This window comes from Emys orbicularis, chromosome 14 (assembly GCF_028017835.1).
Source record: "Emys orbicularis isolate rEmyOrb1 chromosome 14, rEmyOrb1.hap1, whole genome shotgun sequence".
Lineage (NCBI taxonomy): Eukaryota > Metazoa > Chordata > Testudines > Emydidae > Emys > Emys orbicularis.
In genome coordinates this window covers 6,349,751-6,421,839 of record NC_088696.1, presented here as the reverse complement: position 1 = coordinate 6,421,839, position 72,089 = coordinate 6,349,751, and the positions used below count along the sequence as shown (strand labels likewise).

Below are 72,089 nucleotides of genomic sequence, written 5' to 3'. Positions count from 1 at the left end.
AAAAGGTCTATCGGCTAACCCCCACGCGGCCTCCAGCCCAGGGCTTTCAAAAGAAATTATCCAGTAAAACAATGGGAACTTTATTTTTCTGACAGTTAGTGATCTTTAATGCTGTCAACACAAGACAAGCTGCGGATTCACGATCAGGAGCCAGGGACCCACCTGGGCTTGGTCCGGAAAGGGTTCATTCTAACAAATGGAGGGTTTTTTCCCCTGCAGCGCAAACAGCAAGCAACGTCCGAAGGTTAAAAGGCACAGAAGAAAACGAGATAACCACCATTAGCTGGTGAAGAGTTGGATGAGGGTCGCTCAGCAGAGCTCGCTACTGCATCTTGCTTACATACCCGCCTCCTCGGTTCTTAAATTTGCCCTGCAGCACTAGATGGGTTGCCCCCGTTATTTTTCAGTCCTGCTATGAGCGCTGATCTCATTCAAAGGGTGACAGGCTGCAGCAAGGCATTCCAACCATTGGATAGTCTAGTTACTAGGCTAGGATCTGATCCAGTGACAACTCACACTAGGAAAAAAAAAAATTAATGGAGCTGCTACTCCAAACGCCTACACTTTTTTTTTTTAATTCAAGCATCACAGCTCTCACGTATAATATATTTTTTAATACATTTTATAACAGTTTGATATAAATCTGTTTCCCTACAATAAGGGGGTGGGAATTAACCTGATGAAAACCTCTCTCTTTGTCAGCAATGCCTCAGGACAAGCAAAACTAATCCAAAGAATATAATTTGATGCTGTTTCTATACTGAACAAAAAACTCCAGCATCTTCACAGTAATAGCAACGCTGCAAATTACAGACAGTTAAACCGGGTTACATGCTCACAGTCATAGGCCTGGTCCACACTACCCCCCCACTTTGGACTAAGGTACGCAAATTCAGCTACGTTAATAACGTAGCTGAATTCGAAGTACCTTAGTCCGAACTTACCGCGGGTCCAGACGCTGCAGGCAGGCTCCCCCGTCGATGCCGCGTACTCCTCTCGCCGAGCTGGAGTACCGGCGTCGACGGCGAGCACTTCCGGGATCGATTTATCGCGTCTAGACAAGACACGATAAATCGATCCCAGAACACCGATTGCCTGCCGTCGGACCCGGAGGTAAGTGTAGACGTACCTATAGACTATATGTATTTGAATAGCAAAACATCTTAACACGCACATCCTTCAGCATCCGAGACTTTTATTAGTCTTATATTGAGGGGTCTGGTACCCTTTCAACTATCCATCACACGTTCAAATACAAGCTAGGTTAGTACCAGTTAAAAAGTCCTTACCATCTGATGGTTATTTGCTGGCCTGGGAGATATAAATGGGTGGGATTCGAGGCAGACGCCAGTACTGCACTCAACACCGTTCATGGCATGGAAAGGGAATTATTCAAGGTCAGGTTGATGGGGCAGCATGAGGGAAGTTTGCACTGTTCATGCTGCACCTGTTCTGTGCAGGAGGAAAGGAATTCAGATTCCAGAGCTGCCAAACAGGCTAGCAATGACATTTGGTTTTACAGTATTTGCTTTGGGGAAAAGAAAAAAAAAATCTTGGTAAACAATTTAATCTGCCTGTAGAGGTGTCAGCCCAGCAGAATTACTCTGACGGTTCTCTGTTGGTTTCATCGACAAGAAAAAAGAAACCACGTCATGCAAGATTTTGCACAGCATGAAGCTTGACTGGCCAAACCTCTATACCGCTACAAGATCAAACCAGTTTTTCTTCAGCAAATATCTCACTTCTCTTCAACAAGATCTGGTGCTGGCATTCCTGTCACTTCCTTCTTCGGGGCGAGATAAGCAATAGGCATTGTTCACCTCTTGCTGATGCACTGCACCCTGCATGATTTAAAGCTTCCCTTTCCCTGCTCGACACAATTGGCTTTCAAAAGCAAGACTCGGGATCTTGCTTTAAAGCTTCATGTGCCCAATTAAATAACATTTCCAAATTAACAAGGCCAGATTCATCCCTAGGGTAAGCTCCATTGGTTGCAAGGGAGTTTAAACCAGACAGTGGACCAAATGCATCTCTACCAGCATGCCAAGCCCACCATCAAATAACAGGTTTGTTACAAATTAAAAAGATGAGGGGCTTATTGCCCAGTGGCTAGGGCACAAGGCTGGGATTCTAGAGACCTGCGTTATATTCCCAGCTGCCAGCCACCTACCGCGAGACAATGGGCAAGCCACTTGGCCACTTTCTGCCTCCCCTATGCCCTGCCAGTCTCTGCCTGTCTCATCTATTTAGAGTGTAAGCTCTTCGGGACAGCAACCCTCTATTACAGGGGTGGCCAAACCGCTGCTCGGGAGCTGCCTGTGACTCTTTTGCAGTTGAAGTGCAGCTCGTGGAGACTCCCCCCTCCATTCTCCACCTACCAGACTGCTTCTATCCTGCAGCGGGGTGGTGAGGCTAGGGGCTTCTGCCAGAGATGACTGGTGCCTGCTGAGAGTGTGGTGGAGGGGAAGGGGGGAGCAACAGTTTGAGTCATGCCCCCCTCTTATCCTCAGTGGCCCCTCCCTGCAACTCCCAGGTGTTAGCTCCACATGGAGAGGCAAACAGCTGGGAGTTGAAGGGAGGGGCTGCTGCTTTAGCTCCAAGGGGAGAGGCAACAGCAAAAACAGTGGCTCTCCCTGCAGCTCCCAGCTGTTTGCCGTGGGAAGAACGGCCCCTAGCTTGCCAGCTCCAGCAGCTGCCATGGAGGGAAGTGGCCCTGCGGCACCATGTGACTGAGCGGGGCCAGCAAATCCTGGCAAAAAGCTGGGGCATGGGTACCTGACTCCCCCCACACGTCGCCACTGGCTTCTGCCCAGCAGGGAGAGAGGTCTCGGGGCTTCAGCCCCGGCAGGCGCACCCTACACGGCTGAAGCCCCGAGTCCCCGCAGGCACACCCCGGCTCTAAAACTTCTGAAGATCGTCATATGCAGCTCGGAGGGTCAATAAGTTTGGCCACCCTTGCTCTATTGTGTCATTTCACATCATCTAGCACAGTGGTTCCCAAACTGGGGTTCGCAGAACGTTACAGGGGGTTCACCAGAAAAATTTCACTAATGGCTGCCAGAGAAGCCTGGACATTGGAGACAACAGGTGGGACCCGGTTGCAGGGCAGAGAGCCTGAGCCCCAGGGAGAGCGGGGCCGGGCAGTTGGGGCTGGCAGCCCGAGCCCTACCCCCATTAGCGGGAGAGCCGGCAGCCCGAACCCCAGAGCTCCGCACGGGGCTGGCAGCCCGAGCCCCAGGGAGAGCGGGGCGGGCAGTTGGGGCTGGCAGCCCAAGCCCTGCCCCCGTCAGCGGGGGATCCGGCAGCCTGAACCCCAGGAAGAGCGGGGCCGGGCAGTTGGGGCATCCATCACATTGAGGAAATTTAAACTTAAATCCCTGAAAATATTCATTTTTAGGAGTGGGTTCACGAGATTTCACAATTTAGTGAAAGGGGTTCACGGGCTGTGAAAGTTTGGGAACCACTGATCTAGCACAAGGGTGCCCCAATCACTGTTGGGGCCAACCAGTGGGCTAGTAGCAGAGAACTGCAAAACTACTGGGTTCAGCATGAAGCAAAGGACCTTTCAGTAGAGGGAAATAAGAGAAAGGATGCAGCAATGTGTATAAACTACTACAACAGAAGCCAAAAGGAATTGCTCTTCTTCATATTAGTAGCTCCAAAGCTATTACACTTCTCTTTAAAAAAAGCAAACAAACCTTATCTGCGCGCCTGCTTTACTTGTTTTAGCAATCTATTATTAATGCACTTGTCTATAACGAACCATGCTGCGGCACTCAGATTTAATATTTGAAAACCACTTGGCCCAGCAGCAAGGGGAGCAATCTCTCCAAAGAGCATTTCCTTCCAGATTTGTCAAACTCTCATAAACAAACTCGGCAGGAAGAACTGTTTTATCATCACGATTTCACACGGGCAATAGTTTTCTAAATGATTTGGGAAAGTGACTTTTTTGTGCTGAGAACACTTCAGAACAAGGTGTTTCTATGTTCCCATCACTTAGAAAAAGGTGAAATTCACCCACACAACGAAGTGTTCAAAAGAAACCGCCCAGGACTAGAATGACAAGAGAGCTGCAGGGCAGGATTGAGGTGCATTAGCAGAGCTGTGGGGTCCCATACTGCAAGGTGCTTAGCACCCTTTGCTCCCATATAGATTCAGTAGGAGTTGAGAGCGCCGATCATCTGAGAGGAGGCACCCAGCTTCCATAAGGATTAGCCGTTGTGGAAATCAAAGACCAGAAGTGCAGAGATACTGCAAGTGGGAACTGAGGTGCATCCGCAGAGAGAGATGAAGACTTGCATAGCTCCTGCCCATGTTCTACTTGTCCGAAGCCAACATAACAGGGACCTCATTTCCATAAGCACTCGTCACACGAGATGGTTCATAAAACAACCTCAATACACTTCTAACAATATCAGTCTAACTGTCTAAATTATTCTGACCATAAACAGTTGGGAAATGAAGTCATGGGACGTTAAAATAAACAGCAATATCCCGACATCAGAAACATTAATGAAGCATTTCATTTTTTCAGGTAACTCCTGTTACTCTAATTATACAGCACAGTGTGTGCAAACACCATGTCTACACAGTTGTAACGGTATGTATATGTATCTAAAATCAATAGGACAGGTCTATTTCAGAGACATTCCCCCTGGCCCTGTGAAAGCCAAGTCACAATGGAACTGTCTTGTGACACCACTGCAGGGCAAGGCACTTCCATGTCAGCATTCCAGAGCTTAGGAACATTCAACTACTCAAGCAATTTGCTCATCTGAGCCTCCCCTTAGCCACTTCCAAGTAAAGGCTTAACCAAGCTGTGAGAGAAGTATTTGTTATTGTCTCTGTACATCACGCCTTAGGACTTGATCTTGCAAGCTGATCTCCGGGGGAAACCCTTACACCTGCACTGAGTCCCAGTGGAGTCAACAGAACTCAATACAGGCATTCGGGGATATCTCAGATTGCAGCATCAAGGCTTAAGATATTACATTCTCTAGAGCAGAAGCCCGGTTTCTCTCTGCAGACAACACCTAGCAGAAGGGGTCCCCAATTCTAATCTGTGCTCCTGGGGGAACCGTAAAATAAAAGAACCACCATCATGCATCAGTCCCTAACAGCTGTGGAGCCTAAATCCACCCCTTCTCTCTATCCCACCCAGCACAAACTTCCTGCCCCTCCAGAACACTTCCACAAAACTCAACCCTCAACAGCAGGCAAACTTTCCAACCAACGCTCCCTTCCCCTTTCCAGTCCACACTCACAACAGCTGCAGGACCACCTAGCAGTTCAACAGCAGCATCGTTGGCAAGTATCACACTATTTTAAAAAAATACAAGTTACAAGACTTTAACATGACAGCTTCTCCTGAAGTCATTTCCCCAAAATTCAGGCCTAGTCTACACTTAAGTTTTGCCACTCTAGCCAACCAGAAAGCCCCTCCTAGTGTAGACGTAATTTATACCTGGAAAACGACAACACAAAAAGTGCTCTTCCTGGTATAGCTTATACCAATTCCCCAAGAAAACTAGAGCTAGGTATACACTAGGAGTGCTTTGCCAGCACAGGAATCTGGCATACTGTATCAGCAAAGCATACCTAGTGTGGATTTTTTTGCATTTTTGCTGGTATCACTTATTCCAGATTCCCCCCCCACACACACACACACCTCTCCAAGTGAAATACACCATACCAGCAAAAGTGCAGTTTTGCCAGTATATTTGCGTCTACACTAGGACTTCTGCCGATATAAAAGTGTCACACAAAAAAAAGCACTCAGCCCCAGATTATTGCTATATATTAAGGCTGTAGATTAATCGCCGTTAACTTACACAATTAATCACGATTAATCGCACTGTTAAACAACAGAATACCAATTGAAATTAAATATTTTGGGTGTTTTTTGACATTTTCAAATATATTGTATTCTGTGTTATAATAGAAATCAAAGTGTACAGTGCTCACTTTATATTATTTTTTATTACAAATATTTGCACTGTAAAAATGATAAACAAAAGAAATAGTATTTTTCAATTCACCTCATACAAGTATTGTAGTGCAATCTCTTTATCGTGAAAGTGTAACTTACACATGCAGATTTATTTTGTTACATAAGTGCAATCAAAAACAAGGTAAAACTTTAGAGCCTACAAGTCCACTCAGTCCTACTTATTGTTCAGCCAGTTGCTAAGACAAACAAGTTTGTTTACATTTACAGGAGATACTGCTGACTGCTTCTTATTTACAATGTCACCTGAAAGTGAGAACAAACGTTTGCATGGCACTTTTGTAGCCAGGGTTGCAAGGTATTTACATACCAGATATGCTAAACATTCATATGCCCCTTCATGCTTCGGCCACCATTCCAGAGGACATGCTTCCATGCTGATGATGCTTGTTAAAAAAAATAATGCGTTAATTAAATTTGTGACTGAACTCCTTGGGGGAGAATTGTATGTCTCCTGTTCTGTTTTACCCACATTCTGCCATATATTTAATGTTATAGCAGTCTCGGATGATGACCCAGCACATGTTCGTTTTAAGAACACTTTCACAGCAGATTTGACAAAACGCAAAGAAGGTACCAATGTGAGATTTCTAAGGACAGATACAGCACTCGACCCAAGGTTTAAGAATCTGAAGTGCCTTCCAAAATCTGAGAGGGACAAGGTGTGGAACATGCTTTCAGAAGTCTTAAAAGAGCAGCACTCTGATGCGGAAACTACAGAACCCGAACCACCAAAAAAGAAAATCAACCTTCTGCTGGTGGCATCTGACTCAGATGATGAACATGCATCAGTCCGCTCTGCTTTGGATCGTTATTGAGCAGAACCCATCATCAGCATGGACACATGTATTCTAGAATGGTGGTTGAAGCATAAAGGGACATATGAATCTTTAGCGCATCTGGCACATAAATATCTTGTGACACCGGCTACAACAATGCCATGAGAACATCTGTTCTCACTTTCAGCTGACATTGTAAACATGAAGCGGGCAGCATTATCTCCTGCAAATTGTAACCAAGTTTGTTTGTCTGAGCAATTGGCTGAAGTAGGACTGAGTGGACTTTTAGGTTCTAAAGTTTTACATTGTTTTATTTTTGAATGCAGTTATTTTTTGTACATAATTCTACATTTGTAAGTTCAACTTTCATTATAAAGAGATTGCACTACAGTACTTGTATTAGGTGAATTGAAATATACTATTTCTTTTGTTTTTTACAGTGCAAATATTTGTAATCAAAAACAAATAAAGTGAGCACCGTACACTTTGTATTCTGTGTTGTAACTGAAATCAATATATTTGAAAATGTAGAAAACATCCAAAAATATTTAAATAGTATTTATTATTATTTAATCATGCAATTAATTTTTTTAATCGCTTGACAGCCTTACTAGATACCTAAAAACTACAAGTTGTAGTGTCTGGGATCCTCCCTTTACCACCTCCTATAGAAAGTTGCCAGGGCATGAGAATAGAGAGAAGATCCGATCATCTGGACAGTCAGAGGCGCTTTGTAAGAATTAAGAGTAATTAGGAATGAAAGGTCTTTGTGAAAACAAAGCCACAGTTGTGTGGTGCCAAAAGGCTAGTTACAGCCAATTTTTTTTTTAGAAAGCTTCTTAGCTAAAAATAAATTGAATGTCACTGTGCTAAACCTGGAAACTCAAATATGAATCTGCCTCCAGTCGGGGTCTATTACATGAGGATCCAGAGGCACAGTGGACTTCACTGTATCAAATCAAGCACTGATTCATATGAGGAAACCACATGCAAGTCCCCTGTAGAAGAGAGCACACAGGTAAAAGTGTGTCTACATTGCGACTGGGATTGAGCCTCTCAGGGTGGGAAGACAGAACCCAACTGAGGCTCGAGTGAACATGCTAAAAATAGCAATGTGGACGTGGCAGCATGGGCTCTCAAGCCCACCCGACTGCCGGGATCGGAGCTCAGGTGAGCTAGCCAGAGGCTCCAACAGAGCGACCAGGCCCACACTATTTTTAGCACACTGGCTCAAGCCCCACTAGCGCACGTCTGTTCACGCCCAGCTGCCGTGCAAACGTCCCCTAAGGGTACACCCAGTTTGCATTCAAACCCTGTTTAGATGTAGCACTTGTACCCACCATTAAATTGCTGTAGCGCTGGTAGTCACTGGGGCTTGCTACCCAGGAAGAAACCTCTCTCTGTCATAGATTCATAGATTCTAGGACTGGAAGGGACCTCGAGAGGTCATCGAGTCCAGTCCCCTGCCCGCATGGCAGGACCAAATACTGTCTAGACCATCCCTGATAGACATTTATCTAACCTACTCTTAAATATCTCCAGAGATGGAGATTCCACGACCTCCCTAGGCAATTTATTCCAGTGTTTAACCATGCTGACAGTTAGGAACTTTTTCCTAATGTCCAACCTAGACCTCCCTTGCTGCAGTTTAAGCCCATTGCTTCTTGTTCTATCCTTAGAGACTAAGGTGAACAAGTTTTCTCCCTCCTCCTTATGACACCCTTTTAAATACCTGAAAACTGCTATCATGTCCCCTCTCAGTCTTCTCTTTTCCACACTAAACAAACCCAATTCTTTCAGCCTTCCTTCATAGGTCATGTTCTCAAGACCTTTAATCATTCTTGTTGCTCTTCTCTGGACCCCTTCCAATTTCTCCACATCTTTTTTGAAATGCGGTGCCCAGAACTGGACGCAATACTCCAGCTGAGGCCTAACCAGAGCAGAGTAGAGCGGAAGAATGACTTCTCGTGTCTTGCTCACAACACACCTGTTAATACATCCCAGAATCATGTTTGCTTTTTTTGCAACAGCATCACACTGTTGACTCATATTTAGCTTGCGGTCCACTATAACCCCTAGATCCCTTTCTGCCGTACTCCTTCCTAGACAGTCTCTTCCCATTCTGTATGTGTGAAACTGATTTTTTCTTCCTAAGTGGAGCACTTTGCATTTGTCTTTGTTAAACTTCATCCTGTTTAACTCAGACCATTTCTCCAATTTGTCCAGATCATTTTGAATTATGACCCTGTCCTCCAAAGCAGTTGCAATCCCTCCCAGTTTGGTATCATCCGCAAACTTAATAAGCGTACTTTCTATGCCAATATCTAAGTCGTTGATGAAGATATTGAACAGAGCCGGTTTATCGATAAGAATATCATGCGAGACCGTATCAAATGCCTTACTAAAGTCTAGGTATACCACATCCACCGCTTCTCCCTTATCCACAAGGCTCGTTATCCTATCAAAGAAAGCTATCAGATTGGTTTGACATGATTTGTTCTTTACAAATCCATGCTGGCTGTTCCCTATCACCTTACCACCTTCCAAGTGTTTGCAGATGATTTCCTTAATTACTTGCTCCATTATCTTCCCTGGCACAGAAGTTAAACTAACTGGTCTGTACTGGGTTGTTTTTATTGAAGTGTCTAGCTATGAACAGCACCAGTTCCCACTAGGATCTGTAAGATTCAATGCCATGTTAGACCCCCACCTCTGTTCCAGGGGAAAGTCATCTCCATCGCAGCTAAAAGGGTGGAGAAGTGTAAAGAAACACACAGATCCACAAGGTCCCTGCAAGCCACTCCACAGCAGCGACAAGGGGGCCACACACCCACCTCCCCCGGAACATGCCTCCCTACAGCTCCTGTCTGCCCCACGGGGACGAGGCCAGAGACGAGGGACCAGAGGCTGCACAAGCGCTCAACCACCCCGCACTCACACTGCTCAGACCCACGGGGGTGCGCTGCCCATCAACGCCTTCACGCATGATGCAGTCACCGGAGAGCCCACGGCACAGCCACCGGCACCGTGCAAAGAGCTCCCCCCCAGGGGCCCGGCACACGCACCCACACCTCCCGGGCTCCCCCCCCCCCCCGCTGTGCACAGCTTCCCCCACCCACAGCGCCCCCCTCCCGTACCCAGCATCCCCGGGCTCCCCCCCCGTGCACAGCTCCCCCCGGCTCCCCCCCCCCCGCTGTGCACAGCTCCCCCGGGCTCCTCCCCCCCCCCGCTGTGCACAGCTCCCCCGGGCTCCCCCCCCCCCCCCCGCTGTGCACAGCTCCCCCGGGCTCCCCCCCCCCCCCGCTGTGCACAGCTCCCCCGGGCTCCCCCCCCCCCCCGCTGTGCACAGCTCCCCCGGGCTCCCCCCCCCCCCCCCGCTGTGCACAGCCCCCCCCCCCCGCTGTGCACAGCTCCCCCCCCCCCGCTGTGCACAGCTCCCCCCCCCCCCGCTGTGCACAGCTCCCCCCCCCCCGCTGTGCACAGCTCCCCCCCCCCCCGCTGTGCACAGCTCCCCCCACCCCGCTGTGCACAGCTCCCCCGGGCTCCCCCCCCCCCCGCTGTGCACAGCTCCCCCCACCCACAGCACCCCCCTGTACCTCCCCCCCATGCACAACACCCCCGTGCACAGCTCCCCCCGTGCACAGCGCCCCCGAGCTCCCCCCCTCCCCGCCGTGCACAACACCCCCGGGCTCCCCCCCCACTGTGCACAGCTTCCCCCACCCACAGCGCCCCCCGTACCTCCCCCCCGTGCACAGCGCCCCCGAGGTCCCTGCCGCCCCCCGCTCACCCGTGCAGCTGCCTGGGCCCGGCCTCCGCGCCCCGCTCGCAGCGCCAGCACCGCGCAGACTCCGAGCCGCGGGCAGCGAACTTGCCGCCACGTGAGAGGGGCGGGGCTCCGCCAAGGGGGGCGGGGCTTCTGCTTCCCTCGCCTGCCCCCGCCGAGCTCGGTCGGCGCTCGGCGGCAGCCGCTCGCTCAGGGCCCCCCCCAACCCAGCTCTGCCCCATGGGTTCCCCCCGCCCCATCTCAGCCCCGCCCCGCGGGCTCCCCCCAGCTCAGCCCTACCCTGGCCCACCCCAGGAGCTCCCCCCGCCCTCATCTCAGCCCCACGGGCTCCCCCCACCCCAATCTCAGCCCTGCCCCACCCCAGGAGCTCCCCCCGCCCTCATCTCAGCCCCGCAGCGCCCCACGGGCTCTCCCCTCCACCCCCGTCAGGCCCCAGGAGCTCCCCCCGCCCTCATCTCAGCGCCGCAGGGTTTCCCTCCACCCCCATCTCAGCCCTACCCTGCCCTGTCCCAGGAGCTCCTCCCATGCCCATCTCAGTGCCTCACAGGTTGCCCCCATCCCCATCTCAGCTAAGGTGACCAGACAGCAAGTGTGAAAAATCCGGACGGGGTGGGGGGGTAATAGGAGCCTATCTAAGAAAAAGCCCCAACTATCGGGACATCTGGTCATCCTAATCTCAGCCCTGCCACACCCCAAGGCTCCCCACATACCCCCATCTCAGCCCTGCAGCACCCCAGGGACTCCCCCCCCCCATCCCCATCTCAGCCCTGCAGCACCCCAGGGGCTCCCCTACTGCCCCGCCACTACAGGAGTTCCCTGCTTCTTCCCTCTCTCCGTCTGCCCCCACTTCAGACCCACACTGATTACAAACGCTGGTCTCCCCCCTCAGCTCTCTGCTGCAGCTTTATCCACACCTCCTTCCCCTGTCTCATGGGTTTGGGCCTGTGCTGCAATGTTACAGGCCTTACCCTGCTCAGTTATAGAGTTTAGCTTCACTGGTTTATTGAAAATCTGGATTTAGATGAAGTAAGATCAACATGCCAGCACTACCTCCTCTTTTCTGTAATTCAGTACACCTTGGTGTAGCTTTTAAAGTGAGATAAGAAAAGGCCATTGGTACTGGAGAACTAGGACCAGTTGTTCTGAGCTTTATTTAATTTATTAAGGATTCCTTTAGCTGATTCTGTTCAGAAAAGTGCTTTTTGCTTTTCCAAACACAACCAAGCCTTTCGAGTTGGTCCCAGTGCTTAGAGAGAGCATTCTGAGAGTTCAACCTAACAGCTTGTTCATTAGCAGATCTCAGATGCAGTCCCTAGAATTATTTCTTCCCACTGTAGCAAACTTTTTTCTAAATGTGCACGATTGTAATTCAGGACTCGCTGGCTGATTAAAAAGCATAGAACTAAAGTTCCTTACCCATCATTAATAATACCTGAGATGATTAGATTTTTATTGAAACAATTTTGTGTGTAGATTGCAAAGTTGGCACTTTTTTTGGTAAAGCAGGATGCCTGCCTATAGGGCACTATATAAATAAATATCTAATTTACCATTGATACTGGGGGTGGGGCAGTACCCTTTGTACTGCATTCATCTTGGACACTAAAAATAGATGTCAGTTTCAGCTCTTCTTTTTAGTCAGTTTCACCTTCTGGGTTTCATGCACTAATAGCTCAGTGTAATGTTTGGGTTGCAAGCACACCTGGGGAATGTTTAAATCCAAACCACCAAAAAATATTTCATGGAAACATTTTTGGTAATTAGATTTTGCAAGAGTTCTTATGTCAGCTATATTTTAGAGCTAAATTACCTTCCAATGTCCATTTAAGTATTGAAAATAGCATGATATGTTTGTTAGTTCAATTTTACTCCTGTGAAAGCTATTCTGGTTTAGTCAGCTTGCTCTCTCTATGCAGCTGGATGCATTTGATTATTTAATTTCTCCTTGAAATTGGTAAAATCTGCAAAAGATCTGTACAGCAGTGCTCAACCTGCCCCATTTTCTGAATCCTCTACATTGGCAGTTTGTAGAGAGAGCTAAAGGCAGATTTCTCACACCTCCTGTTTTGATTTACGAATGTGGGTTTTGACACTTATAAGCCAACAGAAATGGCGATGAAGCAATTCAGCATACAGCCCTAGGCACATTCATCTCACTTAAGGTCTCTACTGCACAGTGTTCTCTGTATCTTAGGAGTGCAATAATAAATATATTGCATATGCAGGAAGGATTAGATTAAGTCTTTGTCTATAATACTGTAATTCCATCCTGCTGCTCAGAGTCTGACACTCATTTTCTGGCCGTGAAATGGAAAGCTGTAAAATGGAATTGCCCAAGAATTGGTGACTACTACCCCACCCATGGCATTAAAAAAAACATCCAGCCCAGTAACTGGCCTGTGTACCAACCCAAATGCTAACCCAGGTGTGACACTTCTGGGAATACCCAGAAGTGTGAGTCACCTTATTACCACCTGCCTTCAACACAAGGGAGGCCAGCCTCTGCCAGCTGAGTGTTAGTTCCCTAATTCAACCAGCCCATCCACCTCTCCAAACACTGGCCTCTGGGCTATGCCATCCCTGCCTGGCAGGTTGACAATAGGTGCACCCCAGCTCCCAAGTCCCTTCAAAAAGAATCCCCCTGTGGCATCCAACTCCTGATCACTGGATACCCACTGAAATCCCACATCCTCTTGTTCCCAAAGGAGCAGTGTCCCATAGTTTACCCGTTTTACCTTAGCCCTGCATCACACACAGCGCCCGAGTTCAATGATAGTAAAACAAAATGAAATTTATTTAAGAGCAGAGATTCAAATCAGAACAAGTGTGAGTGATGGAAACAAATGGTTACATTCCAAACAAAGTAATTAAATGCAAATTAGGGCCTACACTTAATAATAGTTACCTTTCTGAGCTAATAAAGTAGATTCTCACCCCAAAATTCAGTCTTTTGCAGCACTTGGTAACCCCAAGGAGCCAGGACACCAGTCTTCCATGAAGCAACCCCCTCATCCAGGTACCTCCTCAGTGAATAGATGCAGAGTGTCTTTCTTCATGCTGTGATATACTGAATCAGTCTCGTGTCTTTATTCACGGACTTGGCGCTCCCCTCGATGTCCTATCTCTCCGTTCCACTTCCAAATGGTTTAAACATTTATAGTTTGTCTTTGCTGGTTTTTCATTGACTGTTCTGGATGGGTGCAAAGGTGGACAACGGAGCAAGACATTACATCATTGGCTAGCCAGGGAGGGACTAGCACAGAGACATACAATGGGTCAGCATCCAGACATACAATTCCCCGATGACTCCAAGCCATAAGGCATAATTTTCAATTTAGTTACATTATTCCTTAAATATTACCCATACACACCTCACAATGATTACACTGGTCTACAATTTTTGAGAAGTCGTCTGCTTCAGAGATAAAATGTGCTATTTATTACGTATTTTGATGTGCTGAATTCAAATATGATAATTAAAATAACTGATTGGCTACTGTTTCTAAGATATTTAAGTTTTTACATTTTATGTCTATGTATATTGTGTAGATAGTAGAGTTTTAATCAAATTGTAAACCTAGGTCTTTTCATGCGTTTATGGTTGCTTTACATGATAATATTTCACCTGTCCTGTTTATGTAACACTTTAAAAATCAGCAAACGGGTTATATAAATAAAATTTATTATGAAACAAAAGGCAAAAAACTATTATGTACATAGGTTAGTCCTATTCAGTGTCTACTCGGCGCTTCTTGGCTTGTCTCTTGTATTCATTAAATGGAGCATCTCTTGTCACTGCCCAGCAATAGTCTGCAAGCATTGATGGGCTCCATTTGCCCTGATAGCGTTTCTCCATTGTTGCAATGTCCTGGTGAAATCGCTCGCCGTGCTCGTCGCTCACTGCTCCGCAGTTCGGTGGAAAAAAATCTAGAGGAGAGTGCAAAAAATGTATCTTTAGTGACATGTTGCAACCAAGGCTTTTGTAGGCCTTGAGGAGGTTTTCCACCAACAACCTGTAGTTGTCTGCCTTGTTGTTTCCGAGAAAATTTATTGCCACTAACTGGAAGGCTTTCCATGCCGTCTTTTCCTTGCCACGCAGTGCATGGTCAAATGCATCATCTCGAAGAAGTTCACGAATCTGAGGACCAACAAAGACACCTTCCTTTATCTTAGCTTCACTTAACCTTGGAAATTTTCCACTGAGGTACTTGAAAGCTGCTTGTGTTTTGTCAATGGCCTTGACAAAGTTCTTCATCAGACCCAGCTTGATGTGTAAGGGTGGTAACAAAATCTTCCTTGATTCAACAAGTGGTGGATGCTGAAGACTTTTCCTCCCAGGCTCCAATGACTGTTGGAGTGGCCAAGCTTTCTTGATGTAGTGGGAATCTCTTGCACGACTATCCCATTCGCAGAGAAAACAGCAGTACTTTGTGTATCCAGTCTGCAGACCAAGCAAGAGAGCAACAACCTTCAAATCACCACAAAGCTGCCACTGATGTTGGTCATAGTTTATGCACCTCAAAAGTTGTTTCATGTTGTCATAGGTTTCCTTCATATGGACTGCAAGACCAACTGGAATTGACGGCAAAACATTGCCATTATGCAGTAAAACAGCTTTAAGACTCGTCTTCGATGAATCAATGAACAGTCTCCACTCATCTGGATCGTGAACGATGTTGAGGGCTGCCATCACACCATCGATGTTGTTGCAGGCTACAAGATCACCTTCCATGAAGAAGAATGGGACAAGATCCTTTTGACGGTCACGGAACATGGAAACCCTAACATCACCTGCCAGGAGATTCCACTGCTGTAGTCTGGAGCCCAACAGCTCTGCCTTATTCTTGGGTAGTTCCAAATCCCTGACAAGGTCATTCAGTTCATTCTTGTCCTGATCTCCAATTTTGCAGCCAAAATAAAGGTGATAGGCTTTCTTAACCATAGTGGTTATACTGCGCTTTTGTGATGCAAAAGTCACTTCACCACAAACGTAGCAGAAGTTATCTGCACTGTTCGCACAAGTACGAGGCATCTCTGCTCACTTTGGCTAAACAGAAATGTGTCCCTTTGCAAAATCAAACACTGACAAATCAGAGAGCACGACACTGTATGATTTCTAGAGCTGATATAGGGCAATTTGTTCAGCAGAGTGATGTAAGCTTCGTTATGATTGCATCATCCATGAATTCTAGGAATAACATGATGCAATTCATATCATGTATGACGCAATACCAGCTTCAGATTGCATCATTCAATGTTTTGCCTAAAAAGCAAGTACTGTCCAAACCCAGTCATAGATTTATTCATAGATCCAGTCAAAGATGTATTTTAGTCATTTCTGGTTTAAATTGAGATCCCTTCCCTTTATAACTCACTTATCCTCCGCCATTCCCAAGTCAAGGGTCGTATATACTGACCCAATAGCATATCTTGAAAACTAGAGCCAATCAACAATTTTAAGCATCATTTTCATTCTCAGTGACCCAGAATTAGTAAAGTAAATGACTACATTTATTTCAGAAGCATTTTGGCTGTAGAGCAGTGTTATGAGTATTGATAAGTTACAAGCTTTCAGTAGTGACTTCGCATGCTACCCTTCATGGATGAATACCACAAAAACAGTGTATTAGTTGTAGTGAGTTTGTCAGGTCTGAGACAGGCATTGTTTGTAAAGAACCTCAAGCTCTTTGCCAGTTGACACCAATGGATTCTACAAATGTATACAGTAGAACTTCAATTTTACACGCAAACAGGTAAGTGAACCGTTTTTCCAGAGTGGGAGGAGAGATCACCTAACAAAAGTGATGTGCATGAAGAACAAGTCGACATCTCTTCACATTGCAATGCTTGCACTGCATTGGAACTCACTTTGCAGTGGGTTGAAGGAAGGACAAGAAGAAAGCGATGCAGTGCAACATATGCACCGCCACTACTGTCATTCTGAGATATTCAATGGTAATGGCATGAACTCCTCACTCTGCAATTAGTTCATAAAGTGGGGTTCTTATGGTATAAGAAACACTCCCTGCCCAGGGGCGCTTATAATCTAACTAGAGGAGACAAAGGGTGAGGGGAAACTGAGGCACAGAGATGAAGCACCTTTCTTGCTCATGGTTTTACAGCAGGTCATTGAGAGAACAGGAATAGGATGCACATCTCCAGAGCCCCAAGCCAACTATCCATTGACTGCACTGCCTTTCTAAATTGTAAGTCAACCACCTTCCCCGAGTCTCTCTGCGTCTTATCTGTGTCTGTCTTTTACACCATAAGCTCTTCAGGGCAGGTGCTTGCTCTCTTTCATTTATTCTGTGCAGGACCAGCTCCTAACAAATAATGCATTGCACAAATCTTTTCCATCTACGTGGCACATACACACTGCAGCATTTTCCAGTGTGTGTGTGGGGGGGGGGGGGGGGAGGGGGGAACAGCATTATGGATGTAAAGTTGACATTCAGCTGCCACGTGATGTGTGATAGGAAACAGGACCAACTTGGCACTTCTGCCCAATATGATCCAAGATACGATGCCTGTGGGGAACGAATGTGTTATCTGGGCTTGAGCCCTTGGAACTAGACTCTTAGGAGACTAGTCGCTTCTGTTCTTGCCCCCAAAGGGACCCTCAGAAATATTTAGAAATAATGACAAAGATCTCTCCCTCCATAACCACAGGAAATTAAATCTCAGGCTACGTCCTCACTACGGGGGGGGGGGCGGTGTGATTTAAGATACGCAAATTCAGCTACGCGAATAGCATAGCTGAATTCGACGTATCGCAGCCGACTTACCCCGCTGTGAGGACGGCAGCAAATCGACCTCCGCGGCTTCCCGTCGACGGCGCTTACTCCCACCTCCGCTGGTGGAGTAAGCGCGTCGATTCGGGGATCGAATGTCGCGTCCCGACAAGACGCAATAATTCGATCCCCGAGAGATCGATTTCTACCCGCCGATTCAGGCGGGTAGTGTAGACGTAGCCTCAGTGTCATTCGTTCAAGTGGTTTCCTGAGCCCTTAAATCAAGCCTCTCAACCATGCCGGCACTCTAGAGCTTCACTTGTCCTCAGTCCCCCACTAATTTGTTTTAAATTCGCACCAGCAGGAAGGGAGCTGAGCAGCACAGCTCTAAAGAACAGAGATTTGCTCCTACATCAAGGATTAAATGAGCCTAAGAGAGACAAAGATGAAGACATTGCAAAGTAGCCCTAATACTTTAGGAAGTGGGGTTGGGTAAATTACCTGAGGCAGGTAAACAGGCTGATGCAAGAGAAAGTTTTGTGCATAACTAGGGTATTAAGGGGAAAGGATCAGATTGAAAGGTCACGCTGAGTCACTAGGAAAGGGTGTGTTTGCATGCAGTGGGGAGAGGTGCAAACTTGCCCAACCGTGAGCGGTCAAGACTGTCTCCACTCCCTGGACTATGGGTGGTGGTGCAGGGAAGTGGTGCAGAACAGATGAGGAGGTGGGGGTGTGTGAAGGAGAGGCCAAGCAAGCCACAAAGAAAAATTATATGGAGAGGAGGAGGAGGAAAAGGAAAAAGAGGGGAAGGCCAGAGGAAGAGAAAGAGATCAGGAGGAGAGGAATTTAGAAAGAAAATCTAAACCAGATTGCCCTGCCTAGCTTGGGAGAAATAGGGAAGAACATTGGACCACAGGCTTAGTGTGATCTTGGTTACCTCCTGGAAGAAGCCCAGAGACTACGGTGACCGTGACAGGCACTGTTATAAGACCCTAGGACTCCTGTTCATCATCTTGCATTAAGGTCTCTGCAGCAGGATTTCCTCCCCTCAGAAGATGGCGACATTCATTAAAGGATTTCCCCAAACTGGCATGGATGGTTGGTTCCCCCATGATTGGATCCAGGTTAACAGGAGCTCTCCGCACGGAGAAGACTAGGGCTGCCCACGGGGTGGGGGGAAGGGACAGTTTGCCCCACACAGCCCCCGTTTGAGAAGGCCCCCAAGCCTGAGTGGTGTTGCAACCCCACCAACCAGGTGACAATCTCTAGAGCTGGGCCCAGCCCCACGGGACAGAAGCCATCGCTGCGGGATGAGTGTGGGGTGGCCTTGCTCTCCAAACCCCACCCACTCCCAGGGCCTTGCCTCAGTGGTTTACATCCTTGGTTGCATGCTATTTGTGAGCATTCTTATACTCATCTCCATGGTAATATTTTTGGAAGGGGGTGAGGGGGCTCAGTTCCAGATTTTGCCCCAAGCCTGCCAAAACCTCTGTGCAACCTTGGAGAAAACACACATGCAGAGTATTAAAAATGGTAAAACTGCAACACTAATAGCAGCAGATGTCTTTGTAGCTTGATTCATCATCAGTCAGGAGGCAGGTTGGTTGGGGAGAAGGCGCAGATTGAGCACCCAGCTCAGCCGGAGTCTGCTTAGGATCCTAGAAATATCTAGTTTACACGCCGCATGCTCAGATGCTTATTGCAATCCAGTGTTTTGTAACACATTAGCTAATACGCAACACGCTCAATTCATAGGCATTGGCAGAGTCCTTATTGCATTGTCTCATAAGCCTCATCACAAGTCGTGACACAGAACAGCGCCTCACACTATTATTTATATCACAGTAGCACGCAGGAACCACAGTCAAGGATCAGGGCCTTGTTGTGCGTGGCGCTGTACAGAGACATAACCACACGGGTCCTTCCCCGGATTGCTCACCATCCACATCAGGCAAGAGGCAACAAGCACTGATAGAACAAGCGGACAAAACAGTCAGGGAAGGACTGGGACAAAAACTGATCAGAGTGTAGCGGAGAAGCAGAAGTCGCAGCTCCCCACTTGTCTAGCCAAAGCTAACTTGAAGCTTGAGGAGAAAGCCCATCAGCTCAATTTAGCACATGATTCAGAAGCTACTGTTTGTTAGAACCAGGCTCCGAATAGTCTCAGAAAAGTTAATCTTCAAAAATACAGTCTCTTTGCAAGATCAGCGTTGATCGGCATGAAGCATAAGATGCAATAAATGTCAGCCAAATAGCTCCCTAGGTGTGTCAATACCAGTCGCTAGCAATCACCACCCTTGATTTCTGGTGCGTAGAAAGTATTGTCCCTACTCTCCTTCAGTAACAGGTTCAAGGCACCTGCGTGGTGCCTCCGACAGGGACCGTAATGTGGGCTCTCTCGTAGGTGGAAAGCTCTAGGTCCCTGTGGCACAGCTTCCTGCACAAGACCAGCATGCTATGCTCCCAGAAGCATGAATTCATGCTGAGAGTCTCAGTCTTGGCATGCCTGTTGATGCAGCCGGAGCACAGGCAGTCTGGAAAAGCCAGTTTTTGAGGATATCTGTCTTTGTCAGGGTTGATTCTGGAACGACGTTCAGCAAGGCAGGTCTGAAATCAGGGCTTTGAGACAGACTGGAGTAGCCTGGGGAACAGCACAGCTGCCACGTGGGTCAACTTGGGCTCAGAAACCAACTCAAGATCCCTGCCTACCCTACCCTACCAAGAACCTGAAGATTATTGCTGCGAGAAGGGAGCTGGCTGTCCTGATCTCAGAGCGCCCCCTGCTGGTTTATCTGCGCAATTATTGCAACAGCTGCCTCTGGAAGTGTTCACAGGCCAAATTCTTACTCTGTTACACCAGATTAAATTTGAACTAACTGCATTAACATCAATGAAGTCACACTGGATTTACACCAGTGTAACAAAAAGGCAGTTGGTCCTCACACCCTAGTAGAGCCATTGGCAGGCCAGCGAACAAGGGCTTTTTATATTATAATTTACATTTATGTTTTTCAACTGGCTTTTTAATGCCAGGGCGTAGTCAATAGGTGGCCCGAGGGCCAAATCCAGCCCACCCAGATGCTTTTGAAGGGACCCCAAAATCTTCTTTACTTCTCATTTTTGGTTTTTTATAATTATTTTCTCTGAAGTCTGGACCTTAACTGTACCTTGACCAATACATTTGGGCCTTGACAAAAATAATAATTGACTACCCCTGCCTAAAAGAGAGTTAATTATTGGGTTGAAATGCCATGAGATCTGATTTGCTCATTGTACTTTAGTCCCTGCATGGTGGAAATACCCTGGGAAGATCATATTTCATATTATTTTTTCCCTAAGACAAAACAAAAAGCCCATTAAACCAAATACAGTAGAACCCAGCGGTGCTGAAACTAGGGATGCTGCTGCACCCCCGGCTTGACGTACTAATAACAAACAACAAACACATGGTTTCCATCATCAGCACCCCCACTATAAAAATTGTTCCCGCATCCCTGGTAGAACACAAGAGCAGTGGAAGCGCCCTAAAAGTGGGGGGGCCCACAGGCACCCGAACCGTGGCCATATCCCCACCCCAAGGCCCCACCCCCACACCGCCCCTTCTCCCCGAGCTCCCGCCCCACTCGCGTGCCACCTCTTCCCCCCCCCCCCAAGACTCCGCCCCAGCTCGCTCCTCTCCGCCCCTCCCCCTCGTTGTTTGCCCTTACGGCGGATAAAAAGTGGGAGGGCATAGGAGGCCACGGCCCCTTCTCCCCACCCCCATTCTGGCACCTCTGGTAGAACTCCATTTATTTGAACAAGGAGCATACGGGGCCAGAAGGGACTACTGTGGCTACTAGATGGCCCATTCTCCAGGTTATCGGAATTTCTGATTATCCAATCTGGCCCGCGGTCCCAGTTAGACAGGATAAACAGGGTTCTGCTGTACACAGATAGAAGCAGATTTGTAGGGGTTTTCTGAAGTCAGAACACACAGCCCTAAGGCCTGATCCTGTTATAGAGAGGGACTCTTGGTCATGCTCAGGAAAGGGACAGACTCCCAAAGAACGCAATACTGCCAGTCAGGATTGAGGTGCAAAAGCAATTCTGTTCGGGGGAGCCCAGAACTGCACGATCCGGGGGTGCCGTCGGTCAGGATTACGGTGCATTGACAAAGCTGTAGGGGAGGGACAGGTCTGCGGTAGCAGGGGGACGGTCCTGCAGGTTAGAATGGCAGCGCATCAGCAGCGCTGTATGGAGGGGCCCCCGACTGGATTAGCAGGGGTTGCTGTAGGTCAGGAATGAGACAGCAGCAGAGCTGTGTGGGGAGCCCTGGGCTGGAATGGCAGGGTTCTGAGAGTTGGTACCAAGCGGTGTAGGGAGCACTTGTACCACACTTGTTTGCACTGTATTTGATTACAGACAGCACTAGCTGTGCCTTATTTTCACAACCACCATGTTCACGCACAATTGCTTTTTCATTCCTTAAGGAATTAGACCCTTTTCAAGGCACAGCTGAACCTGGGAACTGCGACCTGTTTCCACCTGTATCTCCAAGGAGAAGTTGAGCGCAAGTTGCATTCTGCCGAAGAGGATGACGACACGTAACCAAGGCAGTTCTCCTTCTGAGGCCCCTTCTTCTGCCTCCGCTCTGCCAGCCTCTCCACCTCTTCCACTACATCCACGCAAAGAGTTTGCTTCCAGGGAACGCTCCATCTCAGGAGCTAGGTCAAGAGCTTTGCTTGGGCTTCTGTGGCTCTGGGTTGAAAGCATCCCTCAGGCTACACGTGGCTTTTCTTCCCCTGAGGTAGCCCATCACTAACGCAGAGGAAAGGCGCTAACAACCCTTGGGGCAGAAAAAACATGAAGTTCACGGACCTCGATTCCTGGTCTTTAAAGCTCTTCACGAGCCCCTGTGGAAGTCATTGAAACCCATGAAGGGAACAGCTCAGTGTGCGCCATTCCCTGAGGGGCAGCGAATCCTCAGGCTTCACTGCCATTTTCATTGAGGTTTTTTTTATATGTTCCCCCCATTTTCTAACCTGCTCTAGCGGATTCTGGTGCTTTCACAACCCAGATCCGCTGTGCTTACACCCAGAACCAACCCACTGCAAAGCCTAGGGGGCTTTTTGCACTATGTGGACAAAATCTCCCCACGGCCCTTAAGACGGGTCGGAGAAGACGTGTCATGTCTCAGAACAGGAACAAATTCCCCATTTTGAGTCTTGTTCTGGTAAAAATCTCTGGGAGAGGAAACGCCGTCGCCTGTATCTGCCCTAGGTACCTGCATCACTCATCATGGACAGAATTCTGGGTAGCTCACACTGGGACTTATAAATGGTATATTCATAAGACAAAGAGCCCCACTCCTGCCAGCCTTATTCAGATGCTCCGACTGATGCCTCTGGGCCTGCTCCATGAAGAAGCAATCTAGGCTCAGAGTTCATAGATCCCAAGGCTAGAAGGGACCATCCAGCCTGACACCCTGTTTAGCACAGGCCGGAGAATTCCCCAAAAACAATTCCCAGAGCAGATCTTTTAGAAAAAAACATCCCATCTTAATTTAAAAAATGGTCAGTGATGAAGAATCCACCACAACCCTTGATAAAAATGTTCCAATGGTTAATTACCCTCACTGGTAAAAAAATTACACCTTATTTCCAGTCTGAATTTGTCTCACTTCAATTTCCAGCCATTGGATGGTGTTAGACCTTTCTCTGCTCGATTGAAGAGCCCATTACTAAATACTTGTTCCCCATGTTGATACCTAAAGACTGATCAAATCACCCCTTACTCTTCTCTTTGTTAGGCTCAAAGAGCTCAACAGATTTAGGTTATCACTAGAAGGCATGTTTTCTAATCCTTTAATTCTAGTGGCTCTTCTCTGAACCCTCTCCAATCAATCAACATCCTTCTTGAAATGTGGGCTCTAGAAAGCAACAAAATTTGCATGACAGAGATGAGACAAATAGAAAGAACCAACCCAAACAAAACAATGCAGCTGGCTGCCCATAAGACACGGAGGTCTAATGCTTAGGGAGGAAACCATTGAGAAACAACAGCAGCAAAAGCAGCCACCAAGCCAACGTGGAATGCTTTTGTGTTGATAGCAACCACCTTCCCACAGAAAAACCTGAACCCTTTGGCTCCCTCTCTATAGTTACTACATTTACAACTGTACACATGGGGGCCTTTTTCTCTCATGGTAATGGCCAGTAATAAATCACATCTCCAAGAGCTTTTATACTTTTGACAGGCAGGAAAAAAAATATGTCACAGAAATGTAGGCCTGGAAGGGACCTTGAGGGGTTGCGAGGTCTGACCAAAGGAACCTGTCTGTGCTGGAAGTTCATGTCTGGACCCAAGCCACAGTCTCCATTCTTGGGCAGCTGGTTCAGGGGGCAGGCTGTGCGCGTCTCTGTCTGTAGACCACCCAGCACCATCCCCAACCTCTGGTCCATCATCTCAAAGTGGCAGCAAATCAGATGCCCAGTGAGGATCATTTAAATGTCGACATCACTAGTCCATTCCTCGTGGCAAGGAAGGAGAAGGGAGGGGCACAGCAAGGGATGGCTCATTTTGGTGTCACAAGTGGCCGGAGTTTGGGAGATACCACCACTTACTTCTATTACTCAACTGGAAAGGCCGCAGGCCAGTGGAGTCCAGCCTGGCCCAAGGCACGTTCGGGTCCCACTGAGCGGGGTCTCTCTAGAAGGAGGCCAATTAAGCTCAAAGAACCGCCCAATAAAATCTGGAATATCTGCACTAGCCCCTGTGAGAAGTGTCTCCTTTCGGCAATTCACACAGATGGAACTTCGACAAGTCCCACCCCACCTTGGGGGTTATCATACTTTCCGGGGCCGGGAGAGCAGGAGCCACATGGCAGCCTAGACTTTGCAACCGTTCAGAAAACATTTCAGGGGTAGAGAACTGATTGATCATGGCCAGGACTCATCCTGGCTAAATATCCGGGACAGCACTGCCCAGGACAGGATGTGGGGGATGGCATTGGGAGTGCACACCATTCACCGTTTCCGAGGGACTTCCATGGTGGCCCCAGACACCAAGAGAAAGGCTCATCTCTAGAGGAGAGAATCTGAACTCATGGCCCTTCTATTCAAGGGCAGTGCTTGTTCCTCTAAGATACCATGTGAATACATACCTCAGTGAGTCAGTCAGTCACCAAGGACTATGAGAAAACAACAGCTTTCAGAGGAGAACTGTCTAAACAGAGGTGCTAAACTTCTTAGAGTGGCATAACTTGAAATACTTCCAAACTAGTCAATCAGTGGGTGATTGCAGGGGCAGTTCATGACAATTTCATGAGGGCCAGAGGATCAGATTTTCCATAGCTCTGCACCAAAAATAGTTTAAGAATCAGAAAATGTAACAAGCAACTCATTGTTGGGAGACGGTCTTGAAGTCACCCCTTGACGAAATGACCCCACATTTTTGCCACAAACTCTGTCCCACCCTTGTTGTTGAATACCAGTTTTCAAGACAATTTCCCTTATGCACATGGATTTTAGAGCCATTTGAAAATTAAACACAGTTCCTTATTGGGCACCCTGTATCTGAGGAACCCCGGGATCAAATGACCGCAGACTTGCATCACTACTAGATATGCTTTGAATTATCGTCCCTTAAACCAGAAGCTTTGCTCTTGTGGCAAAACTCCCCAAAGAACAGGGTGACCAGATGTCCTGATTTTATAGGGACAGTCCCGATTTGGGGGGCTTTTTCTTATATAGGCACCTATTACTCCCCACCCCCAGTCCCGATTCTTTACACTGGCTACCAAAGAAGGCCCTGCAGAATGTAACCTGTGTGCACAACACGCTCTCAGAAAGCTGCCCCAGGTGGGACTTGAACCGTATGTGAGCATGACTCAGGTTCAAGGGCCACAGCCTGTCACCTTAAGCCACCCACTTACTCTGACATCAAGCTACCTGCCAACATTCTGGCTTGCGGTGTCCCGCTGCAGACAAGCACATGATTAATACGTCAGCTTAGCTTGAGCCCCACTGGAGAGTCCAGTTTTGTCCTGAATAACTTTGAAATGTTGCTTCCCCAAAATAACGTTAGGATCTGGAAACCAGCTGAGATCTGTGGCAAGGATCCCAAGCCCCAGTAGGTGCAAAAAGATACAAGAATGGTAAAATGTTGATGTCGTGCAATTTAGGGGGATGGTAACTTTGGCACTCTGCTCAAATGAGCCCAAATTTGAATCACACATCCCACCATGAGTCCCAATGAGGCACAGCAAATTTCAAGATAATTGGAGTATGCATGTGGATTTTAGAGCATTTAGGGGGGGGGAAAGTCAGCAGTTAAATAGTATGCTAGACTTAAGCTTTATATAGTAGTGCTACTGGCCCCACAGTATTCCCTTGGCAAGGCAGAGGTCCATGTTTACACTCCTATAAGTCTTACCATTTTAAAGCTCTTTCTAAAGAGCAACTTTTAATACCAAACCAAAATACATACTGTAGACATTTTCAAGAGTTTTGGATGCTTAAGGCACCTTTTGAAAATCAGGCCCCATTCAAAGCTCTGATAACCTATCCTCTGAAAATTAGGTGCCTTTAAAAAGGTGTCTCAAACGAGGCACCTAAAAAATCAGTAGTCACTCTTGAAAGTTTAGGCATTAAACGACAAATTTTACGGATCCCCGTGCATCAACTCCTTCATCCCTCATCTGAGCCCAGGGGAAATTCACATGTTGGGGGTAACACGCATTCTGCACATTTAAAGGTCTGAAAGCGAACAGCCACATTTCTATGGAAAAAACAGACACGACTAAGTTCACAAAACTTTCGTTTTTATTATTTTAAATTGGAAAAGGCTCCTTGGGTAATCATGATAGGTGTAAAAGTCACACACACACTTTGTTCACACAGCTTGCTACCCGACAGCTGGGATGCAGTGGGCAAGTGCTGCAAAATCACTGCTGTCTTTTGCAGAACAACCCTTTCCTCCCCAAACCAAGTACAAGCAGAGGCAAAAAATCCCCCTCTACCCCCACAAAAGGACACAAACTGGGACAGCTGCATTGTTTAAACGACAGTTCTGATTTTCCATGTTAATGTTTGTAGCATAAGAGGTTTAAGTGCCAGAAATGGAGGATCAAGCAGCATTTCAGAAAGAAAGTTCACCTTTCCTCTCTCTGCTACCATTTGTAGAAGGCAGATAGCTGGCATGTTATTTACATGGTGTCATAGGATGCACATGGCACTTTACAAACACTTAAGACGACAATGGTATTGACACCAGATACAAACCTCTCTCTGAAAGGCCAGGTGGAGACCGTAGTCTGTGCCATATGAAATTGTTAATGAAGGATACACATAGGAATAGGGGGGAAACTATTTAGGGGAAGGAAGGGGAAAAAGCAACCAACAAAGGGCGTATTGCTTGATAAAGCAAATGAACACAACTAACTTAAGTGCTTTTTTCTTTGTCAAGATTGAAAATTAGAGTGCAACCCAAACAAAAAAAACCATACATAATTACACGTTTTAATTTAGCATACACACACAAAAATCAGTTGCACTCACATTTACATAAGTTACCTCATTCTTCCATTCCACAGACTGATCTCAAGTATCTTGTACGTTCCACTGTTTGTCTGCCCTGAACCACAAAGACCAACATGCAATCCTGTGGCAGCTAGACACAACGAAAGAAGTTTGGCCATGTGAGTAGCCGTCGATACACACAAAATTATATATTATCTTCTAAGCTAGCAATCTAAGATCAAACGGCCCCGTTTCAACACGTGAAGCCAGCTCTTGCATTATGCTCAGTGATTAGTTTTAAATAAAAAAAAGCTACTTCAATTAAAAGAGTCATCCGGTAAAAGTAAACATTGAGCCTGTTTAATTGTTCTCCAGCTGTTTGCTTCACCACAGCAAGTCTTCTATAAAGTTACCTTCTTTCCCCATTATCGTTTCTTAATGAGCTGCATCCCTTCCCTTAATACTTCGTGCCAGAATTGCTGTAGCCACACTGTTAGAAACATACAGCAACCGCAGGGGGAAGTGGATACCCAAAGCTACACATTTGCATTCTCCCTAAGTAAACAGAACTTTACAAGTCTATCTGGACTGCCACAAACCTTCTGTACCAGTGGAGAGTCCTGTCAGGTCACAGCAGTTTACAGCGAAAAAAAAATCCAGCCCAACACATGAACATCCTACTGGTTGTTACAGGCTCTATGGAGTTTGCTGGATGTGACATTGAGCTAGAAATAAACCCACATTCAGGAAAGTCTCCAAGGATGTGACAGAGTTTCCAGTTGCTTCATGGGCATCTCTGTTTCCTAATGTTCACCCACTGTCCTGAGTGTGCTTGTATGGAAACACCTGTTAGAGGATGCTGAGCCATGGTCTGTCCGGTAGCTGCTAGGTTAGGTTGCAGTGCAGATTGCAGGGGTTTGGTTTATGTATTCCTCGGCGCTATTGCCAGCAGAACATTCCTAGACCAACCAGCCGGAGTCTATTTCCTGTCCGCGTACAGGGCACTTTCCCAAGGCTATCCATTGTTACAGAGAAGACACAGGGTGCCTTAAGTCTCCATCTCAGGGTATGTCTACACTACCCACTGGATTGGTGGCCAGCAATCGATCCAGCGGGGGTCGATTTATCGCGTCTAGTCTAGACGCGTAGACGCGATAAATCGACCCCCGAGCGCTCTCCTGTCGACTCCTGTACTCCTGTAGCTGAAGCTGCGTAACTTAGATCGATCCCCCTCCCTCCCAGTGTAGACCAGGGCTCAGCCTCCTCTAACAGGTGTTTCCATGCAAGCACCACTCGTAGGACAGTGCACGAACACTGGGAAACGGAGATGCCCCCAAAGAGGTGGGAACTCTGTCGCACCCTAGAAGATGCAAATAACACCAAAAGGCTCCTCATCTTGGGCCAGCTCAGACCTCTCCCTGGTAAGTAACTGCTCCTCCGAAGGACAAGCGCCTTCACCCCAGAGGAACAGAGCCTGGAAACATGGTACCACCCCCCCCAAGGACAATTCTTCAACTAACCCACAAGAGGGGCCCATCAACCTCCCGATGCCAAGAGACAGGATTCCACACACTTGAAATGGACTTATGCTACACATCATTGCTAATTAGAGAAAACCCCTTCCCACAACCACACGCTTCCACACTATGCCTCTGTAGCACAGATGGTTATTGGGATTATCACAGTATCTAGGAGCCCCAGTCACGGAGCAGGACCCCACCGTGCTAGGCACTGTACAAACACGGAACACGCTCACTTCCCCCGCCGCAGATTCAGACACCCCTGAGAAGGTCTCCTGTGCTACCAGCCACAACAGCCGACCCGGCTTTTATACAAGCTCCCCATGGGTGAAGCAGAGGGTTGGCGGAGGCATTTGGAGCCACTCAGAGAGGGCCCAATCCTGCAAGCATTCTGGGCATGAGCCAAAACCCACTGAAGTCGATGGGGGTCTTTCCATCAACTCCAATGGGCTTTGGATCGGTCCCCCATGCAACAGCAGCCCTTAGCTTTTGGTAAAATACTTGGAGATCATTGGCTTGGAGGGACTAGACTGGTGCAGAGTGCTGTTAATGCTGGGTAAAATATCACCTTGATCTGGACTAAAAGCAAGGGGTCTACTGAACAGGAGGAGAGCTTGGAGTAAGACTATCTATTCCCCCCCCCCCAGTGATCAGTTCAGGTGGAGAGACCAGTAAGTTTTTCAAGCCGATCTACAGTACAGAGCGGTTATGCCATCATTTAAATACTTTTAAACAGGGGTTTCACACCCCAGTTTTCAGGGGCACAACAGACCATACTCCATCTGCAAGTGATGGGTCTACCCAAGCGTCACCACTTCAGTCCCGCTGCTTTGCTATGATGCAGGCACTGTAACACTCGGGAGATGGTCCCTAGCGAGAAGCTTCCCCCACCAGGAGTGACGCTGTTTTCCTATTGTTGTAAGAACTGTTGTCAGGAATCAACCCTACCCGCAGCTTTAAGATTTCACAGTGATACAAACACCTCCATCACTCAGCCACCCTGGCCTCATGAGTGGCATTCACTTTCGGGCGGACCGGAAGTGTACATTACAAAAGGGGTCAGTTCTCATTCTGAAGAGCGTTACAGTAGCTCTGTATTGATGTCTATCCTCAAATGCATCAGCACTACAAACTGCTGTACATTGGCGCTGGATGCATCGTTACAGTGGCGTACGGTAAAAAAAGTGGGTAAATAACCTAAACTAAACTCCATATTCCCCAAACGAGAAGGGGGGTAAAGTTCATTTACCCGTGACTACGCCAGCGGTCACACGTCAGTTTTGCCAACCCAGATGTCATCTGCCTCCGCTGAAAGTTGGAGGGGGGGGACGGGACCCCACTGCTTAAAGCTCTCACTAGAGAAACTCAGGCTGACAGGTGCAACAGCCATGTTCTGTGGTGGCTTCCCACACTCAGCTTTCCCACAAGCAGAGGGTCTCGCTGGGCCCCTTTTGCAGTAAGTGGCATTCTCCGGAGGGGGGGGGGGGGGGGGAAGAAATCTTGATTTGTCATTGGCTACGTTGCCAGTAGGGCTCAGGAAGCTAGCAGGGCACATGATATAAAATCTCGCCCTCCAGGGCATGTCACAACCTGCATGAATTAGTACAGCCAGACTAGACCTTGGACACTATTACTTGTGCACGCTGTCATGGGAGCAGGCACTAACTGTGGCCAGACCCCTCCATGACTGGCAAGACACTGCTTAAAATTACCACTCCACCAATGAGACTGTACCGTTGAACCGGATTTTTTTTTTTTTTTTTTGTATAGCTTACACCTGCCAAGTGCCACTCCTCTCTCTCACTCTGCCCTTCTGCAGCCTGACTCTGAAAGCTGTTGGGTCAAACTCTTCACAGCAGCTTTTCTTTATTCTACCTTTCCCTGCAAAACATGGATACACCTTGAATCCAAAGGGCCCTATACAGACTGTAGCATGGAAGGCCACTGCTCCCCAGAGGTGAAGTACCAGTTTCCATGGCTTCAGACCTCTGCCAACTTTCCATTCACACAGGGCCAGATCAAAGGGAATTCGCTTCTGAAATGTCACAAGCTTGAAGGGCTTTTTTTGGCGTTAGCCCAGATTCCAGTCACTGTCTATTCTCCAGCAAGAGAATAAAAACCATGATGGACCAGCAGTTCGGCCTGGTACGTTCTGACACTGAAGTTAGTCGGGCACCCTATAAATGAGAGGAGGTTCTGAAAGTCTCTGAAAAGCAGCTGCAGTACATGCAGATCTCTGCACAGCCCTCTCACTGGGTGAGGCGCTGGCCATCCGGCCAAGCACATCTCGAGTTCAAAGGGCATCCACAGAAGAACTCAAAAGCTGCCATTAAAATATTATGGAGAGACACGCTCCAAGTGGGGGCATTGTGCCAGTCTGGAGATCAGACACTGCTGGGCATGCGCTGACAGCCTAACAAGAGGACTCGAACACCAGCATCGAGACTATATTTGTGAAAAGTCTCCCCCCCCCCCCCCCGTCTTCCACTGCAGGATGTCTGGGGGCCACAGGTAACAAACGCAGGGATACCCCACCACCCCACTCCGCAGCCAGACTCAGAAATATAGGGGAATCTAAGCGGCACTCACGACCCATAACATTTTAATAAATCTTAGTGTACAAGTTATCTTTACACATTCCCCGAACTGGGTAAGAATGCACGAGAGACTTGTTCTACTCTGAGATCGGCTACCGAGTCAATGGAAGGGTCTGTTTGTATTTACATGATTGATGGAACAACTCCAAAGGAGTCATGAATCTCTCAAGTCAAGTGTCCATATTGTATTAAATGCAGGTTCATTTTTAAGTGCTACTGTAGAAACAATTCAGGAGAGTCTGTCAAAACTATAAGGGCCAGATTTTTGATTTGCATATGTAAATTAGGGCAGTTATGGACACATTGCCTTAGAAATTAGACCTGAAACTGGCTGCTCAAATGCCTACCAGGCAACTCACACCCACAGACACCTATTAGCCTGCACAATTGCATCTGCAATAGCCAGTGCTCCTTTTTGCTTGTGCATTTGCACAGGTGCAGCTCTGAGCGTCGGGTGTGAAGGACAAAAAGGAAATTCAGAGCTAAGGTTGAGAAGCTGGTTTTAGCCTGTGCCCACGCACCAATGACCAGAGAAATAAACATCTTGCCAGCATTCCACAGCCTTAGCAATGGTGTGAGACCAAAGCTAATTCTCCCTCCTGCTGGGGTAGAAAGAGGCACAGCCCCTCAACCACATGTAAAGAGCTACATTGGATAAGCTATACAAACGAGGCAGGCTCAGACGAATGCTACTAACATTCCAGAGGTCCTCTCACTCTGATGTATACCTCGGTATGGTTCATGCTAGGGACGATTGGGTAGGAAGGGAAGGAGAAGTGCCCAGAACTGCTTTCTGATCCACATAGATTCATGCAACTTGATATGATAGGGATTAGTCCCATGAGTGACACAACCTGCTGCTCTGAGCCACTGAGGGACACCACTGTTCACATGCAGCTCAGGAAGGGAATGACGGGAAGGCTGAAGTCGGAGCAGCAGCAACAAAACTGCAACAGGAGGGAATAAGTTTCCTGTTATCAGTGAAATCAGCCAAGAAGTGAGTCTTTCCCACGAAAGCAGCACAAAATCATCCCACTCCACTGTCAAAGGTGGAAAGGGGGAGAACCCGTGAGACAAGGAGTCGTCCCACCAATGGAGGCGCCCTGATGGGGGTTGAAAGACGCAATCTTTAACAGTCTTCCTCCTCCCCAAAAGGGATTGGGACAAAGGACGCAGATTTCACTTGGAGTCAAGCCTTTCCTTATACCCCCTTCCCCCACAATCTACCCCCAAAAGAAGCTGTTGTGGAGATCGCTTCTCTAATAGCTGACAAGTGATAAATAGCAGGAGAGATGTTAGAAAGGCACAGAGTTATCCATCAGCTGCCTCGTGGCTGCGGTTCTTCCAGCCCCTGATCCCAGGCTCAGGGCAAAGAGATGGAGGAAACTGGAAAAGGAAGGCAGTTCTCTTGATATGTTTCACCTCGACTCCTCCTTCTTCGTTCAGTTGTAAAAAGCAACAGAGGGTCCTGTGGCACCTTTAAGACTAACAGAAGTATTGGGAGCATAAGCTTTCGTGGGTAAGAACCTCACTTCTTCAGCATCTGAAGAAGTGAGGTTCTTACCCACGAAAGCTTATGCTCCCAATACTTCTGTTAGTCTTAAAGGTGCCACAGGACCCTCTGTTGCTTTTTACAGATTCAGACTAACACGGCTACCCCTCTGATTCGTTCAGTTGGGGATTCCTGTGTCTCTTCCTACCCAAGACTAATGAGAACAAAAGTGTCTGGAAAACTTGTGCGGTGGATAAGAGATATAGAGCCCGAACCATAATCCTTCTGCTGCACAGTTACCTACTGCCTGACCTACAGTCACCTACCGGGTCTCTGAGGCAAGCAGCTCCTTTGCTTTTGCTTTTGAAGCAGAACACTGCCAGGTAGGAGATGGCGGTTGGAATTCTGGACTCCTTGCCATCTACCTGCACCTTCCAGTAGAGCTCAGATAGCTATGTAAAGAGTAGCTATGGGAAATTAAGAGCAAAAGCTTTCTGAGATGGTGTCACTAGAAGAGAAATCCGTGTTAGGTAGGGGAAAGAATACAAGAACCCTGCAGTACAGGAACAGGGGAAGCCATCAGAGACAGAAGTCTACAGGGGCACTGAAAAATAAACAAAACGTTCCCCGGGGAAGTGTCAGAAAAGCTGCTGAGAGGCATCAGAATGAACCACAGCACCATGGAATTCCTAACTGCTTCATTTACGCTGCACAGGGGGAAATACCAGATCACAGGCACTGGCCTAGCCAGAAATTACATTTCACAGCGGCTGCCATCCAGCAAGCGCGCGGAGGTGAAGGTCAGAAGTTCACCATATTTAGAGGATTTTTAGTTCTTTAAAATGAGAACTTTAAAAAAGTCTTTAAAAAGATCCACTTAAAATGAGCTAAAACTGCATAAGTGTCTCCTCCAATCTGAACTGGTTTTGTCTGGAGTTCCAGACTGGGGCCCTATAAAGGAAGCTATGATTCCCCCTTGGCTTCTAGTCAGATTCGGACTAGAGTCCAAGAAGGTCATGGGAGCAGCGAGCTTTGGGAGACAGCACGAGGGTACCTGTGGAGCTGTTTGCAGTGGAAATCCCCTCTTACTGTTGAATCCCACTTTGCTTCCCAAACCAAGGGCAGAGCTACCTCGGGTCTGTTTTTCCATCAAGGCTGCATTATGAGGAAGGGCCCTGGAGGGGGGCAAAACACACATGATTAGTCACTTTTGAGCCACGCAATAAATTGGCAGCAAATTTGCAGGTGGGGGGTGTTGGGTTTTTGGGGGGTGATCGAGTCTTCAAATTATTAGATTGGGCCGGTTGCAGGAAAGATTGAACATGACACTTCACTGAAGGGTTTGCCTTCTGTAGGGATGCGCCTATGGCTAGAGCAGAGAGCATGTATATATTATATCTGCTATGTCGATTATTTACGTGTTCCTCAACGTTGGCCTCTAAGGAATTTTGCTCTGATACATTCTTTTAAAAATGCGAGCATGCTCATTTCCCTCCTGTGTAGGTTCCCTCCCACTATGCAGAGCTGTGTCGCAGACTATATAGAAAGTACTGCCAGGGAGTAGTGTGGGAATTCTGTTTATATTCTAACAGGGATGTGTAGATTTTGGCAAAAAGGCCTTACTGAAAAGTGCATGCTTTTGTTCGGAGGTACCAGAGGCCGGGGTTCTGTCCTTGGCAGGAGAGAGCAGAAGCCTTCTTTGCAATCCCTCCTCTGTCCACCAGGGGCCGCCTGTCAAGTAGTCATTGACTGAATGTTTTTGAGCATTTCATCGAAGGCCTCTCGGGACGGCGCCTCGGCGTTCTGGAAAGAGATCTTGATCCGGCTGTAGAGGCTGAAGGATTTCAGCTCCAGCCAGATGAACCCGAAACGATCATCATCGAAGAGAATGAAGATGCCCGGCGTTCGTTCAGGGCTGGTGAAGCCATGTCCGGCAATGAGCCCCGTGCCATAAAAACTACAGAGAGGGAAAGAAGCAGGGAAAAAAACAACATGAAAAAGCCTCTGACTGCACCATTGTGGCAGCTTAAGATGAATTTACTGTATCAGAGCAAACCTGAGGTCCATCTAGACCAGCCACCAGTGGCTAGGACCTGATGGTTCAGAGGAAAATCAAACGACCCCAGAATGCACCTGAGTAGATATGCCATGCTGCACAAAGGGGGGAGTTTTACCTGCTGACTTTGAAGCAATCAATCAGCTCGCGCCCTGCAGCATGAAGTGCCATTGCCTCCATCTTCACAAGCATGAGAACAATGCTACAAACACTCACCTGCTCCTTTAAGTGCAGCTACAGTATCTGATTACGCTAAGGATCGGTACATGGGAGCTAACCTAACATCCCTGCACACGAGGATTTGACTTCCGTTTCAAGGATCAAACCAGACTATACAAAGGCTGATCGGCCTGGGGCATGAGACCTGTGTAACCAGGCCACATCCTGGCTGTGGAGGAAAGGTGGGTAAAGTTCAGGGCAAAGCCCTTAGCACGCAGTGGGAAGGGCACATCTGAACAGTGTGTTGCTTCTAGTTTGGAGTTGGGCCTTTGTGGATTCCTGGAATGACCCGCTGCGATAGTTAGCACAGATGTTTGGCTGAGGGTCGTTTCTGTTTAGATCCAGACTCTTCCCCCCACCCCTTTATTTAGCAAGGTGCCTCACTGAAGACAGCACCCCCACGATCTGAAAAGAAAGGGCTCAATCATGCTGCAAGATGCTCTGCATCCCCACAGCTCCCATTCATTGAGGGTGCTGAGCACCTTGCAGGATTGGGCCCAAAGCGCACAAGCCCTGAAGCTGGGTCAGCGGGAAAGGGCAGCACATTCCCATGGTCTCGGGAGACAAGTGTGATGCACAGGTAGGACCCAGCTAGGGAGGATCCTGAGAAACAGGGAGAAAAGGGGCAAGTGGCTCATGGAGAAACAGAGCAATAAAGGGAAAATACAGGAGGGATTATGCCCCAAGGCATGATTGGGGCAGGATCTGCAGGGGAGGTGAGATAGGGACACAAGCCCCCCCCACCGCTCACTATCTGCCAGGAGATAAAAGGAGCCAAGGAGATTGCACTCGAAGGAGCCGTAGAGGACAGAGTACTGATAAGAGATGGTAAGCTCAGACTGAGCGCTGGGGCAGGGGGGTGAAGATCACAACACATGCTTTGGGTGTCAGTGCAGAAAGGCTCTGGGGGGTTTTCACCCCTATATTTTCCCCTTGGGTTCAGGTTGGATGTCCCGTCTGGGCAGGGGAGGGGCGATGAGGGAGCAGAGCTAATAACGGGGCCTCTTTCCCGAGCAGGTCTCAGCTGCTTGCGTGGGGCAGGGCGCGTAGGAAAGGCTGATTAACCACATTCATTTACCACATCCGGCAGGTCCGGGGATAATCCTCGTTCCTTGATATGACTCCCACGGGCAGCACGAAAGGCTGCGAGGTTGGCGCCGACTCCGGGGCTGCTGCTGTCCCCGCCGCCTCAGTCCCCTCAGCCCCAGCATCGTCCTTCTGCGCAGGCTGCTCGGCTTGCTGCGAGTCACCCTGTCGGGAGCGGCCCTCCTCTTCGTCCTGCCCTTCCTCCTCCTCCTCCTGCTGCTGCTCCCGGCGCACCTGCTCCTGCACCTCCAGGACGATGCGGGAGAGCTCATTGAAGTTGCGCAGGTTCTCGATGTCAGGGAGCTGGATGGGGTGCGCCAGGTCGATCTCCACCGTCTGCTGGCCAGCTGGGATATTGGGATCTCCCTGCAGCAAGGAACAGAAACCATGCTTCAGGACACTGCGGAACAGAGCTCATGCCAAAAGCTCAGACACCTGTACCGCTGCAGCTAGCTAACAAGTTTCCTCCACCCTGGCAATGCCCAGTTCCACAACAGCACCCCCTGCTTGTCAATTAAAAGGTCCCACCCAAATCCCAGCAGCACAAGCCCCTGGAGCTGCCTGCATCACCCCCTTGCACCTGGGATACGGCACCAAGGCCCAACCTGTATGTGGAGACTTGTTCAGAACAGATGGGACAAACTGAGTGGCTGGTGACGTGGCAGGGTAGCCCTGCAAAGTTGACGGGGACACTCAATTTCAGAATGGCTTTCAATCACGACCACTCCCTGCAGGGGGAAGGAAGGAGAGTTTATCAACCTGGTCTCAGTGCATGGCTGCTAGTGTTTGGGAGGGCGGGGGGGGGGAGGGGGGAGGGGAAGGAAATGAGAATCTCAGATACAGGTAATCTGCTCATAACCAGATGTTCCCACAGAATGGACTGGGGGTGGGGGGGAAGGTAGTCTGGATTGAAAAGCATTTCACAGGCCAGCAGAAGCTCTGCACAGTAGGATTTCGCTGCTGTGCAGGCAGAAGACAAGACAGATAGTAGCTCAGCATTCTGGAAAATCCTGGCATTGGACTATTTGCCTAGATGGCATTTCCCCAAAGGCTGAGAACAGCCAGGCTAACGAGTGTCCTCACCCCAGGAAATTGTACGTGCTCCTACAGAACAATGAATTTGTTCCCACCAATCCCCCAGGTAAGTTGGCTCTGCTGTGACAAAGTTATTATACCCTTCTCTAAGTTACTTATTTGACCCCAATCACCATAGTGTCTGAGCACCTTATTCTCACAGCATCCCAGTGCTATTATCCCCATTTTACAGATAGGAAACTGAGGAACAAGTCAGTGTAATACCCAGGCCCCTAAACCCCAGCAAAATCAATGGAAGCTAGGAGCCCAAATACCTTTGAGAATCTGGGCCTTAGCGACTTGCCCAAGGTCACACAGGCCGTCTGGCCGAGCAGGTAATGGAACCAGGTCTCCCAGATCCTAGGCTTGTGCCCTAACCACTGCATCCTCCTTTCCCTACCCCCGGCGATCACCTCTCACACAGATCCCCGATGCAAGGGAGAGCGAGAAGGGCTGCAGTTTACTACCCTGATTCCACGGCAGTTGGAATCCGTCGGGGAGCTCGGGAGAGAGAAAAAACCACTCACCGTTATTTTAGTGCCTTTGGCTTTCTTCCCATGAAAACTCAGCATGACAATCTCCAAGCCGTGGCTCCCGTAAGTTCCCTTGAAGAGACCTGGCTTTAAGAGGTCGGCAGGGCTGCTAGGAGGGAGGTAGATGCGTCGGTACGTCAAGCAGTTGCTGTGGAACAGAAGCTGGTCAGGCAGTTTACAAGAGAACAACGCGATATTGATTCTTCGCCAAGAACTTAGGCTACCCTCCACTCCCCTTGCCTGCCTTGGATCTTCTAAAGAGATTCTTTAACAAAAGGGGCAAGATCTTCACTTTCTGGCATTTTAAAAAGCACTCCAAATTTTGTATAGCACACCTCCCCCTACCCCACCTCTCCCAACCCCCCTTTACCACCTCCAAAGAGTCCGTTTGGCTAAGAGATCTGTCAAATCGGCAAAGGCTGCACTTGTACCTAAGCTACAGCATGTCAACCCACCCCTATTTCTGGCGGCACTGGAGAACCCAAGGTGAGTGGAGCCTATTTAAAGATCTGTTAAAGCAATTAACTTCTGATAGCTCTGAAAATGACATTTACTGCTAGTTGTTACGTTCCCAGAAGCTGGGACTGTGTAATTTGTATAGTGCGGTATAAGGCATATTTCCTGCTAAAAAATATAATCAGCAGATGGCCTGTAGGGATGGTTGATATTCACACCATTTTAAAATTCAGTAAGATACATTTATTCATGTCTGAACATTGGTGACATCAGAGCAGACCTTTTGGAAGCCTTCTCAAACCATTGCTAGCTTTGAACACTCAGCAGCTGTTGCACATCCTCTTTATCTCCTCACTGGTTGTCCCCTATGACGACGACCCATCATCATTCCTTCCATGATCATTTTTTCAGGGTTATTTTAATCTCCATGCCTGACGTAACCCAAGTACACAAGTTTGCGCCTGTTGATTTCCAAGAGGAGGGGCGGCTTCTCGCCAATAGTATTTCTAGAACAAACATTTGTTTTCTCCATCCAGAAGATATGCAAGAGTCTTCGCCAGCACCATATCTCAAAAGCTTCCATTTTCTTTTTGTCAGCAACGTTCGTTTCCCACGATTCACATCCCTAGGTTGCTATTGAGAAAATTAAGCTTTTCACCAGTTAAACCTTCGTATATTGAGACATCATGGTTTTTCCAAACTTTTGTAAGGGAGGCCATTGCTGATGAGCTGTTCCTCGTTGTCTTCTGATTTCTTTGGAACAGGCTTCTTGATTGGATATGTATGATCCCAGACATGTATATAGATGAATTCATCGAGTGCCTCTACAACTTGACTTAATCGTGCTGTCCACGTGCATTCCATTTTTGTCAATCATGTCAATGTGCATGCATTTCATTTTCACCTCATTCAGGGATAGTCTATATTAAAAACAGACTCCAACATTCCTTGCATTCCCTCAGTGGTTGTAGCAAAGAGCACTGTGTCATCACCTCAGTGGGAGATTATACTTCCTGCACTTTTCAATGATGCGACAGATGTTCACGATTTGATCATGCGTGCCTCATCCCTCTCTGAAACCATCCTGTTGTGATGGAAGTTCTGCTTTTATTCTTTGCTTTGTGCAATCCTGGATTATCTAGAGCAAAACTTGGCTTGTGTATGATAACAAGATGATACTATTCTTATTACGCTGTTATGTAATCTTTCTTTGGTAAGGGCAGAAAGATTGATTCCCTTTGTCCAGTTGTCCGGCCAATTTCTAGTCATCCACACAGCATTGCAAATTTATCACGAGATCAATACCGAGCACTCTGTCAGGCTTTCCATGGAAAGGATCCAGTATCTCTGTTTACAAGCTCCCTGTGATCTGTACAAGTCTGGTTCATATAATTTTCTTAAATTTATCAACAAACTCGAAGTGTCTTACCTTTCTAAAAACAAAAAACAAACAAAAAAAAAAAAACAAAAAAAAACCCCCCCGCAGTCACCAACCACTTCAACAGTTCTGCTGGTATGCTATCTACCACTGGTGCTTTCCCTGGCTTCACTTTCACATTAGCATGCACGATTTGTTCTTCCAGGATCGATGGCTCCACCTCTATACGCCTTTCTGTTGTCCTGTATTACGAGTGGCTCTGAGGAGGGATACAGATTGGCACAATAATCTCTCCTCTGGCATTTGATAACATCACCTTCAGTGAGGGTTCCACCATCATGATCTCTTATTGGGTCTGATGACAGGGAAAATTTTTTGGTAAGTCTAACCACTGTAAACATCTCTTTTGTATTCCTCTTTGTGACTCTCAACCTCTGTGCATTTTGCTCTTCTGTATTTGCTCGTCTCATCTAATCTGCTTTTGGAGGCGTCTGCTCAGTTCTTTGTACTTGCACCTTCATTTTTCAGTCTCTAAGCCAGGGGTAGGCAACCCATAGCATGCGTGCCAAAGGTGGCATGCGAGCTGATTTTCAGTGGCACTCACACTGCTCGGGTCCTGGCCACTGGTCCAGGGGGCTCTGCATTTTAATTTAATTTTAATTTAAACTTCTTAAACATTTTAAAAACCTTATTTACTTCACACACAACAATAATTTAGTTATATATTATAGACTTATAGAAAGAGACCTTCTAAAAATGTTAAAATGTATTATTGGCACGAAAAACCTTAAATCAGAGAGAATAGATGAAGACTTGGCACATCACTTCTGAAAGGTTGCCGACCCCTGCTCTAAGCCATTCTTTTTCACTCTACGTTGTTATTCTGCCAGCTCAATCATCTCCTCAGTCAGCCATGCTACGATCCAATGCTGATTTTTCAGAATATGTGCTTTGGCAACTTTGTGCATGAGTTTTCATTTTATTCCAAAGCGCGTTTGGGGTGTTTTCTTTCTCCTGTGCCAATGCCACAAACCTGTTCTAGACAGAAGTCCCGTAGTTTTCGTTGATTTTGGACAGATCCAAACGTAGTGGACCTGCCAAACGTCTGATCTTTCAAGTTTTCATTTTATGTTTGAGGCTAACAACAGACTGCCTGACCCACACGGTCTACACTCGGGAAAGTCTTTATCCATTAAACCGTGACGCTTCCCAGGGCTGAGGCACCTTGCTACCACCTGCCCTTGTCTGTGCCTGCTGTGGGTCAGTTCCAACACCATCAGCCTCAGACAACACAAGCACTGCCCTCCAGGCCTCCATAGGCACTACCCTCTCTTCACAGGTCAACGAGAGACATCCACCAACCCTGAGTCTCCCAGGCATCTCCGTGCAGTGCCCCACCCTTGATGCACTGGACACTTACAGAATTCTCAGATCCTCTGTTCCCAAAAGGAACAGGACACCTCAGCTTACCAGATACACTGCAGAACTCAGCTCTGCTTCGCACATAGCACTTAGATTTGTTGGTAGCGAAAGCAAGTTTAACAAAGAACAGAGATTCAAATGTACTGGAAACAAAGGGTTACGTATAAAATACAATCATAACTTGCATACTAGAGCCTAAACTTAACTCACAAGATGCCCTGCTGTCTAACTGTGACCCTAAGAGCCACTGGCAGAGGGCCCATTGTAGTGCAACTCATATCAGGCCTGACACACTCATTACCCTCAACACATTGAAGTCGTAACCAGGGCCGGCTCTGGCTTTTTTGCCGCCCCAGGCAAAAAAGCTTCCCGCTGTCCCCCGCCCCCCGGCGGGGAGTGCGGCAGGGGAGGGCACCAAGCCTGGCCGCGGCCCAGCTCTCCCCGGCCGGCCGGAGCACCGGGAGGAGGGTGGAGAGCCCGGCCGCGGGCCCGCTCTCCCCGGCAGCAGGAGCACCGGGGGGAGGGCGGCCCCGCTCTCCCAGGCCGGCCGGAGCGCCGGGGGAGGGCGGCGAGCCCGCTGCGGCTCTGCTCTCCCCGGCGGCCGGAGCGCCACGGGGAGGGTGGCGAGCCCAGTCGCGGCCCGCTCTCGGGCCTGAGCGCCGCCCCCCTCCAGGTGCCTCCCCAAGCACATGCTTGGTAGGCTGGTGCCTGGAGCCGGCCCTGGTCGTAACGTGTCTAAAAGGTGTCATGTAAGATACCACACATACACTGGTGACACGCTGGTCACAGAAAGCTTTGTGTGATGCATGTATGGGTAGTGCATGAAGAGTAATGTGAGAGAGCTGGAAATAGGTTTTTAAAATGCCTTTGGGAGGCAGTGCATACATGGAGCCTATCTAGACAAAGGAATGTGGATTCTCCTGTCTGACTGGAGGCAAAGGACAATGAAAGTTTCTTTACATATACAGTAAACAAAGCCAACAAGCGGCAGTTTAATAAGAACACCAGGGGACAAAGTCTGCACCCCAGGACAACTTCCTGGCTCTTGAGGCACAGACAATGGACTTTGGGTAATATAAAGGGAGCAATTAGACATTTGAGTTCTCTATCACTTGGTGAACAGCACCATTTTATTCTGTGAACACTGGTTCCCCTGTCCTGGAGGGCTGGAGATGCAGGTAACTTGATGTGAGTAAGAAAACTGCTTCGGCCAAGACTGAAACTTGCTAGGATTAAGCTTTAGTCACTAGAAAGCGTGCTTTATTTTGTTTTGTCTGTAACCATACCTCTCTTTTGCTCTTGCTTAGTATCACTTAAATCTCTGTCCTTTGTTAATAAACTTATTCTTGTTTGATTACAAAACCATCTCAGTGCTGTGTATTAAAGCGAAGTGTGAATCTTCAGGCGAACCTAACAGCCTGATGTGTGCTCTCTCTCTTTGGAAGCAACAAATCTAATAATTTCCATGTGTCCAGCGAGAGGGTCTGGACACTGCAGACACATATCTCTGGGGGAACTCAGATTGTTACCTGCAAGGCAAGCAGCATCTTCAAGAGTTTGCTGGCAAGGCAGACAGGCTGGTGTGTCAGGGAGCCGATACAGCTTAGTGGCAGAAAGCTCTCACTTGCTGAGGCAGAGGGGTAACAAGTGGTTCACAGTCCTGGATGAAATCTCTCTTACCCAAATTCTCCTGGCTGTGATCCTTTTTTAATGAAACAACTTACCTTCTAGGTGAAAGATGCAGATTGAGTCTCTTTAGCTGCAGTTATAGTCCGAAAAATCCATTGTTTTCACTTACAAACAGGATAAACCTGTTTGTGTTTTCCTGTTTGTAATTTCCCCTGGAGACTTTGCAATCACTTGATTAGCATTTTGCTCAGAGCGTAAATATCCCCTGTAAATACTTCACAATGAAGTATACAATACTCAATGTACATGTAGACAGACTGACAGATAAACTTCTGCCTGAAAGAAACTTGTTTACCACTTCTGGGGCTGGCCCCAACTCACAAACCTTATAAAGCTGATTTCCAGCGTATGTGTACACACACACCCCTTACATATTAACTGTACATACATTTCACAATGACAATGATGACCAGTGTGACACAGGCTTTCAGTAGAGACCTTACACAACACTGTGGCGAACTAGTACATAGATCCCAGACCCAGGGGATCTCTGGAAGCCTTATGCACCCAGTGTCCTCTGGTAGTCAGCACCAAGAGTTCCCTGACACAGACACTCAATCCCCTTCATTGCTGCATCGTTACCTACTCAATTTGGTTGCTGGCCATACCGTCAGGTGACATCCATGTGCATAAGCATCTAGTGTGTTGGGTGAAGATGGTGTTTGTAAGGACCAGCTGATTACAGCAGCAGAATTCAACTAAACCCCTTCCTCTCTCCTTTTGTAAACCCAGACCATTGTTTCTCACTACTACTTTATGAGAGCTTACAGCTCCAACTTTCACATTCAGGTCCCCGATCACAAGGGACATCTCTTTGCTTGGTGTTTTAATGAGTGTCTTTCAAAGCCGTTCACAGAATCCTGCGCTGGGGACTACCTTGCTGTGGTGGGAAGGCTTGTACAATTTGAAGGTTACACAAAATCACATGACCCAAAGCCATCTACTGGGCACACAGCTATTCCGAGTAACCGTATGGCCTATCACTGTGTCCCCCTGCTGCATCTTACCTTTCACTACGCTTACAGGAAGGGACTGTCTTATCACGTGTTTGTACACTGCTCAGTGAAACAGGGCCCAATCCAAATTAAGGTCCTGGGGCACTATCATAATCCTGGTAATGGACCTGATGAGGACTATTACATATGTTCATTTTCTGTGCAGAAAATACCACCCTCTCTACAAACACAGCAGAGGCCCCTAAAACAGGAATCTGTGGAAGGAAAAAGATCCATTCACATGTGTTGCAGCAAGGTTATCAGCTAACCAGGAAGACTGAACCAACAAAACAGCAGTGTACTGGGCCAAGTTCAAATGCCCCTAACCCCAGCGTTTAGGAAAGAGCTGGTCCCCTTACTCGTATTGGCTGGTGTAGATGAACTTCATCAAGATGAGCTCTTGCATGTGCTCATGGAAGATATCCTCCAGAGTCCGGCCCCATTCTTCCCTCAGCCACGTCCGGAATTCCTGCAGTGCACACAGAGGAGATACACGTAAAACCAACGAGCCACTCACAGACACTTTATAATTATGATGGTGCCTTAGCTGCACAGCTTCACTCTTGGCCATGCAACAGAATTCACGTAGACAGTGAGCGAGGAAAAAGCCCATGTGCCCAGCTAGTTACAGAAACAAAAATACCTATTACTCTATACAGTCCTTCCCATCCCCTGCCCTCACGGCCCTTCATGAAAGGGGAGCAGGACCACTACCCCCATGTTAATGACAAAGAAACTGGGGCACAGAGTGGAAGTGACTTGTCAGACTGGGAATGGGACCCAAGTCCTTGTTGTCTCGGTCCTGCACCCCATCTCCTGGATCATGCTACATGGCGTATTGATCATCAGAAAGGAGGAAGAGTCAAAAACACTAAAAGATAGAGGAAAATAAATTCCATTGACTTGTAGTATTTGTGCTCCTAAATCCTTCATGTGCTCTGAGAAACTTCCCCAAAGTGTCTCAACAGCAGCTCTGAGCAATCTCTGAAAAGCTACTACTCTAAGGTGAGTTACAATTTCATGACAACAGCATCCCCACTAAAGATATCTGCCTCTCAAGTGATCTTCTGAACCTGCATTCTTTACCTTCTAAATACAGAACCTCCCGTTACCACGCTTTCTCTCACACTTACCCAACACACTGTTTCCAAAGGACTGTGCACACATTATTCATCTGCTACGGAACTGACCAAAAACTTACCTCAGCAATAGATCAGCCCTCTACCGGGAAACCCCTGGGGTAAAGGGTTGATTTTTTTAGCTTCACAGATGGAACAGTTTGAAGTACGAAAACTCAGAGAGTCAGATTTTAACTAGATGGACTCCCTAACTGAACTTCTCAGCAATGAGCATCCCTACACGGTGCAGCAGTGAACAGAGAAGCTCTCTCATGATACATCTGCTTTTTCCTCTTGACAGGCAGAGCTGCTGTATTTAATTCTATTACTCCTGCACTGCTAACTAAGGTTTTAATCCCTCGTCTCAGCAGACAGGCAGTAAAAGGAGCCCCTCTTGCCATAATTACAAGAAAACGAGGCACGCAAGCATGGCTGATATTTAATATTGTGCCTGTTTGTGACAGGCCCAACTTCACACGAGTCTCAGCACCCTGTGAGAGCTGTGAAGAACGTGAAGGCTGCTTGCTTTATTCCAGACTGGGCTGTCAAAACGCAACCTGAGGGATCAGACATGGCATAGGAAGAACGAGGACACAGTGACCCAAATCTTGCCACGTGCTAAGGAGTGGGGAGCTGAGGGTTGTTGATTGTCTCGTAACCTTGGCACACAGACAGAAATGGTCCTTCACGCACTCCGTTGTGTTTGGCTATTGCAGCACATATGGTGCGGCAAAGCAACCAACAGTGCTCCAGTATTACAGAGGTCTCCCAACAAGGTGGTTGTATAGTCCGAGCACTGAGCCGGCCCAGTGAACTGGAGTCTGACGCCAGGCCTTACCCAGTGGCCAAAGAGGTTCCTTTGGATTGTGCGATGCACAACACAAATCTGCGTGTGAGGAGTTTCAAGGGGCAGCCCAAGGGCCAAGTGCAGCCCGTACCTGACAGTCTCCCTGCATCAGCAGGAGGAGGATAAATTTGGTCCACTACAAGTTTTACCACGGGCAAATTCAAACCACAAGTTATTTCTATCCATTAGAAAAACCTCAAGGACAGAAATTGCCACTGATCAGCCAGCTTTGTTTTTCCCAATACCTGTAAAATTATACACAAGTGGGCGCCTTAGGGGTCATATCCCAGCTCCCATCATGACCACACAGACCACACAGATTTGGGACCTGACAGTAACGCCACACCCTGCTGTGCCTCACGTGCATTTAGCTGGACATGCAAGTGACAGACTCTTTCCAGCCAGGCTGGAAGGGACGCTGTTACCTCCTGCCTTCCTCCTGACATTCGATGGTGATCTGTCTGGTTGCACTTCGTGGAGAATTCGTCCTTCTTTACAATCTGCAGTTATTGGGGAGAGTCGGTGAGCTCAAGTTAGCAGCAGGCTGATGTAACAACGTAAAGGCTGCCTCAGACAGAATCCTAACACGACACGCGGGACGGCAAGATTTACGCAGTTTGCCAGCCCCTCCTGGCTGCAATGACAAGGCAGCGGGACTCTATAGGTGACCGCTAAAGATAACGGAGGCCAAGTGCTTCAGCCTCTTAATGCAGCAGTTCCATGCTCTGAGGAAAGGGAGCGAGTGGGCGTCATTCCAAGGGAGAATCCCAATGTCAAGCTGCCTTCTGCAATTGAGCCTCTTGTTTCAAGAAGCAGGATCTCCCTAGAGTTTGTTCCTTATACATCCCACCTACCCCATGGCTTATCCCAAGTACCCTCCCCAAGGCCCCTACAGGAGATGACTGGTCACAGTGCATACTTGGACACGTCAGTGCATGGGACCATTTTTATACACCCCTTCCCTTGACTCCCCGACGCTGGCTGATCCATCCTCACCAATGCAGGGGCACCAGCTGAAAGCAAGGCCTCAATGTGCGATCAGCCTAGAGATCAGAACTGACCAGGAGATGGCCTAAACCAGTGGCTCTCAACTTTTCCAGACTACTGTTCCCCTTTCAGGCGTCTGATTTGTCTTGCGTACCCCCAAGTTTCACCTCACTTAAAAACTCCTTGCTTACAAAATCAGTCATAAAAATGCAAAAAAGTCTCACAGCACACTATTGCTGACTTTCTCATTTTTACCATAGAATTAGAAATCAATTGGAATGTAAATATTGTAGTTACATTTCAGTGTATAGTATATAGAGCAGTATAAAAAAAGTCATTGTCGGTCTGAAATTTTAGTTTGTGCTGACTTTGCTAGTGTTTTTTATGTAGCTTTTTATAAGACTAGATGAGTTGAAGTATCCCCTGGGGTACGCGTACCCCTGGTTGAGAACCACTGGCCTAAACGATCCCTTGCGGTCACTAAAGAAAAGCCGATTGAGAGCTGGACAGAGAAAAGCCTTGCGTGTGACCCATCACTGTAGTGATGTCACATTCTCTACCACTGGGTACTTTTGTTTACAGGCCCGTGGAATACAAACTCTTCCTCAGCGTGCGGTGCCCAGGTTAAGCAGCCAGACTCACCTGTGTGTGGGGAGGGGAGAGAGGCACAGGCTGGAGCTCACCTGGATATGGCCATTGTGGGGCCCCTTGTGGCCGTACATACACTCGACAGTCGCACTTTTCCTCTCCATTAAGTGAATCCGGAAAAGGGGCTTGAACCTCATTGGGTCATCCACGTGAGGGTCATGAGGGGGCAAGTACATCCAGCCAATGATAAACAAGCCATCTACCTGTGAAGAGGTGGGAGAAGCAAATGGAGTCAATGCTCCCCCGTCTTCATTCATTGGGCAGCAGCTGTTGCCTCAGCCCCAGAACCTCTCCAGTTAGGGAGTAAGGTGGCTCTCCCCCAAGGCACTGAGGAGCTGTTCTCAACAATCAGATGCATTTCCAGTGCTAGATAGCTGCTTTCCGGTGCCCAGATCCCAGCTCAAATAGACACAGTGCAGCCTCTGTGAGGGAGAAGAACCACCCTTTATAGGGCTTTGTTTCATGGGATAAGCATTCACGTCTATTCCTGCAAGCAGCTTGGTGCCAGATACGCATTGGGCTCTGGAGAGCGAGATTATGCTGAGGCTAGTCAAGCGCTAATTGGTTTGTGACGAGCTCATGCTGCCAGTGATTTTCTTACAGGGAGGACTTCTAGTCTCCATAATTATGTCTGGCTTTTGGATGATGAATTGTTGTGCGCTATTACTCACTGCCAGTAAGGAAAGGAATGATCCCCTTCACTTGCTAAGACACGTGAGAGAGCCAGCCTTTATTCCTCCCTCTCTTCCTGCAAACCTCATCGAATCCTCACCCCACAAAGGGAAAGCGGCTTTGAAGAGCAAGTATTCTGTAATGGAGATTTCTCCCGAAGACATAAGGAGAGATCGGCACTGCAGTCTCTCTTCACAAGCTAGCCGTAGTGAACAACTAAACTGGTGGAACTCCTTGCCAGGGAATGTTGTGATGGCAAAAAACATAACTGGGTTCAAAAAAAAGAACTAGGTAAGTTCATGGAGGATCGGTCCATTGAGGGCTATTAGCCAAGATGGTCAGGGATGCAACCCCATGCTTGGGGCGACCCTAAACATCTGACTGCCAGAAGCCATGCGTGAGAGATGGGGTGGATCACTCCGTAACTGCCCTCCCCCTGTACACTCCCCATGGAGCTTTGGTACAGTCACTGCTGCAGCCAGATGCCCTTGATATCAGGCTCTGGAACACACATTTCTGCAAGAGAGGCTTGGGCTCAAAGCTTAACAAACTCAATGGGTTTAGTATGTTAAACCGGCCAACCCATGCTCTTTGGTGCAGAGGTGCCGGAGGATATCAGAGGGCATCAGGCAAGCCTCTCTCCTCAGCCTCTCAGAGTAATCCCAATAACCCTAAATCCAGAGAGGCAAAGGACATTCAGCAGCTCTTCTGCTTCTCTAGACTTGGTCTCACTGTGGTCCTAACCCAAAGCTCATTGAAGTCAGTGGAAACATTCCCATTGAATTCAGTGGCTTTGGATCAGCCCCGCTGTCAGTATCATGTCTGACGTACTGCTCTTCAGGGACTAGTCACTATGCAGGTAAACGTATCAAATACTGTGGCAACGAGGCTATGAGGCAGCCAAGTGACCTGCATATGCAGCGTTCTTTACCAAACTCTTCCTAATGCAACGCAGTGAATGCCAACTTATGCCAAAAGGCAGAAACATAAAAGTTTTAAAGGAGCTTGTATGAAATTGTTGCCAGAAGCTGATACAACAAACCTCTGGGACATCTCTGTACTCACCACCACGTTCAGCAGTCCCCCGTACGGCCCAATGTCTGGCTGCCACAGTCCCAAGATGTGTCGGTATCGGTGCAGCACTAGGGAATAGGAGACAAAGCAAGACATTTCACAATGAACGCAGCAAGAGGGATTTGAGGGGAGATGAGGAGGCTGCCATAAAACTACACAGATTGTTGACCGACACCCCCTCAAACAGGGTCCTTACTGGGGTTGGGAGAGAGAATCCCAGTTCTCCCAAACCCAGTGAGAGGGGCCAATTCTGAAGACTTTCAAAAAGCTGTTACATGAAGCCGACTGCAAACGCACACTATTCTCCTGCATAGGTTCACGCCCGGCCGGGAGCAGTGGCAAGAGCTAGCTTTTCAAGGATTTACGAAGGCAGAGATCCAAGGACCCAACTAGCAAATAACTTTCCATCAGAAAATCCTCTCATTGAGATCTGTCGATAGGCATCACATGCTCTGCTTGGAGCCTACAAGTGCAGGCTATCCACCTCCCGGACCACAAGTAAGATGTTCTCGACACCAGAAACCGCCGATTTCATAGAGGCGTGAATGCGGGGGGGGATCTGAAACTTATAATTAGGGGAAAGCAGGGAAAGCAAACAGCGTTTGCTTTAAGAGACCATCCCCTTCTTGTCCTACCAGACAGACGCACTCCCCTGCCTCCACTTAAGCACCTGATCCTTGTCGGATTCAGCCATTAAGATGGCAGCAAATATGCCCCATAGTTCCTGAGCACGGCACCCAGAAGACTGGGTGTCATTACAGATTCAACACATACAGAGGACCTTGGAGAAATCTCAATGGGTTACTGCATTTCAACATTTCCTCAAAGCTGCTCCCAAGCATCGTGTACTGGAGCATATCTTGTACTTTGGATCCTCATCTCAGAGCTAGTTAAGATTTAAAGCCTACCGAAAAAGGGGGCAGAAGTAGGAAAGTTTTCCACAAACTGCAAACACAAGTGATTCTTTGAACACTGATACATACAGCCTGCTGCAGACAGGAGTCATAAGGAACTGAAGGTATCCACTACATCATATGCCTGCCTTCCGTGGAGAATACAGATCTGTTCATCTCAGATTCTAAAGATAAGCAACAGCTGACCCATAATATGAGAGTATATTTAATGGCCTGACGTGAACAAAGGACAGAGGACTAGAAGGGACCTCCTGGGTCACCTCGTCCAGCCCTCTCCATCGCAGGCAGCGGTGCCATCGTAGGAGTAGAGAGGTTAATTTACCTCTGTATTTGGCACTGGTATGGCCACAGCTGGAATCCTGCATCAAGTTCTGGTGTTCACAATTGACGGATGTTGATAAACTGGAGAGGGTTCAGAGAAGAGCCATGAGAATGATTAAGGGATTAGAAAACCTGCCTGAAAACTCAAGGAGCTCAACCTGTGTAGCTTAACAAAGAGAAGGTTAAGGGGTGACTTGATCTGTAAGTATCTACATGGGAAACAAATATTTTATAATGGGCTCTTCAGCCTAGCAGAGGAAGGTCTAACACGATCCAATGGCTGGAAGTTGAAGCTAGACAAATTCAGACTGGCAGTTTTTAATTTACCTAGGCCAGACTGAGCTGGAGTGAATCCTGTTACTGGAAGAGTTTAAGCCCAAAGTGGACATGTTAAAAAGTAATTGTATAGAACTAAACAAGAATATTTTCATTATTTAAATGCCAAAGCAAATAGCCGTATCTGTGATCAAGGACACTGCCGAGGGCTGTTTAAATCCCAAACAGCCCCATGGCTAGGGAAGAACTGGAAAGTGACAGAGGAGAAACGAGAAGTAGGAATGATTGGCCCAATGTCACTCAGCCCATGGAGTCAAGCGCAAATAGCAAACTGCATGAAGGATACAAAGTGGATCCGATTTAAAATAGTCTAAGGGTAGTTACTATGCACATACCATTTAATACACAAGAAACCCCACTCACTGATACCTGCCTCCTCCACCCTGTTTGTGTACCCAGCTGATAAATGCCAGTGGCTTTTAAGATTAGAATTGAAAACTTGACAGCTGCTGAACGCAGGCAGCACTGAACTGGAGGAAGAAAAGCTCTTCCATTAGAACCATCTTCTGGGTTAATGCTACAAAGAACAGTCTTGTCTTAATGCCAGACTTTTAAATACAAGAAAGTGCCTGTCCGAAAGAGGAGAGACTTGTACTGAACAGGGTTCATAAACTCAGTTTCTGGGTAATCAGCCAGCTACAGATTAGTTCAAGGAAGGCCATGTTTGCTTAGGGAAAGTGGCTGAGTCATAGCAACATTCAGATCAGTGAGTCTGACACAATCACCCTTGAACTTGGATTAAAATCTGTTCAGCCTTCCAACGGCAGGCGAATCTAACCGAGCAGTCAGAGGCTTAGATGCCCTTCTCTCGCCAATAACGTGAAGAGCTTTTTAACAGCTGTTCAGAGCCAGAAAACTCCCTAATCAGCTGAATGGGAATAGACTGTTCCCAGAGAGAACCTGCAACCTGAGCAGCATTGAAAGTTAACTGCAGTCTCCACACCCTCTCCCTGGAACTTTCCAACAACCCCCTTTGGAGGCAGGCAAAGTGTCTCAGGTGGAGAGCGGATGGTCTGCATCGGGGGGGGGGGCTTTGTATTTTTTAAAAGGAAGTCTCCAGGAAAATGTTAACCTTTGGGCTTCCTACCGTGATGGCTTCACTTCAGATTTTGAGCAGCGCTGCAATGCCTGAACCTGTCAGCTCAGCAGGTGCATTCCCTGCATTCAAGACCTGGTTAGTTACAGCTCTGACTCCGACAAATGAGGGAGATTAGGGATGAGCCTGCCAGCTCTCTCCCAATTCTGATGGAAGAACCATACCTCTCTCCTTTCCAATGGGCTCCCCTCCTCTCTTTGTGCCTCCGAAGAGGTGGGGGAGATAGAGATGCTCCCTAAGAAGGGGTCCCTTTGGGATATAGGCCCCTCTCCCCATCAAGGGGCTCTGTGTAAGGATTTCCTTCTGGTTGTCCTGGGCCAGGGTCAGCTTTTCTGGCTCATAGATTCATAGATTCTAGGACTGGAAGGGACCTCGAGAGGTCATCGAGTCCAGTCCCCTGCCCGCATGGCAGGACCAAATACTGTCTAGACCATCCCTGATAGACATTTGTCTAACCTACTCTTAAATATCTCCAGAGATGGAGATTCCACAACCTCCCTAGGCAATTTATTCCAGTGTTTAACCACCCTGACAGTCAGGAACTTTTTCCTAATGTCCAACCTAGACCTCCCTTGCTGCAGTTTAAGCCCATTGCTTCTTGTTCTATCCTTAGAGGCTAAGGTGAACAAGTTTTCTTCCTCCTCCTTATGACACCCTTTTAGATACCTGAAAACTGCTATCATGTCCCCTCTCAGTCTTCTCTTTTCCAAACTAAACAAACCCAATTCTTTCAACCTTCCTTCATAGGTCATGTTCTCAAGACCTTTAATCATTCTTGTTGCTCTTGTCTGGACCCTTGCTCCAATGCATACTGCCCCTGGTCAGGAGAGGTTACCTCCAGTAGGGTGATGGATGTGTCCAGTCTCAGCAGCTCATTCAGGTAGCCAACAATGGATGGCCAATTAGCATCAACTGTGGCAATGTCTGCAACAGAGGGCTTGTCCACACAGGGACACTATTGTGAAGTGAGCTGGAGTGAGAGTTTAAAGCAGGATAGCTATTCCCTCATGTAGACAAACCCAAGGATGCATCTGCTGGAAACTGACCATGACCCACCATTCACAGGACGTCAGGCAGCCATCAGATAGGAGGCCATTTGAAAAAGGGATTGTATTCAGTCAGGGAAGGGGCAGGAGGAGGCACAGTCCCCCAACTCCCTTAGGAGGGAGTTTGCTTTGGCAAGCTCCAATATCAGTGTTATCCAGCTATTATGAGATAAGAGAAATATAGAGAACGCTACTGAGTCCATCCCATGCAATTCAACCAAGCGAGATCTACGCAGCTGGGACATGCCCCAGAGAACAGCACAGCGATGCTGTTATAGCCCTGGAGATATTCTTCAGAAGAGGATGGGGACCACTTCAGATGCCATGAACGCTAACTAAATATTCTCTCATCACCAGCATCTGGCTTCTACCACCTGGTGACTTTAAACACAAATACTAGGTACTAGAGTTTTCTGTGAAATCTGCAATCTCCAGAGCAAGGGGAGTTGGGAATGAATGAAAGGAAGCTAAATCAATGACCCGTCACAGCTGTGTCTGCAATTCTTTAAGGCTCACCTACAGAGGAAACAGGCATCAGACGTCGGTAATTTGGGAGGGTGGGGGAACAACCAAGAAGTTCACCATTGGAGAAACAGCCTGAAATGCAACTTCAGAGCTGCTGAAAACACACTCGCTATATCAGTTATTCACTAAATCAGTAAAGCAATTCTGATTCCTACTGGGCAGCTTGGTGTCCCCGTTTCACTTCATTCCAGGTGGAGACCTGGGCTGGTGGGTGCATCAGAGGGTCCAACTCAGACATGATGACCACAGGTTCCCGTTATGAAACAGTCACTGCTTGCCAGGCTACTTCACTCATCCTAGCTCACGCTGAAGTCATCAGCTCCAGGGCTGCTTCAAACCCTCGTAGGCTGAAACCCAATGGCTGCCTTTAAGGCTTTAGTGCAGGTGAGTCCATAGCATCCACACCACATGTTAGCACATGCCATGAAACCGCACTCCCAAGCGCCAGTGAGTTAGTAACTCCATCCTGCATTACCCTCCTCTGCAAAATAACCATGCTATCACCCCCCCACTGATAGCAGAGGTGGCTTTAGACATACCCCCCCAGGACAAAGCAAAACTGGTTTCTCTCACTTGATTTCATTCATTAGATCAAAGTCCCACCATGTTCCAGACCCAGAGCATTAGACCCTCGGGCCTTGCTATTCTTCCCTTAACCATGATGAGAGTTACGTACACTCATGGAGAAAGGACTCTTTGTTGGGCGTAGCTGCTCCATTGGAGATGTACATCACAGGCTCTGAAATACTATGGAGACCTGCTCTCTTTAGAGCTGTTCGCAGCACAGGGCACAGAAAGGTATTTTGGCATACTGGGAAGTGTGCTAACAGAGCAGAGGATAGTACTGGGACTCTCAAATTTTGCAACAATAAAGGCTGAATTGGTAGTTTTCCGATAGCACAAGGATGGCACTTGATTTGGATAAAGTGACATAGATCACATCATTCAGAGCAAGTCTGAGTATGGTAAGCAGGAGCCTACAATCTCTGTAGATCTATTCAGGTTCTTATACTGCATCCCTCACCATGGTATCGGAACACTCTCTCCATTGAAAGCAAAGGTGGCCATGGACTAACTAGGCTTAGCAAAATACCCGGGGGTGGGTTCGTTTTGTTTTTTTGTCTTTTTTTACAGTTTTGACTGTTATCAATATTTTTAAGCTTCTTTTTATTTGTATCTGTTTAAATTTTCACAACCGTGCAAAATTTTGGGTTTTAAGCATTTTTCATCAAGTTAAATTTTCACGGTCACAGGAAATTATGGGGAGGGTCGGACAATCTTTATTTAATGACAACAGATGTTGAGATTCAAAAAGAGCTACACTGCAAGTTAACACACAAAATGTCAACATCACATGTCAAAATATACAGAGTAAATACCCTTCAGTCAAACTAAGAAATTCTCAAGCAGCCTTTTGTCTTACTTTGCCTATCTGTCAATTTCTATCAGCATCATTGGAAATATTTTTTCATTGGTTTGCATGCGGCTGGTAGATCATTTACTGATAAAACACCAACCTTTCCAAGCCTAACTACAGCACAGAACTTGGGGTTATGTTTGGACTGCAGGCTGCACTAGAAGGCGCCAAGGTAAAGGTGATCCCTAATGTACTGCCTGTGAGCCAACCACAGCTGATTACTACAGGGTCACTCGGTATTTTCAGGTTTCAGAGCGACAGCCGTGTTAGTCTGTATCAGCAAAAACAACGAGGAGTCCTTGTGGCACCTTAGAGGCTAACAAATTTATCTGGGCATAAGCTTTCGTGGGCTAAAACCCACTTCATCAGATGCATGGAGTGGAAGATACAGTAGGAAGATATATACACACAGTACATGAAAAGATGGGAGTTGCCTTACCAAGTGGGGGGTCCGTTCTAACGAGACAATTCAATTAAAGTGGAAGTGGGCTATTATCAACAGGAGGAAAAATCACTTTTATAGTGGTAATCAGGGTGGCCCATTTCAAACAGTTGACAAGAAAGTGAGAGTAACAGTAGGGGGAAATTAGCATGGGGAAATTAGTATTTAGTTTCTGTAGTGACCCATCCATTCCCAATGCCTACTGTATTTTCCACTCCGTGCATCTGATGAAGTGGGTTTTAGCCCACGAAAGCTTATGCCCAAATAAATTTGTTAGTCTCTAAGGTGCCACAAGGACTCCTCGTTGTTTTTTCAGTATTTTCACTAAGCTACATGCAACCAAGGAAACTCGAGTTTAAAGGTCCCATGAGCAGCGGGATCATGGGGCTTTCTAGCATAATTTTGATTCCTAAACAGGTTCAGATTTTCAGGGTGTACATAAGCGGAGACCCCCAGCGCTCATTCACACACCGGCAGAGTTCACATTCTATCAAGGTTACATTTCAGGATCTCTCCCTACAGAAGGAGGATAGGTTGATCAATGGCTATTAGGCAAGTTGGTCTGGGATGCAAACCCACGCTCTGAGTCCCTAAACCTCTGATTGCCAGAAGCTGGGACTGGATGACAGAGGATGGATCACTCAATTGCCCTGTTTCATTCATTCCCTCTGAAGCATTTGGCACTGGGCACTGTCCAAAGACAGGAAACTGGGCTAGATAGTGTCATTGTATGACCCAGTATAGCCGTTCTTATGAAACTTCTCTTTGTTAGGATTAAATAAAAATCCTGAAGTCCAGAGTGCTTTTTATTTTATTGGGGGGAGGGAGCAAGAAGGAATTCCCCTCTGTAAATGACATGCCTCCAGCAGTGATTCCTGGGCTGCTGAAGTCCAGTGATCTCCCCCTTAGATATCAGAGAGAGGGGACTACAGTTCAGAGAAATCTATGGGAAACTTTCAGAACTGACAACACTTAGACTCAGCCAGAGGGACAAAGAAAGGGGACGTCTCTGCCCACACCCAAGAAAAGGCTAACTGATAACACTCATATTCCTAGTTTTGTCTATCTAGGACAGTCAGCACACAGCTGTGGCCCATGTGACATCCTCAGGGCCATATAGGTAGTATTGGATGCGGCCCACAATGGTAAATAGGTTGAGAACCGTGGATCTAGAGCCTATTAGGGTCATTTCTGGAGCTGGATGGAGTTGGTCCCAAGAGCAATGCAAGCAGCTCTCCTCCTTCCCCTAATGGCAAGCTGGAATGTGTTACCTCCACAGTACACTCAAGCCCACTGCCCTGGAAAGCATTTGCTACCTGTGCCTAGTTAGTTTCCACCAGTGCCAACCCTGGATAGGATGCTCTTCTAACTCCAAGCACTTCTCCAGAGGGGTGAGTACTATTATCCCTACGTTACAACTACCTAAGGTGTCACCTTAGAGGGTCAGAACAAAGTGCATGAGAACCAAGTCACGGGAAAGCCTGGGTGACAGCTCTCCTTATTCTGCCCCCGAGGTAGTTGCTCGCAGTAACTTCACACGCCATGCAGTGCCTCGTGTGTGCTCAGTGCAGAAAGCGTTTGCTAATGGGAGGTACGTACGGCAGGTGTAAACATCTCTGTACTCCATGTGTTCGTAGTCGGGAAGGATTTTCATAAAACGCCCCGACTTCACTCGTGGATTTATACCTGGACAGACACAGCAGGGTAAGTACCAGAGAAGTTGATTCCCCTCTGACCATCACATAACGTTAATCTGAACCAACCAGATAGGAAGGTCAAGTCCCTTGTTGACTTAAGGCGCACTTCTTCAGCCCCCAGCCCAAATCAGCCACTCAGAAGAATTCGGCACATTTTATGATTCCCTCATAAGTTATCGATGTGACCGAACAAATTCCGAGTGAAGACTGAGCTTATCGTAGGGTAGGTCTATACTTACCTCCGGGTCCGGCGGTAAGCAATCGATCTTCTGGGATCGATCCCAGAAGTGCTCGCCGTCGACGCCGGTACTCCAGCTCAGCGAGAGGAGTATGCGGCATCGACGGGGGAGCCTGCCTGCCGCGTCTGGACCCGCGGTAAGTTCGAACTAAGGTACTTCGACTTCGAAATTGCGTACCTTAGTTCGAAGTGGGGGGTTAGTGTGGACCAGGCCTCAGTCTACGCAAGACAAGAGCAACCAAAGGCTTTTTGCTCTTTTCACTCTTCAATCCAGCTAATTGTTTTCAAAACACCATCTAGCATCGGTTTCATTATGCCCTCTAAGAGCTTGGGTTTGGCTTTATTCCCCATTGTCTTAGTGTAGCATGTAGAAAATAGAACAAACATTCATTGTTTGCACCTTCAAGCCTGAATTCTGCCAAGAGTTCCAAATAAATGTTGCTGAAACTAAAGAGTTCTGCATGACACTAGAGACCGAGGACACACCGCCAGGCAAGCCTTTCAGGAAAGCTGAGCAGGAAAGTACCAGTAGGTTTGTAAACAGAGATGTTTGTTGAATCTAAACTGATGGCAAGCCAAGGATTTCATATCCCTGCAAACCAGGGTAAGGTTCAGGAAAGGAGGAATGAGCTGACAAATGTTCTGACTCTGCAGAAGTCTGGAGAAATGCACAGGTCAGGATTCAGATGTGTAGTAAGAGATTCTTTATTTACAAATGGAATAGAGTCTATGGCATGCTTTCTACAGGGAAAACACTATGTTCTACGGTGCTAAATGCTCACCAAGGACCTATTGCAGTGGAAGGAGACTAAAGATGTTAAACATATTAAGAGGCACTTTGAAGTGTAAAGAAGCAGTGGGAAAAGTTGCAAAAACAGGACCATATCAGGTACATGATTAATAGATAATTTGTAACTATACCACCATTCTGGCTATGATGAAAGCCGCACTGCACAGCAAAGAAGGGTCTGACGTGACTGAGGTTTCCTTACAGACATTTTCAAAGCATTGCATACACTCGAGTTCCCCTGCATGGTCTCCCAGGGAGGTAAGTGGTACCATTCCCATTTTACAGATAGGGAAACTGAAGCATGGGAAGGTGAAGTTACTTGGGTCAAGGCCACACAGCAATGGTCTCAGAGCTGGGATCAGAATTCAGGATTCCGGGCTCCCAACACGAGGTTCAATGCACCAGGCCACCACCGCCTCTGACAGTCAGATAAAGCACAAGGTCCATTTGCAAGGAGCCAGACATCCTGGGGCCAGCAAAGCGCACTCAGGACTCTCACTCTGGTGACCTACGAAGACAAACACTTTCATTTTTAACAAGCTGAGCCCTGCTTCTTGTAAAGGGCCGCGGGACCATAGACCAACCACTGGAGCCAATGGTTTGTCACTGCTGATTTCCTAAAGATCCTGGGTTGTTCCATCCCCTGCTAGACCGATTCAGCGTCAGCCTTTGGGACCCAGGAAACGCCTGGGTCCCAAGGACAGATCAATTCACTACTGCAGGGCTTGTGTCATCCAGGCTGCTGCCGGGGCTGTCACAAGCGCTCTCCCAGCTGGTACCTGCAGCTGAACCAGCTCCTGTGATAAACAGCCAATGTAGCCTCTGACCCATTAGCACGAGAGGCAGCTTGATCTTGCTAAGCAGGGGACTCCTATATTCAAATGCCAGTTTGGGGTCAAGTCCCTAATCTGCCTGTTCTCCCCCACCCCCCGTAAAATGGGGATGAAACTCCCCTACCTCCCAGGGGGCTTGTGCTGACCAAGGAATTTGTGCTTGTAAAGCACTCACATGCAAGTGGCAACATTCATCATAACGCATGGGCTGCGGCTGCTTATTTGGAGAGGTGTCCTGGAGATGAGTTGTGACGCTGTATGGAATCTGGGGGACACTTGAGGATATTATGAATATCAATATTATAAAAGTGTCATGAGTTAGGCCATGTAAGGTATCTGCAAAAATGTTATAATTTGCCAAATATGATCATCTCATGTATGTGTTTGTATTATGAGTTATAGATAAATACGTCTGTCTGTTTTTCAAACTTGTGCTACACTTTGGGTGACACCCCCAGACAGTTTGGCATCAGCACTGCCTAGCCTGCTTGATGGCCCATTAAGGACTATCAGCTATACAACTGACCCATTGAGAGAAGGCAGATACACCTTATGACTCAGCAAGGCACACAGGGACATGCCTATGGACAGAACTCTAAAGCTTTTAAGCCATGTGCTGGGCAGCTTGTGTTTGAAACAAAGAAAGCACAGGCCGCATGGCAAAAGACTATAACGGGCAGCTGCATCTTCTCCATGTCTTCAATCGTGTTTCTTATCTCTGGAGGAACTTTGCTACAAACTGACGCTCTGAACAAAGGACTGAATGACCCATCCAAGCTGTGGATGTGTTCCAGAGGGACTTGCAAGCCAGCAAAGTCACCAATACTGCTAGGAACCTGATATATGGACTTTGAAGTCTTTGGATGTATGTGACTGTTTTACCATTTAACATCTCTCTTCTTTCTTTTTTCTTTATAATAAACCTTTAGTTTTAGACACTAAAGGATTGGCTGGCAGAGTGGTATTTTGGGTAAGATCCAAACCTATACTGACCTGGTAACATGGCTGACCCTTTGGGGTGAGAAGAACATTCTGTATATGTGACCAGAGTTATTTTAAATAACTTCTCACTGAACCGGACCTAGGTGGTGATTGGGAGCCAGAGAACTGGAATGCAATAAAGGGGGCGGTGTGATTTCTTTTTTGCTTCTTGATAACCAGTGTGGAGGATGAGAAGCACAGTTTGAGACTGGTTGGGGAGTTTAACTTCAGTGTTACCCACCAGTCTTGGGAATATCTGCTCTCCCTTTTGCAGCCTGCTCTGACCTTGGCATTTCCAGTGAGGGCTGCCCCAGGCACCACGGATCACACAAGTGTTGGCACTTCTGTATAGACCCAGGACAGTCGGGTCCCCTTTCTCCTGCATGAGGTGGTTTGGAATGTAGGGGGCAGGGTGATGAGAGTAAAGGAACAGATAACCTCCCCATCCCCCTCTGTGTGTGTCAAGTTGCAATAGGTGTTCCACAGAGAATCACTGCCCTGACCTTCCCCTAAGGGGAAGCCCAGGCACAGTAGAGTGATGGTGGACAGAAGCTGCTTACACTGGGGGAAAGGAGTGGAACATTGTTTCAGAGGACCATACAAAGATAAAGCCTGCTCTGATTAATACAGGTTACCCACTGGCCAGAAAGGGGCAAACCAAACAGTTGAGGATACTTTTAAAATCCTACTGACAGATTAAAAACTGTCCTCAGATTTGGGTGAGCGGTTACCAGTTACTAAACACGCTAGCCACAAACTAATAGCTATTTCCAGAAACCCTCAGACTCTGTGGTTTCTTCCAATCAAAGGGGTATTGAGAGGCAACAGCGATTCTTGATATCTGTCTGGCATTAAAGCGCTGTGGTAGTCAAACTCGTTACAGCTTTAGAGATGAAATCTCTGCCACGAAATACAGAGTCTGTTTCAAATGCCCAGGATAAAGATTCAGTGCAAATTCACTTTTAAAAATGGAACTAAACAAGAACAGGAGCATACAGACCTGCACTGACTTCACTACTTACGTTTGGCATAGACATCTCGACAGGACACTCCTGTGATCTCCAGTTTCCGTAAGTTCTCGCAGACGCCATACTCTGCAGTGACAGACAGAAAGGGGTTAAGAGGTAATAAAATGAGTGATTGTGTGAAAAGGTTTTGGCCTGTCCACAGAGCTCCAGGTTACCTACAACTGCAGCAAGAATTTAGGCAGCTTTAAATTCAATCCAATCTATTTTATTTAAAGAACAATCTTGCAAATTGCTGTATTTGTTAGCAAATATTCTTGTTGCTGTTGCCAAGAAGCACTAGAGGAAAGTTGGATGGCATTTCTTTCCAGACTAGATTCTCAGATTCCCTAGTACATTTTACAAGTGATGGCTGCTGGCAATATATTGTGACAATTCCTTGCTGATAAATTACAGACACTTACACATAGAATAGGTGATGGCATGAAGTGGGGAAAATGACCCATCCAAACTGGGAATCTTTGTCAGTAGAGCAAACTATCATTGCAACTAGGACTTACTTGCTCCCACTAATTTGTCCAACAAGCAAAAGGGTTTATTAAGACTCACGGAAAATGGCCACATTTCAGAGTCCTGAAAGATCTACAGCTAAGATTATTTTAAAAGAATACGTCTGTTTCATAGCCCCAAATTGTTAAGAGAATGTAACGTGTCTGCATGTACAAATACACTTGCAAATAAATCAGACTGAAATTGGTCCATTCTTTGCAGATGCCTTTGACTATTTTGTTTTCAATACATTCTGTTAGTGATACAGGGATCATAAAAGCCTTTTCAAAACTTTTAAAGTAACTTTAAAGTAGGAAATGAGAGACTTCAGTGCAGGTTCAGAAGGCAAGCATTAAACTTGAATTCCTAAAAATATTGCAGACAAGTACTAGCAAACAATTCAATGAAAGAAATCCTGTAACACCAAGGGAAGAGGGAAAAACATATCAAACAGCAACAAAAACAGAGCTTAGTGCCAAAAGCAAATCAGCTGCAGAGACCCTCATAGTCCTCAGCAGGGAAAATCCACACTCTGAAAACCTCAAATGCACCTGCCAAAAATCAGACACCAGATTCCTTTAGCAGAAGATTAAAGCACCTGATAGCTCCCCGCACCTGCTAGATATCTGATACCGAGTATGTCCTTAAAGAACCCCAGGGAAGCCATCTGATCTGAAACCCACCCTCACACCAGGGACGGTGTCCATCAAGCTTCCTTGAATTTATGATTAACTATTGCTGCCTGTTACCGGTATCTATTCCTAAGAACTTGCTCTGTACTCTGATTTCAATTATAGGCCAAATGAGAGAAAGCAGACATCTGCCTGGCTCAACTCAATTATGTTCTTACAATACATATGCTCTATGTACATACATGTTTTACTAGGGTATGCAATGTAGCTTGACAGAGCACACACAAGACCACATGTGTTTTGGAAGGTTGACTTGGGTTACTGCAGGAATGAATGTGAACAGTCTCTTGCTATGAGAAGCGAGTTGAATAAAGACAGGAAGGGGACAAGAGGGAAAACAGATTCCCCTCCCTAAAAACTTCTATTGATGTGAGTGGAAGCTTGCCACTGACATCAGCACGAGCAGGATGAAGCCCTAGTTGTTTAGGATGGGAGATGAGAGGGAGTACAATTAGCTAGTGAGCAGACAGCAAAGCTTCCAGGAATGCACTTCCAGCCTAGCATAAAACAAGCTATTTTAGTGCTGGGCAAGAGCCAACTGAACGTATGCAGCAATTCTGCAGATTTGTGAACTCAAAGCTGGAAATGTGGACCCACCCCACAAATGATCCAATGTCCCTCCCACCAGTCTATCAGACATTATACTGCTTTTAATGCTACCCTGTGTCTTGTTTGATAATATCATCAGGGACATGTTAAAAGCAATAGGCTTTTGCAGCTGATCTGTGATTCAGGAAATTACAGGCCTTCAGGAGAGGCAAGAAGCAATGTTGTCACAGCCTGTAGTTTGGAGAACAGCTGGTTCTTATACTAAAGAACTTCACCTGCCTACAAAGCCAGCCAGGGGGCTGCTAATGTCAGGCCACACACTTTCTGCAGCAAGCAATGCAGCTAGATTAAACTGGATACTGTCATCTGAAGTCAGAGACTGCATTGGGGGAGGGGGGAAGAAACGCGCAGGGATGTCACAGGTCCAGCTGAGCGCCTCTTTTGGCCACTCACCAGACTGCTATGTGGGGATGCCACCACCGAATCCTGCAGGTGTTTTAAGCCCCTACTGTCTGAACAGAGCCCAGGTACTGCCACTGTCTCTAGGTGCACTCTTAGGGTGTGGATCTTCTCTTTGGCACCCTCCCCCCAACAACTGTAATCACATGGCCCCCTGCCCAGCCCTCAGAACCAGTGCTGACCCCTCAGACTAACCCTGTAGCTTAAACGCACCCTTTCCGTGAACCCCAGTAATAACTTCATAGAATCTATCAGAATTCCTAAGTTCTACATAGGTTCCCCAAATCAAGACAATTCTGCCCAAATGACATTTTTTCTGTTTTGTTCTTTATTAGTTAGGATATTTGTGGGATAACATTCTCTCTTCCTCCAGGTCACCTGCTTCTGATGCCCCAAAATTCTCAAATGCTCATCACTGTAGTATCTAAGGTGACAATTCAGTCTGAACTCGTGGAAACACGGATCATCATACACAGAAATCACGACGTAAGTTGGGAAAAATCATCCAATGGAACAAAGATCCTGGTTTCCAACAAGTGGCCTTGTTAACTGGTAGGAGACAGAGAGACTACCTAAAAGCAGAACTATCACTAGGTCTGGTGTATTTTACAAGTTTCACAGTTTGGGTTTACTGGATCTTTCCCAAAAGAGTCAGCGTCTTCTCAAACATTAGCAACTTCCTAAAAACAATTCCAGTGCAATTTTCATTGCCATCTGACATGAGCCATGCAAGTCCTGCAAGAATCTCATCTTGTTTGCTAGCAAGAATGTAAACTTAGCTGGTGAAATTCCTACAAGTCATAATCCTGGTCTACTCAGTGATCTAAACTACAACCAAAAGCCCATACTGGCTTTGCTTAACAGTGGATGGATAGAACACTTCAGTTTTTTCTTGAAGGGCTGTCATGGTGGTGAAAGGTACAAAATTACAGATTGTGAAGAGCGAACTCCCCTACCACTCCCACATCCAAATCCCAACTATTATTAATGGCAAGAAAGCTCGCCAGTACATGGACAGCACTATTTATTCTTGATGCTGGAAAGGATAAAGGGGAGGTTAAGAGCTATGTAATGCTGCAATTCAGCTACAGAAAAAAAATACTGTTTTGCTTTCCCTGACAATCAAATGGGAGGTTTCCAGTAAATCCTGCTTCACTGCAATTAAGGCTCTTTTAAGGGAAATTCTCAATGCGCCAGTTCACCAAGGAAATTAAATATTGAAAATGTTCTAACTCGTTAATATGGATGAAAATTCACAACCACAGTGAGAGTGGCTGCTCATAATCCTACTTCAAAAGGAAAGATAGAACTTGGTTATGAAATTCTCATTCTACTAGCTGGGAAGGTTGTTCTCTTAGGTTAACAGGCAGGACTTTGAAGATTTACTCAACACATGGTAAATACACCAGCGTTGCCATGCCCTGTGGAATTTAAAGTATTAAACAGTGCACTGTTTATTATGGCCTGCACTTAAGCGTAACATTGTCAGCTTCCTAGTTTACACATTTGTAAGTGCAGTGTACTATATCTTTTGCTTTTATATAATGCTCTTCCCTTCCTGGTTTCACTCTACCTTCTCTTCTATAATAGATCATAGCACATCTTATTCTGCAATTTTCTGTTTGCATTTCTCCTCCCCCCTTTCTGCACCTTATGTTCTCTACCCTCCCCACAACAACTAAATTTTTCCTACAGTAAAGAATTGGAATTGCAGCAGGTATTGCCACTACCCTCCTGAAAAGTCATGAAGACTTTGGAAGTGCTTTTCAAGCAAGTCTTTAGTAGCGAGCAAGGAAACAGACACTGGAGCAGGTAAGGTAACGTCTTTACACAAAAAACATATTTGTGAACCTAAAGAACCAAGTATCAGAGGGGTAGCCATGTTAGGCTGGATCTGTAAAAAGCGACAAAGAGTCCCGTGGCACCTTATAGACTAACAGAAGTACTGGAGCATAAGCTTTCGTGGGTGAATACCCATTTCGTCAGACGCAAGAACCAAGAACACCAAACTTCATTCTCCACTTTTATGCCACACTAAGGCTAACTGTAACTGACAACTAAGTCTTTTAATTCTATGCCTACATAAGCACAACATTAGCAGCCCGAAAGACTGTATACGATAAGGTGCTGAGAAGTGGCTGTAGGCCTAGCATGGATGCACAGACCACGGCCAGGCCAGACACGTTGTTCAGCACGCAATCAGAGGGGTCAGTGAAAAGCATTTTGCACTGGGAATGGGGAGACCTGGCTTCTATTCACAGCTCTAGATCACTCCCCCACTCTTCCCCCCCCATGCGACTCAGCTTCCACATCTGTAGAACAGATGCCCACCCTTGTAAAGTGTTCTGAGATCTACAAAAGACTAATCTACAGGTGCTAAATGTAACACAAAGACTGCCCCATGATGACTATTTAACAATTGATATTTTCTCCCCAAACCCGTTTAAACAAAAACAAAACATTAGGGTGTTTTAAATTTGTGAATTCTAGATCTGGTTACTATGAACCATCAGTGAAATTTCCTAGACAGGTGACCTGATGTGGTGTGTTATTTCAATATAAAACTGGTGACCACTTAAACTACAAGCATATTTGGTCATGGGTTAATCAAGGTAAGTCAAGTCAAAAGCCAGAGTGCGTAGGAAAGTGATTGCAACACTCCTCTTGTCAAACAAGCAGGTCAGAGAAACAGTTTATCGCAAACAGTCACAATGATAAAAGGGCATCATCCCAAAAGTATCTGGCTACAAATGTTACATAACTAGCTAATGTTTCTCCACATTCATTCTCCAATTTCAAAGCCACAGCCAAAGGCAACTGCGTGAGGCCTGAAGGGGGGATCCCCCCTACTCAAAATACTGCTTCAGGGACTGCAATAAAATTGAGTCTGCCTGCAATCACACTAAACCAAGGTGTCAAAACTTATTTGGTTGAGTGGGCTGATTTACATTTTTAATTATAGTCTATGGCTACAAAGTTAGGGCCGTTTATAACCCTTGATCCACAGCAGTGATCTCATGACAAAAGCAGGTATGCACGAAAATCAAAGGTAAAAAAAGACAATTAAGTAGCACTGCACTCTTAGCAGAGAAAGTGTTGTTTAAAGCACTTGCACAACCATCTGTCCCTTGTTTAAGTGGCCGTTTGTGCATGCACAAGTAATAACCACACAAGCAACCAAGAAGGCAGACTTGCACAACTGTAATCAGGAAGTACAGATCTGTGATGCGCTCAGAGTTAATATGTTATTGTTAGGAATAGGAGCATGTTATTGAATTGAATTCACCCCTTTGCTCTATTTCTAGGCCCTTATAATTTCACAAAAATTATACTTTTCTGCCTAAATTGTCATATGCTAGCTCTCAGCCCAAACTGATGCTTATTTTTATATATATATAACACCTACCTAGGACTCTGTCTTCCCTTATAGATGTTTGAAAGTCATGCAACCTTATACTCACTACTACATGGAGACAACATACGAAGATGCAGAGCTCCAGATATACACATATATGAACATGGAGTCCTACATGGCTACAACACTGCATGGAACTCCACACATTTCCAAGCAGCTGATTTATTCCTATGATCAGGAATTCAATTAAACCCAGAGCATGTATTTTTTTGAATGTATATTCTCATATACAAGGAGAGCATTATTTGAATATATGCAATGGTACTACTAAGAAGAGACCAGGAGATGGTGAAGTAATTACCCTAACAAAGTTATCAATGAGATTTTATACTTGTGCAGTCTGAAAATTCAAGATTACGGTTCCCACACTATTGGTAATAGCCACATTACATCTACAAAGGTGAAATAATTGATATTATATACAGCACCACAAAATGCTATATACAGCATATGAACAGAGCCAAATTACAGTTTCTGGGGAAACCATAACCGGATTTCCTGAATGAAGAGTTTAAAGTCTAATTCCTAAGGTCACAGTGACAGTGCTGTGAGAACTTCATGAACTCCTCAGGAGGAGACGGACTCTGATCTGTCTAAAGCACCGTGCATGCTTTTGGTATAGGAAGTGCTCCAGTGGATCAGACCAGGGGTCGATCTAATTCAGCATCCTATCTCTGACAGTGGCCGGAATCAGATGCTTAAGAGAAAACAAGGAACTGTAATGGATAGTTACGTAATGTGTCAGTAGAAGTAGTTTCTTTCTACACCTTGCCAGATACTGTTTGGTTTATGCCCTGAAGGGAGGGGTTGTTATATACAATAGTTTTCAATCCTATCTAATGCAACTGTGGATGCTCTTATCATACATAGTAGCGTTCAAAGGAAAATGAGACTAGTTCTTGGTCTCAATGATACATCGTGACAGTGAGATACACAGGTCATTTATGAGTTGTCTAAAGAGATATACTTCCTTGTATCAGTTTTAAATCTGGTTTCTTTTAATATTATTGAGTGTCTCTTTGTAGTATAAGAAAGAGCAAATGGCATTGTATAAAATGAATACCAGTTATACTCATATGTGAGAACTTTGCCAAGGCCACAACCCACAAAAACCAAACCCTTATGACCTAGAAGCAATTTTTGTGTGAAATTTACCAATACAGGTATAGATTCTTCTTGCCCACTCTTCTAACAACAACTAAAAAGTGGATACTACATTTTTGCCCCCCTTCTCCTCCCAAAAATTATATCCCTGGGCAAGAAGGATCATGCTAGGCTGAGAAAACAGCATACAACTTCTTGGGAACAGTCTTCACTGCTTTGTGCGATCCATGGGTTCCCATCAGTTCTGACAAGCACCCTCAGCTGCCCTCAAGTGCAGATAAGGAACCATCCATCCCCTGCAGCCATTGATGCTATCCTTAATGCATCTGAGCACTTCCTGTTTGATGGCACAAAGTGCAGCTGCTTAGCGTGCTCAGACACTCCAACTAGATGCGCTCACTGGCAGGTCCAAAATGTTAATATATATATATATATATATATATGACATCATAGCTGGCCACAAATGCACCACACAGCAAGAGACGTGATGGGTACCATGCTGGGAGAAGCAGAAGCAAGTTAGGCAACTTGGTGGGTGTCAGGGCAGCTGGGTTAGCAGACAGGGGACAGGCAGTAGGGTGCCTGCAAAGCAAAGGGCAAGGAGTAAAAAGCATGCATTACATTTTGGTAGGAGAGGACTGGGGCTCTGATGATGGACATGTCACTGAATATGCGGCAGAGTGTCTCTACAGGGGAAGTGGTAGGGAGATGCCCTAGGAAGATGGGAGGGCTGGCACCCGGGCTGTGACCCACTCACCAGCACCAACCAGAACCTGGTACCATTCCCCTTCCAGGGCTGGCAACCAACCCAGCCCAATCCCAGCAGCTAGTGTCAGCACCCCACCGCTCCCTACACACCACATCCCAGGATGCCCCTACTTTACCCCCAGCCTCCTACCCTCCTCAGTTGTCCACCCCCAGAGGCTACCTTCCACCCATGCTTCCTGTCCTGGTGGACCTTTCCAGAGCCTCACACCTGCAGAGTCAGCCCCATGCAGTGTCCCCATGGGTCCCCCTCGTCCCCAGCACCCCCTCCCTGGGCCTGGCCCCTCTAGAGATGCCACATCCCCACGTCTAGTGTCCCCACAGGGACCCCCTCGTCGCCAGCGCCCGCTCCTCGGGTCTGGCCCATCCAGTGCCCGCCGGCCCCGGGCGGTACCTTCGCGGCAGCGCCGCCGCCAGATGGTGTCGGTGCGGAGGATGCGGCGGAAGGTGCTGCAGACCCGGGCCAGGCTGGGCAGGTCGGTGCCGGGCAGGGAGCCGAAGATCTGCACCAGGAGCTCGGGGGGCAGCTCCAGCAGGGAGAGCGGGGCCCGGGCGGCCGGGGCGGGGGCCGGAGCCTCCCCTGGTCCCAGCCGGGCTCCCTCGATCCGCTCCTCCTCGGCGTCCGTGTCGGGCTCGCTGTCAGCCGGGCCCTCCCGCCGCTGCTCCCGCTGCGCTCCGCGCCGCCGGCAGCCCCGCGACGGCCCCACCCCGCACAGCCGCGCGCACACCGCCATGGCCGGCCGGCGACTGGCGGAGGGCAGCTGCCGGCGGCGGCCCGCACGCGCAGGGCCCGCCCAGCGGCGGGCTCGGCCAATCACCACCCGCGCTCGGGCGCTGACCCCGGCGCGCCACAGACGGCGACACGCGCCTTACAGACCAGTGGACCACTGATATCAGGGTTGGAAGGGACCTCAGGAGGTCATCTAGTCCAACCCCCTGGCAGGTTTTTACCCCAGTTCCCTAAATGGCCCCCTCAAGGATTGAACTCTCAATCCTGGGTTTAGCAGGCCAATGCTCAAACCACTGAGCTATCCCTCCCCCCAGACGTAACCACGCCCGCTGTCACTTTTGCCACACCTACTAACCGTCTCCAACCCTGCCGTCACACTCACCCCGCCCACTCGCCGCGTGACACGCCCACAACCAGCGACCACGCCCAGCGAGCGGCACATCACGCCCCCTATGGGCTGTGTTAGCGCCTCGTTCAAACTAAGTCCCCATTTCCCCCTGCCTGCCCCAGGGGGTTACACAGACCCGGCCCCTCTCCCCTGGGGTCTATAACAGCCCGCCCCAGGGGTTACACAGACCCGGCCCCTCTCCCCCTGGGGTCTATAACAGCCCGCCCCAGGGGTTAAACAGACCCGGCCCCTCTCCCCCCTGGGGTCTATAACAGCCCGCCCCAGGGGTTACACAGACCCGGCCCCTCTCCCCTTGGGGTCTATAACAGCCCGCCCCAGGGGTTACACAGACCCGGCCCCTCTCCCCCTGGGGTCTATAACAGCCCGCCCCAGGGGTTACACAGACCCGGCCCCTCTCCCCTTGGGGTCTATAACAGCCCGCCCCAGGGGTTACACAGACCAGGCCCCTCTCCCCCCTGGGGTCTATAACAGCCCGCCCCAGGGGTTACACAGACACGGCCCCTCTCCCCTGGGGTCTATAACAGCCCGCCCCAGGGGTTACACAGACCCGGCCCCTCTCCCCTGGGGTCTATAACAGCCCGCCCCAGGGGTTACACAGACCCGGCCCCTCTCCCCCCTGGGGTCTATAACAGCCCGACCCAGGGGTTAAACAGACCCGGCCCCTCTCCCCCCTGGGGTCTATAACAGCCCGCCCCAGGGGTTACACAGACCCGGCCCCTCTCCCCTTGGGGTCTATAACAGCCCGCCCCAGGGGTTACACAGACCAGGCCCCTCTCCCCCTGGGGTCTATAACAGCCCGCCCCAGGGGTTACACAGACCCGGCCCCTCTCCCCCTGGGGTCTATAACAGCCCGCCCCAGGGGTTAAACAGACCCGGCCCCTCTCCCCCTGGGGTCTATAACAGCCTGACCCAGGGGTTACACAGACACGGCCCCTCTCCCCTGGGGTCTATAACAGCCCGCCCCAGGGGTTACACAGACCCGGCCCCTCTCCCCCTGGGGTCTATAACAGCCCGCCCCAGGGGTTAAACAGACCCGGCCCCTCTCCCCCCTGGGGTCTATAACAGCCTGACCCAGGGGTTACACAGACCCGGCCCCTCTCCCCTGGGGTCTATAACAGCCCGCCCCAGGGGTTACACAGACCCGGCCCCTCTCCCCCTGGGGTCTATAACAGCCCGCCCCAGGGGTTACACAGACCCGGCCCCTCTCCCCTGGGGTCTATAACAGCCTGACCCAGGGGTTACACAGACCCGGCCCCTCTCCCCGCTGGGGTCTATAACAGCCTGACCCAGGGGTTACACAGACCCGGCCCCTCTCCCCGCTGGGGTCTATAACAGCCCGCCCCCAGCTGTTATGGACTTGGACCCTCTCACTGAGGGTCACAGGAAGACCCACCGGCTTCTGTTTGAAAGTTTCCTTAGCACATTTGATCATAACTATAAGCCCAGGCCCTGAGTAATGAGCCCTGCAGCACCAAGGAAGTGCATGCCATGGCTCTCAGCGAGGACAGCCTTGGGGGGCTACGCCCGTGGAGCTTCCACCTGCCTCTTCCAGGGCCAGGAGCCAAACACACCTGCTGACTTCTGCAAGCTCTGCACTGCCCCTCTGCAGCAGGCAGCAGAACTCAGGAGAACTTCTGTATTACCCCAGGGTGCCAGCCCCCCAGCCGCAGCTGGGGCCAGAGACTGCTCTGCGCACTGGCTGATTTCATCTCCACACTTGAGCAGCTCACCCTGCAAGCCAGCAGCCAGCCCTGTACACCAGCTTTGCGGGGCTGTGCGCTGTGTGCCTCCTCCCCTGACTGTTGAGCGCTGGTTCACACTATAAACTTCTGTCGGTATAATTAGGGTGCTCAGGGGTGCGGAAAACCCGGATCCCCCTGCACCATCGCCTCCTGGTTCCCCTGGTGGGATCTTGCCACCCGCTCTTTGCAACAGTCTCTGCAGCGCCTGTTTGCTGCTTGGAAAGCAGGGAGTTTAGGGACGCTGCATTGCTGGTTTCGTATCCTTCCTCCCGGCAATGCAAAAACTCTTGCTATCGCCTCTCCTCTGCCTGCAGATAAGGAGGAGCAGCCTTGCTCGCAATAGCTGCATAACAAATGTAACAGCCAGGGGAGGGGGAAAAAACTGAGGATGCCCCGTGTGAGGATCGAACTCACGACCTTCAGATTATGAGACTGACGCGCTACCTACTGCGCTAACGAGGCTCCTTGAAAAACCAGCCTTCAAAAAGATGTTTTAATCTTGCTTTCCCTAATGGCTGGGTTGGATTATTTATCTGTTTTGTCTATTTAGTACATTCGCTCTCCAGTGACCATAAACAACACTGAAACGCTGAGAGAGGGCTCTGCTTTTGCAAATGACTCCTCCCCTTGCTGTGGCTTTTTGGGAAGAATCCTTTTCCCTTTGTAATTTCCAGGCATTCAAACATTTTTTGCTACTTAAAGGAGGGCTGTGGGGCTCAGGAGTATCTGGGCAGCAGCGCTCTGCAGAGAAGAAGCACAATGCTTCAGGATACCTATTAATCTTATTTGCAAGGAAACAAGGTGGTTTCCATTGAAACATTAAAAATTAAAACGAATCTTATGTTTGCTTCACCTCGTGAAGAGTCACTATTAGATTCTGAGCTCTCTGGAGCGGGAACAAACTACAGTAGTTGTTGGTATAATGTTTAGTACAATAGGGACTATAGAGGGAAATCCTAGCCCCATTGACGTCAATGGGAGTTTTGCCACTGACTTCAATGGAGCCAAGATTTCTCTCCTAATTGGGGTCTTTCAGAGCTGCCAATAAAAATAATAATAATAATAACTCACACTTAATATACTGGATCATTATATCCTCACCCTATAAATTAATGGCTGGAGGTGCCCTAGATGGAGAAATAACAGTTACTTCCGTAATGCTGCCATCTCCCCCATGCTCATTTACAAACAAAACACTAGCTCAAGAACTCAACCGAAATGCAACAGGCCTGTGAGCGGGCAGGCATGAGTGGGATTGCTGGACATTTTGATAGGAGGAGGCGGATGCTCTGTTGATGGGAGCTATTGTGGAGAATGCAACTCAAATAGGCCTGGAACATGCATTTTGTTTTCGGTTGCATGCTCCTGCGTCAGACGCTGAAGGGGCAGCTGAGCTTGTCTGTGAAATAA

General features: G+C 47.7%; 1 protein-coding gene and 1 non-coding gene across 3 annotated transcripts; both read right to left on the bottom strand.

Moving 5' to 3' along the window:
- Positions 1–33,854: 33,854 nt before the first annotated feature.
- FBXO31 (F-box protein 31) lies at positions 33,855–68,532 on the bottom strand. Of its 2 annotated transcripts, XM_065416698.1 has the most exons (10): positions 68,193–68,532; positions 60,323–60,394; positions 56,361–56,447; positions 48,656–48,732; positions 46,954–47,121; positions 45,709–45,783; positions 43,678–43,787; positions 37,373–37,526; positions 35,764–36,137; positions 33,855–34,367 (listed from the first exon to the last, which is right to left on the bottom strand). In XM_065416698.1, the coding sequence occupies exons 1-10, from the start codon at positions 68,530–68,532 to the stop codon at positions 34,145–34,147; spliced, it is 1,680 nt and encodes a 559-aa protein (XP_065272770.1). In that variant the 3' UTR covers positions 33,855–34,144. The 2 variants fall into 2 exon arrangements, with proteins under 2 accessions (XP_065272770.1, XP_065272771.1); XM_065416699.1 differs by lacking the exon at positions 56,361–56,447.
- A 2,536-nt stretch (positions 68,533–71,068) lies between these two features.
- On the bottom strand, positions 71,069–71,141 carry TRNAM-CAU (transfer RNA methionine (anticodon CAU)). The gene has a single exon. It is a non-coding gene; the product is annotated as a tRNA-Met (tRNA).
- Positions 71,142–72,089: the final 948 nt, after the last annotated feature.

What these genes read in the sequence shown, in the direction of transcription:
- FBXO31 (XM_065416698.1), bottom strand. Translation starts at nt 68,532, where the DNA reads ATGGCGGTGTGCGCGCGGCTGTGCGGGGTGGGGCCGTCGCGGGGCTGC. An exon ending in GGGGACTGCTGAACGTGGTG is followed by an intron (nt 47,122 to 48,655) that starts GTGAGTACAGAG and finishes ACCTCTTCACAG; the next exon opens with GTAGATGGCTTGTTTATCAT. An exon ending in CCCACAATGGCCATATCCAG is followed by an intron (nt 45,784 to 46,953) that starts GTGAGCTCCAGC and finishes CAATAACTGCAG; the next exon opens with ATTGTAAAGAAGGACGAATT.